Source organism: Macaca thibetana, chromosome 15 (assembly GCF_024542745.1).
Source record: "Macaca thibetana thibetana isolate TM-01 chromosome 15, ASM2454274v1, whole genome shotgun sequence".
NCBI classification, from domain to species: Eukaryota; Metazoa; Chordata; class Mammalia; order Primates; family Cercopithecidae; genus Macaca; species Macaca thibetana.
In genome coordinates, this window is record NC_065592.1 from 93,435,505 (window position 1) to 93,507,593 (window position 72,089).

The following is a 72,089-nucleotide window of genomic DNA, read 5'->3' on the forward strand; positions in this document are numbered from 1 at the left end:
GTAACATTGTCAGAACTTCAGAGGATTTTTGGCCTAGGTACATCTTCTGTTTCAGTATGGGGCTCAGAGTTTGAGACAGCGATACATGGGTAAGTAAACTTGTGAGCCTTGTATCCTTAATTTCTCAGAACCCCAGGCTAGGAGACATGGCCCACTCCTTTTTGGAAAAGCACTCATCCCTCCTTGTTCAAGACAATGTAGGGGCTTCACATGAGACAGGTTTCAAACAAGACCATGGCTGACCTCCTCACCACATGTCCTCTCCTTGCAGCCTTGGCACTAGGCTTTTAATTATAGTTAAATCTCAGCACAACCAGCCCCCAGAGAAGTGCAGGACCTGTCAAGAAATAAAACGATTATACACCAAAGTTGCTACAGGGTCAATGACAGCATCATTGGCAGGAACCAGGAGATTATATCTGAGAGTGGATCCTGATGGGGCTGGATCAAGAAAGGTAGAATATAAAGCTGGATAAAGGAGGCTTCACAACATGAGGGAACTCCCTCGTGTTACAGGATTTAACTCCCTGTCAGGAGCAGTAGGTGATGGATCTGGAATACCGGTGAGATGACTCTTAGAAGTCTGGGAAAAGCTACAGCTGACATTAAATCAAATAGAGACGGCAAAAGCACCATGGAAAACTGTGAGAAAGAGCTCAAAAGGGTAGAGAATTGAGCAAGAAAAAGAAAGTGCTCTGCAGTAGTTCCTCCTGTGGTTTCAGAATTGCTGGCATTTGATCTCTATGACTCAGCAGATTCCATGATACCAGAGGTATCTGTGGTGGATAAAGACACTATGCAGAGCCTTTAGCAAGGCCCATTAGGAGAGTCACAACAGAATCTAGTGATTTGGAAGCAAATTCATGCTGCATGCAGCAAAGAGCTACACAGCATTCGAAAAACAGGTCCTGGAACACTACTCAGTCCTTGCAGGATCTAAGCATCTGACCTTGGGAATTAAGTGACTACGTGACCATAATTACTCAGCATAAATTGGATACTTTCAGATCCACCACATCATCACTTCAGGTGGTTCTAGCAGCAATCCATAATATAATGGACATGGTACATCCACAGTCAGGCTCAAGCTGGTCAGGAGGACACATAAAGTGCGTGAACAGCCTGCTCAGAACTCATGCTTCTCTGGTGCCTGTCTTCCGTTCATGCTTCGACTGCATAGGCATTTTCTATCACTAACTAAAGGGAGAGGAAAGACACCAGCCAGGTTCACAGGTGGGTCAGTTTAGTAAATGGACACAAGCCAAAAGAGAATGGTAGCTGCACCATGTCCCCATTCAGGACCAGGCGAGAAAAGAGTGTTGAGAGAAAAGCCTTTTTTTGGGCAGAGCTTCAGAAACCGCATGGAGTGATACACTGGGATCGTAAAAAGTGGACCAAGGTAAGAGGATCCATAGACTCAGGAACAAGGAGAAATGGCTTATCTGGTAGGTGAGTAGCTTGGAAACAATTAAATTAGATTACTGGGTACAACGAGGTCTGGGGAAGTAACAGATGTGTGGACTTTTGAAAGTGAGCACAAAGTGTGAGAATCTTTGTATCCCATGTTAATGCCAACCAGAGAGCACTCACTACAGACGAGGTCTTTATCCACCTAGTGGACAAGATGGTTCCACTAGTAGATGTCTTTTAACCGTTATGTTTCGCCACACCGATGTTTGCACCATAGACCCATAAAGGGATTGACTATGGCGGCAAAGATGGAAGCTATTTGTGAGCCAGATAGCATGGTCTCCCTCTCACTAATGCTAATATAGCTCCTGACCCTCTTGAATATCCCACCTGCCAGGAAAAGGGAAGAATACTGAGACCTCAAAAGAGTACCACTCCTCAAGAAAACCAGGCAGCCAGTTGCAGCCAGTTGATGTTACTGGACTTCTTTCCCCTGGTAGTGGCAGCCATTCATCACTGACTAGAATCAACACATATTCCAGGTATGCGTTTGCCTTTCTTGTCCGCATGCCTTAGCTAGCAAGCATCGCTATTCAAAGACTGATAGAGTGTTTGATCTACCAACGTTGTCTCAGTCCAACACATTTTACTTAAAGAAGTGCCTGGGACCAACTGCAGCAGCCTAACTATGGTTTGTCTCACAAACTCTCCTTTTGTAAACTTTCCCAAAATTAACCAACCCAAATCCTAAAAGAAGTTGTCTTTAGAAGACATGAACTTAATGTGAGAAGGATGCGACGAGAGATGCAAGAAGTTGATAGTAATAAATTCTAGTGGTTCCCCATTGAGATTACCTCTATCAGGCAATGTACATGTGAATTTTGGCTTACAAAAACTCACGACTGCCCCCATTTCCAGATAATCGCCTATGTCCAAACAGGAGCTGCCTTGACCAATAGACTCTGCCCTGTCGCCCCCTGGTATAGACCTTACCCAATGTGTGTCTAGCTGTGGTTGCAAAAGGCCAGCTTTCTTGACTGAGAGTGGGGTGAACTCTCTAGCATATTCTGTGCTCAGGCAGTAGTATCAGACAGACTATTAAATCATAGGCAAATAATTTAATAATTTTTTTCTTTGGGTCTCACTGTGTTGTCCAGGCTGGAGTCCAGTGGCACAATCATAGTTCACTACAGCCTCAAACTCCTGGGCTCAAGTGATCCTCCTGCCTCAGCCTCCCGAGTAGCTAGGACTACAGGCACATACCACCAGGCCAAACTAATTTCCTTTTTATTTTTTTGTAGAGATGAGGTCTCATTATGTTGCCCAGCTGGTCTCAAACTCCTGGCCTCAAATGATCCTTCTCCCTCAGCCTCCCAAAATGCTTGGATTAAAGGTGTGAGCCACCATGCCCAGCCCTAATGTAGTAATTCTTGAAACATGTTTCCCAATCCATTAAACACATTATAAAAGCAAGCACCTCATAAGGTTTTTTAACAATTAAATAAACTAACTTAGAAAAAGTGCTTCAATGAATAATACTCATTAATGGTGGTAATGGTGTTATTGTTAAGGCTAAAGACCAAATCAAAAACTTGTTTTTATTAAAAAATTTATCCTGTAGCATTCTGCAATCCAAACATTGAACAGGCAGTCTCAGCTACGATTCTTTAGGGCTATCATTCTAGAAGAATAAGTGTAAAAGTGTGTGTGTATGTGTCTATATGTGTGCATAGATATGTATTATTATAAACCTATGTGATATAAATATTTATGTGTGTTGGGAAAAAATTCAGTAGAAGAGAAAACCGCTTCTACTATAAACAGCTACGTGAGCAGCAAATATATGGGCCATGGACCAGCCTACACAATTGTCAGGCCGCAAAATAAAAATGTTGAGCCACTTTTTAAAAAATTAAGACTTGCAATATAGTGGGAGCAGAACATTAAACCAAATATAGGACCCTCCTGAGCATGGGGTTCTGGTGACTGCACAGATCCCACACTCATGAAGCTGGTCCTGTTTGGAGGACACACACAATTGTGCATTTGAGGAGGGGATGTGACTGATGATGTGAGTAGAATAACCCTAAACTTTGTCAACAGTACAAACATTTGGCAGACATATATGATTCCTCAAAATGTTTACAAAGTTATATGTGGTCTAAGATGACTATTGGCAAAGATTAATTCATCAGAAATATATGTATATATCATTAAGTGCTCCTAATTCAGGGAAATGATGTTTCTCAGAGATTATACTGTCTTCCCTTTTAATAAATGTGTGCACACATACACCTAAGTAGCCACACAACTTCCATTTGTCCTTTAATGCATAACAGTGTTTTGATCTTCTTTTCTTTGTTGAGTAATACTTTGTTGCCACCTGATACTGCTTCCAGATAATAATAATACACTAAAAATTGTTAAAAAAAAAAAAAAAAAAAGAAGAAGAAATAAAAGAAAAGCAAGTATCCATGATGAAGGAAAATCCACATATCTCTCTCTAAAATTTTCCATGGAAAAAAAATATGCCTTTGAGAGTTGTAAATATGCCTTTGAGAGTTGTAAAAAAATATGCCTTTGAGAGTTGTAAACATAGTACAATGTGCCATATCAGAGGGCATATTAGAATGTGACAGCTAGGTAAAGTGTTTAAAGCCAGCTATTGATAGCTTTTATGTCAAATAAAATCTCCTAATGGAAGATTTTGTGGTGACAGAATATTCAGAGTAAAGGTGACTAGGAGACATGAAAGAAAGATCAATAATTCTTATAAACAATGGTTAGCTTAGCAGCACACACGTTAAGGATGAGTCAGCAAAGGAGAAGCTCAGACTTAGCACAGAACCACAGATTAAACAAAATAGATACACTTATTTCCTTCTCCAGAGAGTTCTAGGAGAAGGTTAGGAAACTCTACAGTAATCCTTCTGAATCATTTCTATAGCCGTTTATAAATATTCTATGGTCTGATTGGGCATATCCTAATGTCCGTGCGTTCACAGGATAGATGGTTTAATCTCCAGTTAATTCCAGTTGTGAAATTGCTGCACAAGAAGCTGTCTGAGTGACTGCAGAGAGAACTGACTTAGCACCTGTGGCTTTGTCTTACCTGGAGAAGACCGGTGATGAGCACAAAAAAAAAGCTTTATCTGCAACCAAGGGGGACAATTAGGGTGGACCCAGCAAGAAACTGCATTGAATATGTTTCTTCCTACAGGTACCTGAGCCCCAGGACACTTCTCAACTCTCTCCCTGAGAATTCTCAGCTCCCCCACTGCCCAGATTTCTCTCCTTTACTTAGAGACAAACACACTCACAAACACAGTTTTATGATCTGATATTTTCCATTTAAGACATGCATTAACGTCTAAGTGGAATTACTTATGTCTACTCTGGCTTTGACTTGCACCTATGAATCAGTCTTGTGCCAATAAACCTAATCCAACGGTAATAACCTAAAGTTTCCAGCAATAGGATTCCTCACACTGAATCTTCTGCATAAGACTCATGTTGGTTGTTTAGGGTTTAGTAAAGCAAGAGAGCCCTTGTAGGAAAAGGACAAATAGCTCTAAGGAATTTTGTAGTTCAAAGTCAGATTGCTTTATATGTCATTTCATTGAGGAAGGTGGCAAATGAGAGAGTGAAGACAGAGAAAATGACAGGAAAGAACTTGGATAATTTGGATAATTTGAGAGACCTGTTATGGTGTACAAAGAGAAAATTAAAAGCTCATATTTAACAAATATATCCCATGCCCTGTGATGGCCAATTTGAAATAAATGGGCTTTAATTTTTATATTTTCTAGAAGAGACTATAGCTCAGAGAGGTCATATAACTTGTCCAAGATTTGCAGCTAGTAAGTGACATATCCCTGGTTCCGTTCCAGAGCTGTCTTTCTTGTAATATCTTGCTGCATAAGGAGAAATCCCAGAGGTAGAGAGTCCCACGTATCACACGCCAATAGTTCCACCAGATAATTAAGACATGATGAAAAAGTGCAAATGGACCTATTGCCTGTAATCTTCCACTACAGTGAGGCTAGAGGGAAAGCATAGATGATGGGACAGGCTTGCTCTGTGCTGTGGCTGCCAAAGGAAAGACCCCTATGAAGAGAAGACTATTAACAATCGCAGCTCCATTAAATTTAAAGCAGCTGCTAACAGTGGGGGCCTTTACATTGTCAATTATATGAATTTTCCTATTACTATGTCATACCAAAGAGCAATTATAGCACATTCATCAAACACTGCTTCCGCCTCTCTGGTTCTGTACATTAATGCCACAGTGGCAGGCCTTAGAAATCCTTGAAGACAAATCTGACACGCAGACTTTAATTGTTTCTAGGATTTGTGGTCAGAAACAACACTAGATGAGTAGTAGGGGGTCAATTACACAATTAGATGGTGATAGGCAGAGACCAGCTGAACTCTCACAATGCACTGAATATTTACATATCAGTCCACTTCAGGAAATGCTTTGACACCTACTACTTCCCTTCAGGTTGACATTTATCCCATTAACCTTTCTTGGAAGTATTTAATTATTCTGCCTCTTTAACAGTGGAAGAAATGAAAACCAGAGACTCTCTGGCAGAGACTGAACCTGGGAGATGATTGCTGTATAGTTTGACACCCACTGAAGGAGCAGAGCAGCAGCATACGACCAGTCTTATCTCATTATGCTGCATTCTGACAAAAGGAAATAAACTGCTCCTACAAAAGAGAAAAGAAAGAAAGAAGGATGAAGGAGAAAAGAGACAGAGGGAAGAAAGGTGAGTGCTAAGCTGAGCTTACTGAGGACAGCTCCTAGTTGAGTTAGCATCAAGTCTTTCTTCTTCCACAGCATATCACGTGTGTGATCCTACAGCCCAACAAAGACAGAGACAAACTTTCAGAAAACAAGAGCATGAGGAGAAGGGAAAGGAAGTTAGTTCTCTTTAGCAAAGTTTAGCTTCATATAAAGCCCACCTACTCTTCAAAAGGACAATTGGGGTGGACCCAGCAAGAAACTCCATTAAACATGTTGCTTCCTGCAGGCATGTGAGCCCTAGGACACTTCTCAGCTCTCTAGCTCTCTCCCTGAGAATTCTCGGCTCCCCCACTGCCCAGATTTCTCTTTTTCTTAGCGACAAACACACTCACAAATACAGTTTTATGATGTGATACTTTTCATTTAAGACATGCATTAATGTCTAAGTGGAATTACTTATGTCTACTCTGGCTTTGACTTGCACCTATGAATCAGTCTTGTGCCTATGGTCTCAACACAAACAGTTTTGAAATCCCAAGAGAAATGCCCTCTGCACAAGATGATCCTCTTTAGTTCCATGCAATGAAGCACTCATTCAGCCCCTGTGTTACAAGTTCCTTTACTGCACATTTGGTAGATACTGAAATGAACAGTAAAATTGTTCTGGCCTTTGGAAAATTCACCATTCATGGAAGTGACCCCCGCCCCCAAAAAAGAAGGCAGATGATTCAATGCAACATTTTGATAGATGTGATAGAGATGATATCTCGACAAATGGTAGAGGTGAGCTCAGCTTGCCCTGAGAGGACAGGAGATGAAAAGCACCTAGAAAAGCCTGGAGGAGTTGCCCCAGAGCTGTCTCAACTGATATGCAAGAACTGATGAGGTTAAAAGAGAGAAGCAGAGTGGGACCTTCCACAAAGGAATAGCATAAGATACAGATACTGTTCTACCACTTGGCCAAGCACATGATGGAAGGAGACAGAAGAATAAGCCAGCTTTAGAGAACAAATGCTTCTGATTATATGCCATGTAACTCAATCAATAGGAAGCCTTGGTGTGGTGGAGGCCCAGAACAGAGAAGTTAAGGTCTACAGATAGCTACAAATCATCAAACATTTCTTAAGCCCTGTACTCTTCACACCAGCTCCGCATATTCTCCCCAGACCCTGCTGCTTCCCTAGTTTCCTTGCCACTACCTCAGGTCTCCGGGACACACTGATCCCCTGTCTGCTTTGACCAAGATGTGAAGAAATCCAATATTCTCTTACTTCAAGTAGGATAACCATCAAAAGAAACTAAGAATAAAACAAACTTAAGTTTTAACAAATTAAAAGTTAGCAATGTCAGGATTAGAAAACCAACTCATCCAGTTGTTTATTACTGCAAAACAAACTACCCCCAAAATTAATTGATTTAAATAACAGTTTCATTTTACTCACAATTTGGTGAGTCGGGAATTCTGAATGAGGTTGGCTGAGTGGTTGGTCTCTGATCCACATTAGTTGGAAGGGCTGGATCTGGGGAATCCGTTTTCAAAATATCCTCTTTACTATACACTGGGAGCTTCAAAACTTCAAAATTTCCTGATGCATTCTCTCTAGCATGGTAATCTCAAGGTAATTTCCCTTCCTGCACAGCAGCTGATTTTCAAGAGAGCGTGCAAGTAGCTACCAGTCCTCTTTCTAAACCTCTGCAACTTGAATAACATTACTTTTGCCACATGCTATTAGTCTAAACAGTCACAAGCCATCCCAGATTCAAGTGGAAAATAAATAGATCCTTCTTCTCAATGGAAGACATGTCAAAGCATTTAAGGCCATCTTTAATCTGCCATAGTAACGCAATAGAGATTTGGTCAAAATGTAACTTCAATAAACTAAGGTGTATCAGAGCCGGCATCTTCTGACTTCTTATTTCTCATAGTGATGAAAAAAAAACAAGCTTACATCATAAGTTCTCTCTCACAACTGTATGCTATGCTTACAACACTTTGTATAGGGGCCCAATAGAAGGAACAGGGAGACAGGGTGCTAACTGCAAAGAGATCCACCCACAACAATACCTGTTTATCCCCTTTGAGAACTGTGTAGCAGATGAAACACAGACAAGGGTCTTTGTGAGATCCACACAACTCTCCTCGCCTACCTGCCTGTAAATAATTGCTAGAACAGGCCAAGCATGGCTGGGCACAGTGGCTCATGCCCGTAACCCCAGCACTTTGGAAGGCCGAGGTGGGTGGATCACCTGAGGTCGGGAGTTGAAGACCAGCCTGACCAACATGGCGAAAACACATCTCTACTAAAAATACAAAAAATTAGCGTGGTAATTTTTTGGTACAGGGCGTGGTAGCGGGGCGCCTGTAATCCCAGCAACTCGGGAGGCTGAGGCAGGAGAATCACTTGAACGCGGGAGGCAGAGGTTGCAGCCAGGCGAGATCATCCCATTGCACTCCAGCCTGGGCAGCAAGAGCGAAACTCCATCTCAAAAAAAAAGAAGAAAAAGAACGGGCTAGGCATGGTGGCTCACACTTATAATCCCAGCACTGTGGGAGGCCAAGGTAGGAGAATTGCTTGAGGTCAGGAGTTCAAGACCAACCTGGGCAACATAGCAAGACTCTATGTCTACAAAAAAATTAAAGAAAACCAATTTAGCTGGGCTTGGTGGTGGCAAGTGCCTATAGAACCAGCTAATTGGGAAGCTGAGGTGAGAGAATCACTTGAGCCCAGGAGATCAAGGCTGCAGTGAGCTGTAATCATGCCACTGCAATTCAGCCTAGGTGACAGAGGGAGACCCCATCTGTATAATAATAATAACAACAACAATAATAACAGTAATTGCTAGATTTTTAGCATTATGCTAACCTTCCTAGTCTGCCAAAATATGTAATTCTGAATCTGAATCCTATTTCTCTGTTAACTTCAGAGTCACTGGCAGAAAAATCTGAGACCTAATTTTCCGTGTGTCTTTTCCAAAAATTCCCCATCAAAACCATTCTCAACATTAAATATAATGTGATTAAGTGGAATCAGTATTTACACCCTTAAAAAATGGTTAAGTATGCTGCCATCATAAGTAATTGATGGAGGGGAGACTGGAGCCCTGGATATCTGACCACCTGACACCAAAGCCCATTTTTCTACTATCTGTAGTTGCCTTCCCAATGCAATTTAAAAAAAAAAAGGCTCAAGATTGGGGCAGGGATAAAAAATGCCATCCTTGCTGAGAGAGCCTAGGAGCTGCCGCTGCCTGCAAATCCTTTTCAGTTGCCAAGTGGCCCTGACAGGTGAGCAGACAGGGTGCCTCTAGGGAGCTGCTAATGAACACAGGGCCAGGAGAAGCGAGGGAGGATTAAAGGGGAAGCAAGCTATCATATCAATAGTTGCCTCCTGGATCTGGCTGCTGCTCAGGGGCACTCAGGGTGGCCCTAGGCACATTTTCAGAGCAGGAAGCTTGTCTTCTAAAATTCGTTTTCCCTCTCTTTATGTACTCTGGAACTCCACAGTTTATCTGTCCCCCAACGATAGTCACCACAGCTTCTTGAGTATCCAGATGCTCAGCAATGTCATACTCCTCCCTCCTTCACCACTGCATCACTGCCACATCCTCTATGCAATAGAAAGTGGCATGGAAGAATGACTCCAATATCTGCCATTTGCACTTGGGTGTAGGGTTTACCAGTGTAGCTTCTCCTTCAGAGAGTACATGCAGTTTCATCTTCCCTCTCTGGCATCCCCCAAACCAAGTAATGGAGGCGACAGCCATTTGGTCATCACCCGATCCTAAGAAATGCATTATTCCATCAAAGCAGACTTTAATCAAAGGATTTAAAGAGAGGAGGAAAAGGAGAAGCAATAAATAATTTCACCTAAAATTAGCCAGTAAATAGTTTCTGAAAGCAAGTAAAAATTTACCATGTCTTTACAAGGCTATGACAATTAATTGTAAGAATGCTTCTATACCCTATGGATTACTTTTCTAGGTAGGAATGATATTTTTAAAAATTAAGTAAATAATGCTTTATGCATTCAATTTGTCTTACATAAAACATGAATAAGAATGAAAATGAGACTAGGACAGAGGTCATCTAATTGCAAATCCCTTGGTCTTTCTATTCCCCCAACAGATTTTCCTATTACTTTAGCTCTCAGTCTCTACAGTAACAAAACGAACCTTTCCAGATGTCCTTATGGCTTAATAAGAACCTTCAAATGCATATTTTCATGTGCTTAAAGGTAATGAGGATCAGTTAAAAGATTCTATTTTGGCTCAACCGTGTTAGACCAGGTTAAGCTGCAATAAAGTGAATCCCGAAATCTTAGGGGTATAAACCAATGAAAGTTTATTTCTCACACACATTCAAGTCCAAAATAGGTCAACAGACAAAGTCTTTTCTTCACAATCCTTGGGGGAATGCAGACTGAGAGAGCACCATGTTGCAGATGCTTCATAGACTCTAAAGCAATTAAAAGGAAGATACTGAACTGCACCATGGCTCTTAAATCTCCCACCTAGATGTGACACAAATCTCCTCTACTCACATTTTATTGGCCAAAGCAAGTTGCGTGCTATGCCTAAGTTCATAAGGGATGGGAAGTACTACCCCACCCTGTGTCTGGATGGAGAAGGGATGGAATATTTGTGAATAACAAGAATTATTACCACATACACAAAACAGAAATGAGCATGAGCAAAGATTATCTTAAACACTAGATAACATATCAACTCAAATATAATTCATCTGAAACTCATTTGTAGTCTATGAGTGGACAGCAACAAAAATAAGATGAAACCTGGGGGTGAGCATGGTTCACAAGAAGAATAAAATCTGGAATAAAAAAAGTTTTCAAATAATCCCCCAAGTTAGTCACAAGGATAACTGATGGTTAGACATGTGTAACTATTTCATATATCACTGATTCCTGGTTACTAGATTAAAATAGTACCATAATTAAAACCCCCAACAACCAACAATTACTGTTTTTTTGAGAAACAGTGTCTTGCTCTGTTGCCCAGGCTGAAGTACAGTGGTGCAATCTTAGCTCACTGCAGCATCAAACCCTTGGGCTCAAAAGATCCTCCCAACTCAGCCTCCTGAGTAGTTGGGACTATAGGTATGTGCCATCGTATTTGGCTACATTAAGTTTTTTGTTTTTGTTTTTAGAGATAGAGGCTCGCTAAGTTGCCCAGGCTGGTCTTGAAATCCTGATCTCAGCAATTTTCTCATCTGGGCCTCCCAAAGCTCCTAGATTACGGGTAGGATCCACCAAGGGGACCTAAATTCACATTGTTTAACCCTCTATACTGTACATGGAGATTTGTCACATATCATTGCCTAAAACCTGCACAACAGTCAAGCAAAGCAGGTTATCCTTATTTATCTCCATTTCACAGATAAGGAAGCTAAGGTTCGGAGATATAACATGGTTTGCCAGGGGTCACTCTTATGAAAACAGTCCAATTTGAACCCTCTTCTGTCCCATCACCACCTGCTCAAGAGTGGGCTGAAATGTGACAATAAAATCATAGATGTTATATTCTGAATGCTGGAATTATTCCTTAGTCTTTCATTCCTTAAGTTGTGTTTCATAAAAGAACAGATATTCTTAGAATTAAGGAGAAAAAGAAAATAGGTTTGGAGTCCCCTGAGTTAAAGAAAATAAAATATAATTATTTACAAGACTTTACAGAACGTTTATTGTGCTTTTAAACATTGTGAGTTTCAGTGAGTGAGGCAGAATAATGAGCCCCCAAAATGCCTGTCCTAGTCCCCAAACCTGTGACTATATTATCTTACATGGCAACCTGGGATTCGAAGATGTAATTCAGTTAAGGATCTTGAGATGGAGAGGTTATTAGGTTAGCCTGGATTATCCAGGTGACCTGATGTAATCACAAGAGTACTCACAAGACATTGGAGACAGCGGTCAGGGTGCTTCCAAGGGTACAATCCAAGGAATGTGGGCAGCTGGAAAAGACAAGCCAAGGAAAGTGGGTGAACTCCAGAAGCTGAAAAAGACAAGAAAGTGGATTCTACTCCAGATCCTCTAGAAGAAGACAGCCCGCCCCCACACCTCGATTTTAGCCCAGTGAGACCCATTTTGAACTTCTGACTTCCAAACTATAAGAGCACAAATTTGTTTTATTTTGTGCCAGTACCTTTGTGGCAATTTGTTACAGTAGTGTAGGAAACTAAAACAGAGGGACAGCAAGTATTTCCTCTTCAATGTATTGGCAACTGAACCTTTTATCTCCTGAAACACCTTCCTCGGGGAATACAGTTGGGGGAACATTGGTGTAATCCAACCCCCTACAATTTTCCTCAGATGTGGGTAATTGCACATTACCGATGTTAAGAATAGAGCATTTCATTAGGGTGAAAAAAACTCATAGAAAAAAGAGAAGAGAATATTAGAATTAGATAACCGGTGCTTGGTGAAATCACTTATTTAGTCATCCCTCAATATTAGTCCCAAAGGTTTTATCTTCTAACCATGGAATATTTCTTCCTCTCTCAGCTGCCTGGAGTGAAAAGGTGGCCTTCCCTCCCTGGTCTTCTTTCTCTTCAATACCCTGTTCTACTAAGCTGCAGGCGAAAACAATCTGAAGCAGGTGACAGCAGAGCTTCTCTTTTTAATGCCCTTCGCCCCAGGCACAAGACTGGATCTTTCCAGACACTAGAAACGTTTCGAACAAATCTTCACCTCTTCTCCCCTTGGCAAAGCCAAAGCGTACTTTCAGCTGGCTCTCGGAAATGCTGATGACTGTCAGAGACCCAACAGCCTGCTTCCAAAAAGGGTCTCCCATGTGGCACTTTTTACCTGTGTCTTATTTGGAGCCACTGCACAGGAGAGGGGAGAAGAGGGAGGGCAAGTCTCTCCAACCTTCTCTCCTGCTCCTGCCTAGCAGAGATGAGAGATGGGGGTGGGGAAAATCTATCCTGTTAATGCAAGAGGCTTGATGCTGGTTGGTTTGAAACCAACAGAACCACAAAATTGCAAACCCTCTCACAGTGCAGCATTTCAGGATCATAAAGAAGTATAAATCATCACTAAAATAGTGGAACACTGTGTCCCCAGCCTTCACAGATTTCTACAAATCATTTTTACCTCTTACCCAGGAGAACCACTCATGATTCATTGGGTTTGGGGAAAGGAGAAAACAATTCCTGGTGAGCACAGCTCTGGTTATGTCACTATCATTGAGGGGGCCAGCGTGATTGAGCTGTTTTGCCAGGGCAGTAGCTTCAATCCCCTGAAGGCAATTGCAATACTCCAGTAAATACAAAATGAAGGCCTGCACAATAACCTAGAATGATTGTTAATGTGAGTTCCAAAGACGTTAAATATGCTTTATTCCAGCCTGTCAGAGGGCCATTGTTTATTCGATTTTCACAGCCTGCCCTACTTCAGTCTGATCAACATTTGTTCATTGGGATTATGGCCAATATCCTATGAGCTGGAAAACAAGCGACTATGAAACAAGCAAGCTGCTGGCAGACTGCTACATTTTTCTTTATCTGGTTGGAGGGCTCAAGTGATGTGTAGATGTCTTCCAAATGATGTCTGCTTCTTTATACAGAAGGAAAGCTATGGCCATAGGCTATTATTTAATATTTTCAGCTGTCAAAAAACTTTCGATGACTGAAAGCATTCACCTTGCTTCTGGGAAGATAATGGGTTGATCTTTAAGAAATACCTAGTACACCCACCACTCATCACCATTATTGTTTCAATGATTCATTCATCAAACACTTGAGAGTCTTTTTGGTACAAGAATACAGAGATGATTAACTCCTTATCCTCAAGGATCTCATGGTGTTTTGCATGAGTAAAAATACATGTAAATATATAGAATAGAATCAGAGTTTAAAGAGCAGAGTAATCACTCCGTCTAGGGGTCAAGAGAAGGCATCATATTGCAAGAAACACTTGAATTGAGTCTTGAGAAAACAAGTAAGAATTCAGAGGTAGTGGCTTTCCAGACCTGGCAGAGGTATGGAGAAGGGAAACAGCAATGCCCACTTGGGGAAGGTAAAAGGATTCTGAATGGCTGCATCGTGGGACAAGGCAGGAAGGGTCAGAAAGTAGGTTAAAGAGACAGGCAGAAGTCGTATTAGGGAGAGCCTTGTGTAACATGAAGGAGCTTCAGCTTTATGCCACATCAAAGAGAATTAACAAGTTTACTCAGCACCACTTGAAATAAATCGCATGAGCTGAAATTGAAATCACCTGTGTTCTCTTTGTTTACCCAGCTTTTTCACTTCTCATATCAGTTGGGTCCAGCTATTTCAACTCCAAGTATTTCAAACAAAAACAAATTATTTTTCGAATGAGAATTTAATGCAGGGCATTGTTTACAGAAGTGATGGAAAAGTTAAGAAACCAAATAGGGACAGTGAGGCAATCCAGAAATTAGCAACAGCAGAAGACCACTATGTTGTGTTATGGAAACTCAGAAGCCAAGGATGTCCGGCTGGAACTAGGATTATGGCAGGAACTTTTCCTCTCAGTGATAGAAGATAGTGCAATACACTTCTGGGCAGGAACTGAAATCATAAGGAAGATGCACCTGCTTCAAAGATGCCACCAGAGAGAGTGAGGGAGGAAGAAATAGACAGGCTTCTTCCTTTGTCTGTTTATTTCTCCCTAGTACTTCCCATTGGTCAATCACATCTAAGGAGTTCATAAGCAAAGGAATATGGGAAATATATTTATTTGTGACACAAACCAGAGCTGGAGAAGTGCAGAGTATGAGAGAAAACATCAGCTGGCCTACACAGTCCACCCTTTTTTTGGTGTCCAACATTCATTGCATGTTTATATATTTATTTGTCTGTATATTTATTTATTGCATGCCCATATTTAACTCCCTAATAACAGCCTTATTTTCCCATTTTACAAACTATTATCCAAAGAATCCACAGAATAGCTATTCTGCATTAAATGAAACCGTTCTCATCCTGTTCCCAAATGGGGAGATGTAAAGCCCACCAATCATCATGTCCATATCAAAGTTGAATATCTTCACATCGTATGCAGTTCTCCCCTTCAGGGCATCACTAGTCCTGTGCCCTACTCTCTTTTCTCTTTACAGAGTCATCCTGATAAATAATTTGAAGGCCCTTTAGAGTACAATTTGGAGGATGATTTATAATATATACTTGTGGCAATTTTTCAGAATCCTTCTTCAAGGGAACATAGCCTCCTGCTTAGGCTCTAGATCTGTGAACTAACATCTGGGAAGTAGAGAGGCTGTGATGTCCTGTGGCACTTATTCAAGATAATTTTCTGTTCACTAGATCAAATAATGCTTTGTTGTGCTATCCTTGTATTTAATTCCTAGGCAACTATAATCAATTAGCTACGATCATAGATCCCTGTAGGTAAAAACATCTGAATTGCCACTCAACCCTCCCTGCTCATTACAGTAATTATGGTCATTTTATCTCTGTCAGTAAAGTGCTATTACTACCTGATCCCTGACATTCCAAGATCTCATCTCCCCATTAAAATGAATTTATTTCAAAGTCATCAAATCTTGGTGTCATCCATAGCCTGTAGAAGAAATTCACCATAGATGTTTAAAGATGTTGAGGCTCCCCTCATTAATGCATTTATCAATGGTTTAGTAAAAGAAGAGTCTTCTGGGTTCTCTTGCAAGAATAGTCAGGAAGAGAGTGAGTAGGGTGAATATAATAAATTCACTCTGCCGGGCACGGTGGCTCACGCCTGTAATCCCAGCACTTTGGGAGGTCAAGGCAGGTGGATCACCTGAAGTCAGGAGTTCAAGACCAGCCTCAACATGGAGAAACCCTGTCTCTACTAAAAATACAAAATTAGCCAGGCATGGTGGTGCATGCCTGTAATCCCAGTTACTCGGGAGCCTGAGGCAGGAGAATTGCTTGAACTTGGGAGGCGGAGGTTGCAGTGAGCTGAGATCATGCCATTACACTCCAGCCTGGGCAACAAGAGTGAAATTCTGTCTCAAAAAAAAAAAAAATGCATTCCAACATGATCATCTCCTTATGCTTTTGAATCTTCCTTCAGCATTATTTCAGGGAAGTTTGGGGATCTTTTTCTCATTTCATGTAGGCAATTATTAACTCAATGTTTCAGTTAACCAACCAATCAAAGTTTTAGTACAATCTTCAGTTGCTTGAACTAATACATTTAATACAGACTCTCAAATAAATATACCTATATTGAGAAATATTGCAAATCCTACATTATATTCTGTGCTCTTTATTCTTCCTCATATAGATTATATCTCCACACACATTTTCCAGAGAAATTCCAATAAAAATCAGCAAATATATGCAATTCTTTTCATGTATACATTACTTATTCTTGGACCAGGCCTTATAATTCTCCACCCGAAGTGTGCTGGCATCTGACTGTAGTTGTGGGTTTGGAAGCAATAAAAGATGCTTCTTGTGAGTATTGAGAAAAACAGACATCTCCTCTTACAGCAACTTTTTCAGACGAAGAAAATATAGGCTTCTTAAGTAAAGAAAGATGAGCCTCATTGAACATGGTTGCATTTGCTGGTTACAGAAACTTAGGGATATATTGTGTTCAGGTTTTCAAATTCAACTGCATCTGCTCAAATATCCCCCATCCCAACTCTCAGGGCTTCACTCCTAACAATTAATGGGTTAGTACTAACATACTAAATTGGTGAGTCTGTGTTTTCAATTTGCATAATAACTCTGTATACTACACGTGATTCTGATTCTCAACCATAATTTCCCTCTTGGTAAAAAAAAAATTCTAAGAGTGCCAAAGCAGCTCTCTGATTCTCTGGCTGTCTCTTGAGCTAAGAGTTTAAAGGTCTAGGCTTATCATTTTCTCTCTATAAGTAGTTCAGCATAGTCAGAGACAGCCATTCCATTTTTGTAGTCAAATGAAACACTACTTGTTTTCCCAAAAGACTTGCTTTTGACTGGCACATTATCTCAAACAAAGTAGGCAATAATTTAAGTTATTGTGATGTTTTTTGATGAGGCTCTTTAATTGTAATATTCAATTTTTCACCTGAAAGAAATTCTTCTCCGTGTTCAAGCTAAAAGAAGCAAGCAATCTAAGCTCAGAATTCCTTCTTATGGATCTATTTCCCAGGATTAATCCTAATATAAAATAATTGTATCAGTCCAGGTCTAGTCAGGAAAATATAGATCAATCTACGTATTTTGAATAAAGAAAATTCAATACAGGCAAATGGTTACACAAATTTTTGTAGAGCTGAAAAACTAAACAGGGATCATGAAGCAACCCACAGATTAGCAACAAGGGGAAAGTCAATATCATTCCACAGGGCTAGAGAAAGAAGAATGTGATTTTATTGAAGCCCCAAAGCCAAGGACATGTAATGAGGGCAAGAACCACAAGGGGAGCTGTCTATGGGAGCTGTGACCACTGAATGACAGGTAATCTGCCAAGAGCTGGAGTTGAAGGAGGAGATGCAGCTGCTGCCTGAGATGCTGCCTAAGTCAACATGAGAGGAGAGATGAACCTTAAACTCATCTCCTTACTCTTCAGTCTTATCTTCCTGTTGGCTGACCCTACCTAGCAGCTAGCAGTTCCTTGTAACAGAGTAGAAAAACGAATTTCTAGCAATTGATTTGAGAACAAATAAGCAAATGGCCAGCATCCTTCTACAAAGAGAAGATTAACAGGGAGAGTTTGCCATTATTTGACTTGGAGTTTTGCCCAGGCCAATTCAGAAGTAACTAGAATCCCTTGTACCCACTTCCTATAGAGTTGCTTTCTGTATCATGCACATGTTTCTAGTTCAATCCAAGGTAGAAAAATAGATGTTACACAAAAAACTTCATAATCTAAAGGAATTTAGACAAGAAAGTTTAGGTTTGGATTAATGGCTATAAAAGTTAACTAATTATAATAGGCATTAAATGCAGACTAGTAATTCTTCCAGTGCCACCACTGTGAAAATAACTGACGTTGACTTCACTCAGATTTGCATAAATATGTAAAGAGAGCTTAAACACATTTAAATACATAAAATCGTATGACAGATTAATCCCAATACTAAAGTTATGCAGTTTGAGTTTAGATTTTAGTGATTCACCTGTCTGGGATTCAGTCTATCACTCTCTAAAACAGGTTAAAATCATGTATAAGTCTTTTCTATATATTTATTCAACAAATTTTTTTTTCCCAGTCATCTTGTTAATTGACTTTAAGCACAAAGGACATAGTGGCTTAGTACTGTATATATGTGTGTGTGTGTGTGTGTGTGTGTGTGTATATATATACATATGTATATACATATATATACACACATATATACATATATATACACACACACATATTCCATGTGTTTCATGAAGCTAAGTAGTATTGTTATTAATCAAACAATTAGACAACTAAATATTAAATTGTACCTGTTCTAAGTGTTATGAAGGAAAAACACATTTTTCATGAGAGGGATTTGGTCTAGTTGGCAGCCTCAAAGGAGTCCATGAAGACGTGATCCTTGATATGCAGGAGTTTAACAGAAAAAAGCGATGAGAGGAGAGTATTCAAGCATGTGCAAAAACCCTGTATCTGGGGCCAGGCATGGTGGTTCACACCTGTAATCCTGGCACTTTGGGAGGTCAAGGTGGGCAGATCAGTTGAGGTCAGAAGTTGGAGACCAGTCTGACCAACATGGCAAAACCCTGTCTCTACTAAAAATACAAAAAAATAGCCAGGCATAGTGGCACATGCCTTTAATTCCCAGCTACTTGGGAGGCTGAAGCAGGAGAATCACTTGAACCCAGGAGGTGGAGGTTGCTGGGAGCTGAGATCATGTCACTGCACTCCAGTTTAGGCAACAGAATAAGACTCGGTCTCAAAAAAAAATATATATATATATATATGTGTGTGTATATATATATATATATATGTATATATTTATATATATGTCCCTGGAGGAATATGACTTGCATATGAGGCTGAAAGAAGGACAACATTCCTGGAGTGAATTCATGGTATATGGTGCACTCTGATACTAAAGGGGCAGCGAAGGGCTACAATACAAATGACCATAGACCATGGAAAGTAACACTGTTTATATTCTTAGAGCAGTAGGAACTCATCAAAAAATTTTAACCTGGAAAGTAAGTTATTCAGATTTGCATTATGAAAAGATTACACCAGCTATGTTGCAAAAAAATGCATTGAAAGGGAAATATTTACTGTGGTAGTTTAGACTAGGTTAAAGTTGATAGAGATGATGAGTAGTGAATATATTTGAGTGATTCTTTAAAAAGTAAAATATGACAGAGCTTAGTGCTGGATGGGATTGGGACATTAGATTAGGGAGATTTGTCAAAGATGATTACTAGCTGCTGGCTTGCATATGTGCGTGGATGTTGGAGCATTCACTGATGGCATTACTGATGGCATTCACTTGAAAAAGACAAAGGTGAAGGGGTAGGATACAGAGTAAGTATAAGTGTATTCCTGGACATATTTATTTGGGTACCTTTTAGCTACTTACGAGAAAATGCCAACTAAGTGGATGGATATTCAGGTGTGAAACAAAGAAATAGTCTTGGCTAGAAAAAGATCTTTGGAATTCATTAGCTTAGAGATGGTAATTGAAGGTGTAGGCAAGAGTTAGATTGCCAAGGAGGAGTGTATACAGTAGAGAGAGAAGGTCAAAAATAGAACTGTGATTGACTCCATCAGCCAATTTAGGTTCAGAAGGTTGTGCCTAAAATGGAAATAATTAAAGAATGAACAGGTAAGTAGGGAAAATTCCAAGAAATACTGTGTCACAGAATCAAAAGGAAAGTCTTTGAGATGGAACTGCTGAGAGACCAAGAAGAAGAGAATGAAAACATTCCTTTAATATAGTGAAATAGACATTATTGGTAACATAAATGAGAGCAATTTTAGTGGAGTCAGGAGATCAAATGCTAAATTGAGGTGAACTTAGAAGCAATCTGAAGAACTTTGGCTGTGGAGGGGAGAAAAAGATAATGTGATATATAAAGGATAAGGAGGATTCTTTTTGCTGATCTGAAATAGTATAAAAGACAAGCATGCTTGAAAGTTGATGGAAAGGATCAATTGGCTAGCCATAAGTAGAAAGCTGAAACTGGATCCTTTCCTTACTCCTTATACAAAAATTAATTCAAGATGGATTAGAGACTTAAATGTTAGACCTAATACCATAAAAACCCTAGAAGAAAACCTAGGTAATACCATTCAGGACATAGGCATGGGCAAGGACTTCATGTCTAAAATACCAAAAGCAATGGCAACAAAAGCCAAAATTGACAAATGGGATGTAATTAAACTAAAGAGCTTCTGCACAGCAAAAGAAACTACCATCAGAGTGAACAGACAACCTACAGAATGGGAGAAAATTTTTGCAATCTACTCATCTGACAAAGGGATAATACCCAGAACCTACAAAGAACTCAAACAAATTTACAAGACAAAAACAAACAACCCCATCAAAAAGTGGGCAAAGGATATGAACAGACATTTCTCAAAAGAAGACATACATACAGCCAACAGACACATGAAAAAATGCTCGTCATCACTGGCCATCAGAGAAATGCAAATCAAAACCACAATGAGATACCATCTCACACCAGTTACAATGGCAATCATTAAAAAGTCAGGAAACAACAAGTGCTGGAGAGGATGTGGAGAAATAGGAACACTTTTACACTGTTGGTGGGATTGTAAACTAGTTCAACCATTATGGAAAACAGTATGGTGATTCCTCAAGGATCTAGAACTAGAAGTACCATATGACCCAGCCATCCCATTACTGGGTATATACCCAAAGGATTATAAATCATGCTGCTATAAAGACACATGCACACGTATGTTTATTGCAGCACTATTCACAATAGCAAAGACTTGGAATCAACCCAAATGTCCATCGGTGACAGAATGGATTAAGAAAATGTGGCACATATACCCATGGAATACTATGCAGCCATAAAAAAGGATGAGTTCGTGTCCTTTGTAGGGATATGGATGCAGCTGGAAACCATCATTCTCAGCAAACTATCGCAAGAACAGAAAACCAAACACCGCATGTTCTCACTCATAGGTGGGAACTGAACAATGAGATCACTTGGACTCGGGAAGGGGAACATCACACACCGGGGCCTATTATGGGGAGGGGGGAGGGAGGAGGGATTGCATTGGGAGTTATACCTGATGTAAATGACAAGTTGATGGGTGCTGATGAGTTGATGGGTGCAGCACACCAACATGGCACAAGTATACATATGTAACAAACCTGCACGTTATACACATGTACCCTAGAACTTAAAGTATAATAATAAAAATTTAAAAAATAAAAAATATATATATATACATATATATATATATACACAAACAAAAACAAAACAAAAAAGAAAGTTGATGGAAAGTGTCTTACTCAGTTTATGCTGCTATTAAAAGGATGCATGAGACTGAGTAAGTTATAAAAAACAGAAATTTATCTCTCACAGTTCTAAAGGCTGGGAAGTCTAAGATCAAGGTGCTGACATCTTGTGAGGGCCTTCTTGCTGTATCTCACATAGCAGAAGGTGCAAGGGCAAGAAAGAGCTGAACCATTTTTCCAAGCCCATTTTAATAGCAGCATTAATCCATTCATGAGGTCTTCTTCTCTCTCTACTGTATACACTCCTTAGCAATCTAACTCTTCCCTAGACCTTCAATTACCATCTCAAAGCTAATGAATCCCAAAGATCTTTTTCTAACCCATACTGTTTATTTGTTTCACACCTAAATATCTATCCACGTACTTCACACATTCTCATAATTAGCTAAAAGTTACCTAAACATCTCTCAAAAGACCCCACTTCCCAATACCATTGCATTGAGGATTAAGTTTCTAACACATTAATTTGGGGGAACACATTCCAACCATAGCAAGAAGAACCCAATTAAAAGGGAAATGTTTGCTACAGAAGAGCATGAAGAAACAAGCAATTGTGGAAAGTTATGGAGCATTTCACAGGAAGTAGAATCCAAAATTTTGTATAGTAGAGACATCTCCATTGTAATGAGAAGAAAAGACAGAATAGATGCGAATTTATGTTTGGTTTGCTATTGGAAAGTTACTTTGTTGTTATTGGGGGGATAATAGAGTTATCTTGTAAAGGCCTTTAATATCTCTACAAAGTCAAAATCCTCTTCCTAGAGAGACAGCAGAAAACAGTATAGAGGATGAAAAGAGTTGGAAAATAAGGGAAAGCAAGAAGTAGGACATTTCCAACCCAAGTTTTCAGTGATTTTATTATTTTGCTCCTATTTGGTGTATCCTGATTTCAAATTAGAAAGTGTTTCCTTGAACTAGTATCAGAATCATCTTTTGGAAAGATTATTTTGTGTCTCACGAAGGCATTTCACCTCTCTCTCACACACACATACATACCCATATCCACACACACACACACACACACACCATTGAACTCTTTGAGAAACTTAATGCTATGTGAATATTGCTATTGAAAATGAATCTATGGCCACACATCTTACAGTTAAAAAAAATCTCAGTGAAACTTAGATTTCCACTAACAAAGAACCTAAAGAACCACTGCCTGACATTTGCTAGATCTGTACAGAGACCTCCCTGGGGTGTTATTGTCTCTCTTTATCACAGCTGAAGTTGTAGCAGAGGCACTGTTTTAACCAAAATCCTGTACAGCCTTTCCAAAGCCCCTATTAAAACTACAAAGAAAAAAGAGACAGCCTTTCTTTTCTTACTTTTCCTATGTCTGGTGTGAGTGTCTAAGAAACCTAAGTGAGAGATTTTTAAACTTCAACATTTTACAGGGTAATAGAGGTTGTATGAAAATTCATGATAGAAAACGTACTTGAAAAACTGTCTATACAAGTGATTCCTGGTTTCATATTTATTTGTTGCTTCCAATTCGTGAAGTTGCCAACTGCGTTATGCCAAGATTTTCCTAGTCTCAGACACAAACTAATATTTTCTCTGAAGACCGGCTTCCTTTCTAGATAACATTATTAGCCATAGAATATTCACCATGACAGTGCAACATGAGAGTGATCTTGGCAGATTTCACTCTTATAATCCAAATTGAGAAAAATTTTGCTAATATAAAGTGAGGGAGCATGTCCTCTCCTATTTTATCAACTGTTATAAAATCAACAAAGCCCTACTTAGTTTGGGCCTTTTGTCTACTGCGAATATAATTAAGATTAAATGTAAGAATAAGTAGTAATAGAATTATGCAAGTATATTTCCATGGCAAGGATGTTGCCACTGAAAATTGGCTTCTAAAAAGGACAATGATTAGAAAGGAAACATGCAGAGGGCAATTATTAGAAAGGAAATGCACAAAGGTGAACTATGCAAGTAAATTTCAGTCAAGGAGCTTGCCACTGAAAATTGGCTTCTGAAAAGGGCAATGATTGGAAAGGAAATGTACAGAAGATGCCAATGTAGCATCTTCAATTATATAAAATATTTCAATTAAAGGCCACAGAGTTAGGAAGACTTTTATTAAATAATGCAATTAAAAGCTAATAAGTCTAGGACTCAACCTATACTTAGAAATAAAATTTGGTGAATTAGTTTTCTATTGCTGTTGTAACTTAGTGTCTTTAAAGAAGTTGTTTTGTTTTGTTTTCTTATCTTACAGTTACATAGTTTATAAGTCTGACGCAAGTTCCACTGGGCTAAAATCAAGATGTTGACAGGGAAGCATTTCTCTGAAAGCTCTGAGAAGACAATTTGTTTCTTTGCTTTTTCACCTTCTAGAGGTGGCCTATATTCCTTGGCTCACGGCCTCTTTATCTATCTTCAAAACCAGCAGTATAGTGTCTTTGCTCAGGTGTGCTTCCATCATCATCCATCTTTCTGTGACCTCACTTCTGCTTCCCTCTTCCAATGAGAAGGATCCTTATGATTACATTAGACCCATTCTTATCATCAAAGATAATCTCCTACCTCGAGGTCCTTAAATAAATAACATATGCAAAGTCTTTTTTTTTTTTTTTTTTTTCTGTGTAAGGTAACGTATTAACGAGTTTTGGGGGATTGGGACATGGATATTCTTGGGAGGCTATTATTCTGCCTACCATGTTTGCAACAATGGAAGGGCATGTTTCTAAAAGAAATTTATTTCTGGGGTGTTTATGTTTTCTAGCCTACTATGTTCAAAGAGGAGATTAAGAAAAATTTAAAGGATTTTTCCCATAACTATGCAGTACATCAGATAATCAGACAACTCATTTTCAGTGACAAGAATGCTAAATATGAAGAGGATTATTTTGGCAAAATGAAACTAACTCAGAAGATATGAATGGATGATTGAAAAGCTACTGGGGATGCCCAGAGGACGTCGTGCATCTCCTTCTCAGGAAATTACAGCAGGAGAGAGAGCAGGCAAAGAGAGTAAAAGGGTAATAAAAATGTATTTTAATTAAATTATTCCACAATAAAACTAAAATGAATCTAAAAACAATGGCTGATTATTATCCTCATCATGCTTCTTGAATGGCCTGTGCAAGAAATTATTTGGAGATGAGAGATGAGATGGTTACAAACTATTTCACCCTGGCTCTCTCTCCTCTTTCCTTCTCTGAGTTGCTTTCTCCCATTGTCTCTGTCTCTCAACACTCTACTTCCTCCCTCTTTCATCATGTCTTGCAGGAGGGATGACCTGAGTGAAGACTCTCAGTGCTTCGTTGCCTTCTAAATCACAGTATTATCAGTGGACTGCATCACTGTGGGTTAAAATTGGCGTTAAGCAAACTGTTGCTCTAGCTGCAGCATGTTTTACCTTTAAAATCTGACACATTTGAAGAGATACAGCTGCCAGGAAAGCTGGGTTTCCAGGAAACAATAATTCTCATATTTTTGTCAGCATAATCTAGATCTAGATTTGCTTTAAAAAAAAAAAAACTTACAGCATTAAGCATCCATATTTTCCAAATAAAATATTGAAACATGTGGTCCAACAAAGGATGTTTCACCATTTATAAATTTAAATAAAAAGCACTACAAGCTCATGAAAAATAAATTGCATTTAGCTTCATATTGAATACATTTATTTTATTGAAAAATAAAATAAAATTATAAGTTACCAAGACCATCCTGGAAAACCCAGGATTCATGGTCATCATTATTTCTACCAGGCAGTTCAGATTGTTATTTTGTTGTAAAGCCCACAATTTATTTTGTGCAGTATCTGCCAGTGCCTCAAAAGCTACAGGAAAAAAAAAAAAGTTTTTTATTCCATGTGAAATCATGTGAACTGAGAATTTGGCAAGTTTAATTATCCCAAGAGTCTGGTTCAGTAGTGTGGTGTCTGGCACACTAACTGCTCAATAAATGTAGATTGAATAAATGAACAAACGCATGAACAATTTAAGACTGGCCATATAGATAGCAGGCCAAATTTCTTCTCTGCCAGGACCAAGTGAAAAGCTCATAAGAACCATCTGGAGGAATGACTGCCCAGGACATTTGATCCTATAAGAAGAGAAATCTTTATAATTAGTAATTAGTTTGACAGATTTCATCAAGGTGTATCAACTTAAGGTATCACCATGAAAATGTTGTTTGTTTTTTCCTTTCTCACTGGATTTTACTCTCCCTAGTGATATCTCAGTCTCATTTTATGGCATCTCAGACTAATTTGGTGTTTTCCATGTAAAAACTTCGATCTCATATTCAATTCATAGAACTCTTCCTCTACACTCCCAGGTAGGCTAGACTGGTGGCTTCTGCGGCTATAGAGGATATAGAGAGTGAATGATGGGGTCTCTTCTCTCATGTCATTCCCACCGTCTCTGCTGTCATTTCCTTTTTGGGATTGGAGCAGGGATGAAGGGGAGGAAAAAACACATTTCACAGGTGACTGCTCATGGCGTATCAGCCTCTCTTTGCCACGCCATCCCTGTCTGGTCATTTCCCTTTCCCCATCAGATGCTGACTTCCTCGTGGGAGGCATCTATGGGTTCTTGGGTGGAAACTCCAGGAGTTTTATCCCACACAACTGCCTGACATAAAGTAACTGACTGGGACTTGGCTTCTTCCTTTTCTCCCCGGGCCCTACTCCAGATGATCCACTCCATGTCCCCTTAATGTTAGGCTCCCTTTGCCCAGTGGGTGGCACCAGGAAGGGAACCGTGATTGAAAAGAGCTTGACTCTCAGCCTCCAACTCACCTTCAGTCAGATTCCACTCACATGTCCTTGTCATACCAAACATCGACATGCAGGCTGCACCCTGGAACTTTCTTTTTCCACTCTGTCACATCCCTGTGGCCCTTTTCTCCACATTCAAACCTAAAGAACAGACGATCCATCCGTTCAGTGGCTCAGCATTTTCTATCCTTACTCTTTACTTTATGTGAGGGTTATGGGGAGGACAGGGAAGTCAGCCTGGCCACTCCCAGTCTTGTGGGAAGTGGGAGAACCCATCATGTCATCCCTTCTTTGGGGAGATGAAATTGCTACTGCTCTATACAATTCATATTTCCCTAAAAGATGGCATTTCATTCTCTCTGTAGAGCTATTTAAATATGTGGGGTAAAGGGAGGGTCGGTGTACCCTCCATGAAACTGTTATCCATGGCCTCTGCTGGGGAGAGGTAACTGGATTTCCTGACTGAGATGAACTTCTCTTAAATTTTAAGGTAACCAATGCCTGTTATCCTCACTTGTGGATGCTGGTTGAGTCATCTGCAAAAAACAGAATCACAGTGTAGAAAGCTTACCGTGGGGCCAGGGCTTTCTCTTACACACAGTGCTCTACACATATCAATCAAGCCATTTGTTTTTCACAAAACAACTCTAGGAACAGAGGACATGACTATGTTCCTTTTTCTTTTTTTGAGATGGAGTCTCACTCTGTCACCCAGGCTGGAGTACAGTTGCATAATCTAAGCTCACAGCAACCTCTGCCTCCCAGGTTCAAGCGATTCTCCTGCCTCAGCCTCCTGAGTAGCTGGGATTACAAGCGTACATCACCTCGCCTGGCTAATTTTTTTTTTTCAGTAGAGATGGGTTTCACCATGTTGGCCAGGCTGGTCTTGAACTGACCTCAGGTGTTCGACCTGCCTCGGCCTTCCAAAGTGCTGGGATTACAGGCGTGAGCCACCGTGCCCAGCCATGACTATGTTCATTTTATAGCTAATTTTAAAATTTTTTTTCTATATATACATCACTTTGCATCAGGTAACCATATTACTCAGTGATTAAGAAACAGGTTAGATATTTAAACATTCATTTGGAAAAAAATTATATTAATTTAGAAGATATTATCATCATTTTACATGATGATATCAGTCTTATGATTTTCATTTACAAAAATGTGTGCAACTTCACTAAACCTGTAAATGTTAGAATTAGAACTCATTGTTCTAATTCCATGACCAATATTCTTCCTTAATTTTGGGCTGCTAAGGGTAACTTGTACTTTTCTTATTAAAGGCCCAATGGTTCTATTTCAAAACAACATCTGTTCCATGCATCAAAATATATGTGGGAAGCCCTATACGCACTTAAAATACATAAAATAGGCCAGGCACGGTGACTCACGCCTGTAATCCCAGCACTTTGGGAGGCCGAGGTGGGCGGATCATGAGGTCAGGAGATCGAGACCATCCTGGCTAACATGGTGAAACCCCATCTCTACTAAAAATACAAAACAATTAGCCACACATGGTGGCAGTCACCTGTAGTCCCAGCTACTTGGGAGGCTAAGGCAGGAGAATGGCGTGAACCCGGGAGGCAGAGCTTGCAATGAGCCAAGATTGCGCCACTGTACTCCAGCCTGGGTGGCAGAGCAAGACTCCATCTCAAAAATAAAATAAAGTAAAATAACAAAAAGACAACTAAATTCATTCACAGTGAGTTCATCCAGCAAAAACTTGATACTAGGAGAGCTTCTCCATAAATAAAAAACTGCAGCTATCACAATATTAAATTTTCTTGGACTTCTGGTAAATAACTCTGATGCTTCCACCTGGAACTTCACTTAAAGTGCAGGCTACTTAAAGTATTGAACAGCAAGACAAATTGCACTGCAGAGGAAATCCCACTTGGTATGCAAATATATTCACCATGTGGTTATCAAGATTCATAAATGTTTCCCTGTGTCTAAGGTCACGTGGCTATTATACTCCAGAGTATTTTGTTTTCTGGTTTTTTGGGGATGTTTTTTGACAGACAGGCTTACTCTGTTTCCCACGTTGAGGTTCAGTGGCATGATCTCGGCTCACTGCAACCTCCATCTCCCGGGTTCAAGCAATTGATTCTCCAGCCTCAGCCTCTGGAGTAGCTGGGACTACAGGCATGTGCCACCATGCCTGACTGACTGTTGTATTTTTAGTAGACAGGGGGTTTGCCATGTTAACCATACTGCTCTCAAACTCCTGGCCTGAAGTGATGCACCCACCTTGACCCCTCAAAGTGCTGTTTATTAAAACAGATGTGAGCCACTGCACCCAGCCCAGAATATTTTGTAATCTAACAAACACCCTATCTATACATTTATTATTTACAAGGTAGGAAAAGGAATACTGAAAGTAGTTTAGGTAGCAATATACCATTCTGGAATATTGGTGCTGAAACATGTTCTCATGGAGACTCAACTTTCCATGATATGAAAAAGAAAGTTCATTTTTACCAGATGAGTAACAGAAATTCTGAAAGTACTGGGAATATCTCTCTCCCTCATCATATATATTCTTCATATCCACCCCTTCCTCCTAATTTCTGAAACTGTTCAAATGATCACCTCAACCATTATTGGTTAAATTCAGCTCACAAGTGGGTATCTTTAAAATGCAAAGTCTAGCAAAGGATTAAATTATTACGAATCAATCAGATATTGGTGAGAACTATTTAACTATGTCATCTTATCAACTGACAAAAAGCACTGGTGAAATAGCAACATTTGAATTGGAAGGGAAAATGACTGTTAAGGAGGTAACCACAATAGTGTTCACTGCAGCATAGCTTGCGATAGTGAAAAATCAGAAACACTAGATACTTATCCAAGGGAATATAGTAAATTACTATTGATATGATTGATATTTCTGACAGAATGTTACATAACTGTAAATATTAATGATTGGATTAATACACATCTTCAAAACACTCTTGAGGCTGGGTACACTGGCTCATGCCTATAATCCCAGCACTTTGGGAAGCCAAGGCAGGTGGATCACCTGAGGTCAGGAGTTTGAGACCTGCCTGGACAACATGGTGAAACCCCTGTCTCTACTGAAAATACAAAAACTAGCCTGGTGTGGTAGCATGCACCTCCAGCTACTCGGGAGGCTGAGGCATGAGAATCGCTTGAACCCAGGAGGTGGAGGTTGCAGTGAACCAAGATCGTGCCACTGCACTCCATCCAGCCTGGTCAACAGAGGGAGACTCTGTCTCAAAAGGAAAAGAAAAAAAAAAAAAAAAAAACAAAAAACACTGTTGAAAGGAAAAATAAATTGAAAGAGATTTTTAAAATTGTATTTTTGAACATTTAGAAAATCACTCAAAGCAATACCACAGAAGACTGCATAAGATTGGTGTGGTTAAAAGCATTAGCATATGATTAAGCCCACCATCTCTGGAGTCAGAGGCCTGCTTTTGAACCCCATCTCTGCTCCCTATTAGCTGTATAATCTTGCGCAAGTTATTTAAGTTCTTGGTATCTCAATTGTTGCATCTAGAAAATAGAGATGATAATGGCACTTATTTTCAAGAGTCAAGGAAGGTTTATTTTCAAGAGTCAAGAAAAAGATGCATGTGAATAACTTAGAATGCTGCTAGGTGAATACTAAGTGCTTGGTAAACATTAGTTATTATTCACTATTTATGGACATATAGATGCAGAAAATGTAATAATATCAACTGGAATTCATGATATAGAATACCTCTATGGAGAAAGGGAACACAGAGGCTGAGTAGAAAAACAAAGAGGACTTCACCTTTATTCTGTCTCTTTTATTAAAACGAAGCAAATACATAAAACCAAAATGCAAATGACGATGATACTTTTAAAGCCCAAATGTCAAAGAGCAGAAGCAACACAAAGGGCAACATGGGAAAGAGTCAAAACAAACTTAACAATTTCAACCACCTCTGCCCTATTTTAATTGAGACTCAGGCATAGGAAGGAAACCAGATTAGGAAAGGTAAGAAGGAAAACTTGCCTTGCAGAGCAGTTGGATCAGCCCAAAAAGAAGGCTTCTGAGCAGGGCAGCGGAGCGAGTTTATCTGTACTCTAAGGCATAAGCCAACTTCTCAGGGAGCCCAGGTTAGACAGAATACCACCAGTACTATCTACCTAAAAAGAGTCAAGACTTGAAGAGTTTATTCAAACAAGAAATGGGCAGGTGATGGGGTTTGGCAGATGCTGATTGCCTCTTGGACCTCAGTCTGGTATCATTCTTAGGCAAAGATCCAAAGAGATTATAGTTAGCCGGAGAAACATCTGGCAGCTGATGTCAAACAGCTCAGTCTCTGCGAGCCTGCTTTTCATGAATACAGAAGCAGCCAGAGGGGAATGAGTTGAAGACCAGATACTAAACAGCCATGAAATCAAAGTCAAAGTGGGAAGAGCTGCAAGGCGGACACAAGTCTGAAACACTGACGTACAATTACAGCTACAGAAGCCTTCTATTTGCCCTCCATGGTGCCAGATTGTGTCTGGAGCTTGGTGAGAGATTAAATTAACACAACTGGAGGAAGTCAGGTGCAAGCCCCAGGTAGTTTCCATAAGACAGTAGCTCAGAAAGAGAGGTTGTTTCTCCCCCAAATCCCAAGTTCATTCTTCCTTTTTCCATTACTCCCCTCTCTCTACAGTTCTCCAACCATCAGGGGGACTGACATGGTGTGGAAAGAGCTGAGGGTGTTTTGGGAACTCCTGTTTAGAATTTGAACCCATTATTTTACCTTTTCAGGTTTCAATTTCTTTATTTCCATAACCAGGAATATAGTATCTATGTTAAGAAGATGTTGTAAGGCTCAGTCACAATGACATATTTAAAAAGTTTAGAGAGAGCTGGCAAGATGGCCAAATAGCAACAGCTCTCATCTGCACCTCCCAGTGAGATCAATGCATAAGGCAGGTGATTTCTGCATTTCCAACTGAGGTACCCGGTTCATCTCATTGGGACTCGTTGGACAGTGGATGCAGCCCACGGAGGGCGAGCCGAAGCAGGGTGGGGCGTTGCCTCACCCAGGAAGCACAAGGGGTTTTGGTTTTCCATTTCCTATCCAAGGGAAGCCATGAGAGACTGTACCAGGAGAAATGGTGAAATCCAGCACAGATACTGCACTTTTCCCACAGTCTTCTGCAACCAGCAGACCGGGAGATTCCGTCCAGTGCCTGGCTCAGCGGGTCCCACCCCCACAGAGCCCAGCAAGCTAAGATCCACTGGTTTGAAATTCTCACTACTAGCACAGCAGTCTGAGGTTGACCTGGGGTGCTTGAACTTGGTGGAAGGAGGGACATCCTCCATTGCTGAGGCTTCAGTAGGTGTTTTTACCCTCACAGTGTGAACAAAGCCTCTGGGAAGTTCAAACTGGGCAGAGCCCACCACAGCTCAGCAAGGCCAACTGCCTCTCCAGATTCCTCCTCTCTGGGCAGGGCATCTCTGAAAGAAAGGCAGCAGCCCCAGTCAGGGACTTATAGATAAAACTCCCATCTCCCTAGGACAGAGCACATGGGGGAAGCGGCGGCTGTGGGTGCAGCTTCAGCAGACTTAATATCCCTGCCTGACAGCTCTGAAAAGAGCAGCAGTTCTCCCAGCACAGCATTTGAGCTCTGATAAGGGACAGACTGCCTCCTCAAGTGGGTGCCTGACCCCCTTGTTTCCTGACTGGGACACACCTCCCAGTAGGGGCCAACAGATACCTCATACAGAAGAGCTCTGGCTGGTATCGGGGGTGGGGGCAGGTGCTCCTCTGGGACAAAGCTTCCAGAGGAAGGAACAGGTAGCAATCTTTTCTATTCTGCAGCCTCTGCTGGTGATAAAGGGTCTGGAGTGGGCCTCCAGCAAACTCCAGCAGACCTGCAGAGAGGGGCCTGACTGTTAAAAGGGAAACTAACAAACAGAAAGGAACAGAATCAACATCAACAAAAAGGATGTCCACTCAGAGACTCCATCCAAAGGTCACCAACATCAAAGACCAACAGTAGATAAATTCACGAAGATGGGGAGAAATCAGTGCAAAAAGGCTGAAAATTCCAAAAACCACAATGTCTCTTCTCTTCCAAAGGATCACAACTGCTCACCAGCAAGGGAACAAAACTGGACAGAGAATGAGTTTGACGAATTAACAGAAGTAGGCTTCAGAAGTTGGGTAATAACAAACTCCTCCGAGCTAAAGGAACATGTTCTAACCCAATGCAAGGAGGCTAAGAACCTGGAAAAAAGGTTAGACAAATTGCTAACTAGAATAACCAGTTTAGAGAAGAACATAAATAACCGGATGCAGCTGAAAAACACAGCATGAGAACTTCGTGAAACATATACAAGTATCAATAGGTGAATTGATCAAGCAGAAGAAAGGGTATCAGAGATTGAAGATCAACTCAATGAAATGAAGTCAGAAGACAAGATTAGAGAAAAAAGAGTGAAAAGAAATGAACAAATCCTCCAAAAAATATGGGACTATGTGAAAAGACCAACTCTATGTTTGATTGGTATACCTGAAAGTGACGTGGAGAATGGAACCAAGTTGGAAAACACTCTTCAGGATATTATCCAGGAGAACTTCCCCAACCTAGCAAGGCAGGCCAGCATTCAAATTCAGGAAATACAGAGAACACCACAAAGATACTCCTCAAGAAGAGCAACCCGAAGACACACAATCGTCAGATTCACCAAGGTTGAAATGAAGGAAAAAATGTTAAGGGCAGCCAGAGAGAATGGTTGGGCTACCCACAAAGGGAAGCCCATCAGACTAACAGCATATCTCTCGGCAGAAACCCTACAAGCCAGAAGAGAGTGGGGGCCAATATTCAACATTCTTAAATAAAAGAATTTTCAACCTAGAATTCCATATCCAGCCAAACTAAGCTTCATAAGAGAAGGAGAAATAAAATTCTTTACAGATAAGCAAATTCTGAGAGATTTTGTCACCAGAAGTCCTCCCTTACAAGAGCTCCTGAAGGAAGCACTAAACATGGGAAGGAACAACTGGTACCAGCCACTGCAAAAACATGCCAAAATGTAAAGACCATCAATACTGGGAAGAAACCACATCAACTAAAGGGCAAAATGACCAGCTAACATCATAATGACAGGATCTAATTCACACATGACAATATTAACCTTAAATGTAAATGGGCTAAATGTCCCAATTAAAAGACACAGGCTGGCAAATTGGATAATGAGTCAAGACCCACCAGTGTGCTGTATTCAGGAGACCCATCTCACATGCAAAGACACACATAGGCTCAAAACAAAGGGACAGAGGAATATTTACCAAGCAAGTGTAAAGCAAAAAACAAACAAACAAAACAAAACAAAACAAAACAGGGTTGCAATCCTAATCTCTGATAAAACAGACTTCAAACCAACAAAGATCAAAAGAGACAAAGAAGGCTATTACATAATGGTAAAGAGATCAATGCAACAAGAGGAGTTAACTATCCCAAATACATATGCACCCAATACAGGAGCACTCAGATTCATAAAGCAAGTTCTTAGAGACCTAAAGAGAGACTTAGACTCCCACACAAAAATAATGGGAGACTTTAACACCCCTCCATCAATATTAGACAAATCAATGAGACAGAATATTAACAAGGATATCCAGGACTTGAACTCAGCTCTGCACCAAGCAGACCTAATAGACATCTACAGAACTCTCCACCCCAAATCAACAGAATATACATTCGTCTCAGCACCACATCACACTTATTCTAAAATTGATCACATAATTGTAAGTAAAACACTCCTCAGCAAATGCAAAAGAATGGAAATCATAACAAACAGTCTCTCAGACCAGAGCGCAATCAAATTAGGACTCAGGATTAAGAAACTCACTCAAAACCACACAACTACATGCAAACTGAACAACCTGCTCCTGAATGACTACTGGGTAAATAACGAAATAAAGATGTTCTTTGAAACTAATAAGAACAAAGACACAACATACCAGAATCTCTGGGACATATTTAAAGCAGTATGTAGAGGGAAATTTATAGCACTAAATTCCCACAAAAGAAAGCAGAAAAGATCTAAAATTGACACCCTACCATCACAATTAAAAGAACTAGAGAAACAAGAGTAAAGAAATTCAAAAGCTAACAGAAGACAAGAAATAACTATACCATCACAATTAAAAGAACTAGAGAAGCAAGAGCAAAGAAATTCAAAAGCTAACAGAAGACAAGAAATAACTAAGATCAGAGCAGAACTGAAGGAGACAGAGACACAAAAACCCTTCAAGAAATCAGTGAATCCAGAAGCTGGTTTTTTGAAAACAGCAACAAAATAAATAGACCGCTAGCAAGACTAATAAAGAAGAAATAAGAGAAGAATCAAATAGATGCAATAAAAAATGATAAAGAGGATATCACCACCGATCCCACAGAAATACAAACTACCATCAGAGAATACTATAAACACTTCTATGCAAATAAACTAGAACATCTGGAAGAAATGGATAAATTCCTGGACACATACACCCTCCCAAGACTAAACCAGGAAGAAGTTGAATTGCTGAATAGACCAATAACAAGTTCTGAAATTGAGGTGGTAATTAATAGCCTACCAACCAAAAAAAGTCCAGGACCAGATGAATTCACAGCTGAATTCTACCAAAGTTTCAAAGAGGAGCTGGTACCATTCCTTCTGAAACTATTCCAAACAACAGAAAAAGAGGGACTCCTTCCTGACTCATTTTATGAGGCCAGCATCATCCTGATACCAAAACCTGGCAGAGACATGATTAAAAAAGAAAATTTCAGGCCAATATTCTTGGTGAACATCAATGTGAAAACCCTCAATAAAATACTGGCAAACATCAAAAGCACATCAGCAGCACATCAAAAAGCTTATCCGCCACAAACAAGCTGACTTCATCCCTGGGATGCAAGGCTGGTTCAACATATGCAAATCAATAAACGTAATCCATCACATAAATAGAACCAATGACAAAAACCACATGATTATCTCAATAGATAATCAATAGATGCAGAAAAGGCCTTTGACAAAATTCAACAGCCCTTCATGCTAAAAACTCTCAATAAACTAGGTATTGATGGAATGTATCTCAAAATAAAAGAGCTATTTATGAGAAACCCACAGCCAATATCATACTGAATGGGCAAAAACTGGAAGCATTCCCTTTGAAAACTGGCACAAGACAAGGATGCCCTCTCTCACCACTCTTATTCAACATAGTATTGGAAGTTCTGGTCAGGGCAATCAGGCAGGAGAAAGAAATAAAACGTATTCAGTTAGGAAAAGAGGAAGTCAAATTGTCTCTAGTTGCAGATGACATGATTGTATATTTTGAAAATCCCATCATCTCAGCCCAAAATCTCCTTAAGCTGATAAGCAAATTCAGAAAAGTCTCCAGATACAAAATTAATGTGAAACAATCACAAGCATTCCTATACACCAATAACAGACAAACAGAGAGCCAAATCATGAGTGAACTCCCATTCACAATGGCTACAAAGAGAATAAAATACCTAAGAATACAACTTACAAGAGATGTGAAGGACCTCTTCAAGGAGAACTACAAACCACTGCTCAAGGACATAAGAGGGGACATAAACAAATAGAAAAACATTCCATTCTCAGGGATAGGAAGAATCAATATCATGAAAATGGCCATACTGCCCTAGGTAATTTATAGATTCAATGCTATCCCATCAAGCTACCGTTGAGTTTCTTCACTTAGAAAAAACTACTTTAAATTTCATATGGCACCAAAAAAGAGTCCACATAGTCAAGACAATCCTAAGCAAAAAGAACAAAGCTGGAGGCATCACACTACCTGACTTCAAACTATAGTACACGGCTACAGCAACAAAAACAGCATGGTACTGGTACCAAAACAGAGATATAGACCAATGGAACAGAACAGAGTCCTCAGAAATAACACCACACATCTACAACCATCTGATCTTTGACAAACTTGACAAAAACAAGCAATGGGGAAAGGATTCCCTATTTAATAAATGGTGTTGGGAAAACTGGTTAGCCATACGCAGACAGCTGAAACTGGATCCCTTCCTTACACTTAATACAAAAATTAACTCAAGATAAATTAAAGACTTAAATGTAAGACCTAAAACCATAAAAACCCTAGAAGAAAACCTAGGCAATACAATTCAGGACTTAGGCATGGGCAAAGACTGCATGACTAAAACATCGAAAGCAACAGCAACAAATGCCAAAATAGACAAATGGGATCTAATTAAACTAAATAGCTTCTGCACAGCAAAAGAAACTATCATCAGAGTGAACGGGCAACCTACAGAATGGGAGAAAAGTTTTGCAATCTATCCATCTGACAAAGGGCTAATATCCAGAATCTACAAAGAACTTAAACAAATTTACAAGGGAACAACAACAACCCCATCAAAACTTGGGTGAAGGATATAAACACTCACCTCAAAAAAAGACATTTATGCAGCCAACAAACATATGAAGAAAAGCTCATCATCACTGGTCATTAGAGAAATGCAAATCAAAACCACAATGAGATACCATCTTATGCCAGTGAGAATGGCAATCACTAAAAAGTCAGGAAACAATAGATGCTGGAGAGGATGTGGAGAAATAAGAACACTGTTACACTGTTAGTGGGAGTGTAAATTAGTTCAACCATTGTAGAAGACAGTGTGATGATTCCTCAAGGATCTAGAACTAGAAATGCCATTTGACCCAGCAATCCCATTACTGGATATATACCCAAACGATTATAAATCATTCTACTATAAAGACACATGTATACATATGTTTATTGTGGCACTATTCACAATAGCAAAGACTTGGAACCAACCCAAATCCCCATCAATGATATACTGGATAAAGAAAATGTGGCACATATATACCATGGAATACTATGCAGTCATAATAAAGGATGAGTTCATGTCCTTTGCAGGGGCATGGATGAAGCTGGAAACCATCATATTCTGCAAATTAACACAAGAACAGAAAACCAAACACCACATGTTCTCACTCATAAGTGGGAACTGAACAATGAGAACACATGGACACAGGGAGGGGAACATCACACACCTGGGCCTGTCAGGGAGTGGGGAGGCTGAGGGAGGGATTCTTACATTGGGAGGAATACCTAACGGAGGTGATGGGTTGGTGAGTGCAGCAAACCACCATGGCACATGTATACCTATGTAACAAGCTTGCACTTTCTACACATGTACCCCAGAACTTAAAGTATAATTTAAAAAAACAAAAGAAGTAGCCTAGGGTCTGGTAGCATCCATCACTCCTAGCACGCGCTCATCACTTAGTAGGCATTCAATAAATATTTGCTTAACTAATTATTCCAAAGTAATGTTAATTAAGTTGAAGTCTCTAGGTGGATAATTACTGGTAAAAATATCTGAGCTAATCCAAGTGTCTTTTGTTTTTTCACATATAAGGATCAGTTGCTAAGAATAAATCATTTTAATACCTGGGCTTCCATGGCTAGCCTCTTACCCTGTGACACTTATCTCGAAATATGTATTCTGTTTGCCGCGTTGTCTTACTTGTCATTTTTAATGTCTGACCTCATGAGTGGAGCAGCAGAACCTCACATTAGTACTCCTCTTGGTCATATGGAACATGGGAACAGGGGTCCAGGTTTTGACAAGGATGGCCAGACACTTAGTGACCCACATAGCATAAAGGTTCACACATCCAGAATATCAGTTTTTACAACTAGGCCACAGAATCCACTACTTCTGATATTTTATGTTTGCTAGATTCCCTGTTATCACCCAGAATTCATATATTTTTCAGTCCCTGCTTATACATGTATTCTCAACCAGAAACCACCACAATTAGAACTAAGTGAACATACTTTCAAGGGACATTTCTAACTAAGTGGTCTCCAAATGCCTTGATTGCAAATCCAATTAGAAAAAGCAGCAGCTCTAACATATGCATGCTTGTATTATACATACATACATACACATTATGTATGTATGTATACATTACATACATATACACTACGATTAAACTTCAACACACATTATTTTGTGTCAGTAAAGGTGGATGTAAAACCTCATTTCAATGAATTCTCTTTATGATTTTTTAAATTAATTGGCCATCTTCTTGACAGACATAATTAGATAACAATTATTTTTACTTCCTGGCGTGGTTGACAAAAAGCTACTGCTAGAACTACAGCTCTGCCCTGTGTGTGTGTGTGCATTTTGTTTTTTGTTTTTATACTTTAGGTTCTAGGGTAAATGTGCAGAACACGCAGGTTTGTTACATAGGTAAACACGTGCCATGGTGGTTTACTGCACCCGTCAATCTGTCATCTACTTTAGGTATTTCTCCTAATGCTATCACTCCCCTAGCCTCCCACTCCTTGACAGGCCCCACCCAGCATGTGATGTTCCCCTCCCTGTGTCCATGTGTTCTCATTGTTCAACTCCCACTTATGAGTGAGAACATGCAGTGTTTGGTTTTCTGTTCTTGTGTTAGTATGCTGAGAATAATCGTTTCCAGTGTGTGTTTTTTAATTGTTTGTATTTTTCTACATTTTTCAATCCATGCATTTGTTTAAGACTTTTCCATTTTGTAAAGTATTGTGTGCTTAGAATTAATAAACAAACAAACAGGCTAAACACTGAGTCAATCCCTCCATACTGTGGGGCTCCTGTCTTATTTCAGAGTAGTATCTCATGTATGGTGTGTGGCATTGTACAGTGACAAATGGGTGTGCCAGTTCCAATCCACATATTAAACACTAATGAAACTGAAGTTTTTTTTTATTTTAGATAAAAATTGAAAGAGAAGTTCTAGTGTTTACTTCCCACACCCTAATGGATCATGCCACTCACTCACTGGCTGTTCTTTTCCCATTGAGAGACTACTGACATGAGTTTTTCTAAAGTAATACACACTTCAGTAGTATGAGAAATGTTTTTGAAACAATACAAATATCATATGGGAGGGAATCCACTTAAAAATTATCTGATAAGAATCTCAAACTGAAGAAATTCTGAATTGTACAAGTAAATGTGTCTAAATGTGCTGATGAAGCACATGGACCATGCACATGAGCAAAGAGAAGCCAAGAAGAATAATGTTGACTTTGGCCTCATCATTAATGGAAAAAAACAAGAAGTTTTCCGGGGATAGCAGCAATCAGAAACTTCTATGAACATCTCCATATGTATCATATTTAGAATGATATATTGATTCAACAGGCTTTGCTTTGGCCTTTTATGTGAGGCATTGTGTGATATTTATGGTGTATTTGCACCTGATCTGTTTATCAATGTCATCCTCCTCAAACCAGACCTAGTTGTATTGACTCATGATTTTCACAAAAGTGATGGTAGAATGATAGATGGAACCCCACCAAAGAAAACCCAATCACTATCTCTGCTGCCATTTTTCACTGGGAGAAGCCAGCTCCAAAAGAGCCATTACAACCAGGTCCTGAATCTACTAGAAAGTAATGTTTCATTCATTACAGTATTGCTTTGAGTCATTTTGCTGATTTGGAAAGGAAATTTGTAAACAACTGACACTTACAAATTCTTATTCTTTAAATCCTTTCCCTAAGAATATTTTATTTACATTTCGGGGAAGTGAACACCCTACATTGCAAAATTCATATTTTCCACCTCGTTCCCACTCTTTCTAGTTTTAAAGAAAGAATAAAATATATTTCAGTGTTCTACCTCTACTTGGATAAATTTATGAATACCTGTAAGGAATATCTGTGGCATATATTTCCCTATTTAAATTCTATTTTCCATGTCTACAAAACTCAGCGGTGGTAAGGAGTTAGTAAGTTTGTGGGAAAGCCAGGTAATATTTTTAGAAAAATAGAAATGCTGCAGGTTATTAATGAAGTAGTAGTAGTAGTAGTAGTGTGTGTGGGGGGGGGGGTACATGCGAACAATGTACAACAACTTGGTGTTATTAGAGAATATTTACCTTCAAGTTAATACATAGTTAGAAATGAGTTAGCCTCTTTGGATGTTAGTTAAGCTACAAACTGCCAGAATTAAGATTGTCCTTCTGTTAAACCATAAAATGGACATAAACGAGAGAAGAAAGAAATGCCAAATCATCTAAGAGATAAAGTTATCCTCAGACCCACACAATATTGATTAAGTTAATATAACTTAACCGAAAAACAGAATGTGTCCAAATGAATGAACCTTGGTCAATTCAGAATTTTAAGTAAATATAATCACAGAAACATATTTTCAATTCCTTTCTTCATTGTTCAGGATAGATGTAACCAGGCAAATTTGAGCAAAACATTACTGTAGGCGGTGAATGTTTCTGTTGCAAGGATAGACACAGTCAAAAGAGCTGATGTCTCAAAGATTTTATTCAGCAGCCTACTTGTCCGCCCTTGAATTTTTTATAGACTCATTGAGGCATAATTTACATATCATAATAGTCACCCATTGTAAGTGTACAGTTGAATGATTTTTAGTAAATTTATACAGTTGCATAATCATAAGCACAATCCAGTTTTAGAACATTTTTATCACCCACAAAGTTCCCCATGCTCATTTGCAATCAATTTCTACTCCTACCCTCAGCCCCAGGCAACCATAAATCTGTTTTCTGTCTCTATAGATTTGTCTTTTCTGGAAGTGTTATGGAAATGAAATCATACACTAGATAGTCTTGTGTTGAGCTTCTTTCACTTAGCATTATATACTTGAAGCTTATCTATGTTATTATAACTATCAGAATACCATTTAAAACTTGCTGAAGAGCATTCCTTTTTATGGATCTACACTTTGTTGATCTATTCACCAGTTTCTGGACTTTTGGATTGCATGAATAAGCTTCCACGAACAGTCAGGAACAAGTCTTGGCAGGAACATATGTTTTGATTTATCTTGAGTAAAAAGCTAGGAATAGAATTGCTGAGTTAGACACAAGTATGCATAAGATCTTTTAAGATCTTGTCAAGGTGCTCTCCAAAGTGACTATACCGCTCTACATACCCATCAGTAGTGCATGAGAATTTCAGTTTTTCCAAATCCTCACCAACACTTAGTATTGCAAGTCTTTTGGATTACAGCCACTCTAGTGGGTGTGTAAAGGTATCTCATTGAGGTTTCAAGTGGCATTTTTCTAATGAATAATGATATTGAGCATCCTTTCATGTGTTTATTAGTATTTTGTATATCTTCTTTGTGAAATCTCTATTCAAATATGTTGCACACATTTAATTAGGTTGTTTGTCTTATTGTTGAGTGATAAGTGTTCTTTCTACATTCTGGAAAGAAGTCCTTATCAGATATGTATTTTGAAAATATTTTCTCCCAGTCTGGTATTAGTCTTTTCATTTTCTTTCTTTTGAATTGAAAAAGTTTTAATTTTGATAAAGCCAAATTCATCAATTATGTCTTTTATTGATCTAAGAAATTTTTGCCTAACCCAAAGTCACAAAGACATTCTCCTATGTGTTCTTCTAGAAGTTTTATAGTTTTAGCCCTTAAGTTTAGGTCTATAATCCATTTTGAGTTAACTTTTTTGTTTATGGTGTGAGGTAGGGAGCTAAGATTTTTTTTTTTTTGCATGTATATATCCAATTTTCCCAGCTAAAAATATTGTCGTTTACTAAATAGACTTGATGCCTTTGTTGAAAACCAATTGACAATAAATGTAAGGGTTTCACTTTTAATGTGATACAGACCACAATTTCCTCTTATGATAACTTGACTCCCCACATAAATCAGCCTTCATCCAAGGAATGTACTGCTAAGGCCAGTGTGAACATTAACGCATCATTCTCACTTTAAATAAAATAATTGGAATAACAATTTATACAGAAGTTTATAAGTTCAGTTAAACTAAGTTTCTGAGCCCACCAAGCTGAGGAACTAATTGGGATACATTTTTCAAGGTTATCATAATCTTGAGAGGGTATTTGGCAGCCAGCTATCTTCTCCTGACATCACTTTACAGAAACTCCCAAACTATAATCACCAAGAAGTATTTGTTGAGGCTCATTTATATGGAAGGCACTAGGAAAGATTCAAAGAAATATAAAACGTGTCAGTATTCCACAGGTATGTGTCAGTAGGACCAAACAGGGTGTTCATGTCCAGAATCTACTGTGATTGGTGATGTCTGTACTGCACTGGTTATAAACATTTTGAATATCATCACTGAACATAAGATATGGTTCTCCATCTTTTGAGAGTGCGTAGTGTGGTTGGAGAGATAAGACAACCACATAGTTAAAATATTCAAGGCAGAAAGTGACATGCTGGATTTAAAATATGGAAAGAGGGAAGATCACAGAGAGCTACTGGTATTATTAGCAGAAAAATGTTTCTAAAGATAAATAAAATCATTTTCCTAAAGAAAAATATTATATAAAATTTAGGCTTTTTAAACTTATAATTCATCAGTGCCCCAGCTATCCTAACCAGTAGTGTCTGATCACATTGTTAAAATAATAATGCTGATTGCTATTACTTATTGACTGCCTACCAGGTGTCAGGACTACATTATATTAACTATATTATCTAGCTATGCAAGGTGGCTACAGCTCTAACTATCCTAGGCTGTAACGTATATCATCTCTAATCCTTACAACAAACCTAATAAGTTGAAAATATTATTGTAGCCATAGGCCTAACTTGACCAGCTTGGAATAAGAAAATAAGGCTACAAAAAGACAATAATATTCAAATTTAAATATTCCAATTTCTAGACCTAAAATCAAAGCTTATGGAGAAGTCCAATCCTTCTCATTCTAAAGGACTACTAAGAACCCCCAAAATGCTTAAGTGGATTTTGAAGTAGTCTTTCTCATTGCTTCTTGCTTCTTGTCTTTAACCAGTAGAGGGCTATAATCCAGCCACAGACTAGTCACCATGATGGCTGGTCTTTAGACAGCTGATATAATGTTCTTGGTTTCTTCCCACAATGTTTTACCATTGTCACTGATGAACCTCACTGTGATTTTGAATCTTTAGTGTTCATTAGAATACAAAAAAAAAAAAATGATGTTTCTGTCTCCCCATTGTCATGCTAGTCCTGGAGCCCACTGCATATACAGCTTCTATTAAGTGCAAGCAGAAGCAGCTTCCTGGATGTGACCATGTTGTCAAGGAACCCCCCCCCCCGCCCCATCTCTACTAAAAATACAAAAAATTAGCTGGGTGTGGTGGCAGGCACCTGTAATCCCAGCTACTTGGGAGGCTGAGGCAGGAGAATGGTATGAATCCAGGAGGCAGAGCTTGATGTGAGTTGAGATCAGGCCACTGCACTCCAGCCTGGGTGACAGAGCGAGACTCTGTCTCAAAAAAAAAAAGAAAAGAAAAGAAAAAAGAAAAGAAAAATCATAAGAAGCCAAGGACTTGGTCACACTTTGTGTCAAGACGTAAGCCTTTCCCAAGATCTCCTCATCCAAGCCCTTGAAATTTAAAGAAGTTCATACTTCTCCCCTGCTAAAGGCTACCACAATTCTTATTCTAAGATAAATTACTGAAGTAACCAAGGTTTGCTTTAGGAGAAAATTCTCAGTTTTCCTATCCCCATTTAACAACTAAGAAAACAGAAGCTAGGAGACTTTAAGTGAATGGCCAAAAATCACACAGTAAACATGAAATTCAAATTTGGCATTTTCAAATTCACAAGCTAATCTTTTGTCACTCTGCTTTACTGTTTATAAAATCCCTGATACTTGAGAAGTCAGTTCTGGGCAGATTGGACGTAAGAAAAGAGTAGCCTAAAGTCTTCTCTCAGACTCACAGATATACCTATTGAAATAAAATTTAAAAAGTGTCTGACAGCAACTTGCAAGGCTTCTTATTCTCTCATGGTTTTTAGTCTGAAAGAATCTTTGTGCAAACCAGAATGTGTGCTGTTAGTAAATAACCCAAAGCTATTTATTAATTGGGAGTAAACAAAAATGTAGTTGGATTTGATTCTGCAAACAAGCTCATAGAATCTAACAGACAAAGACAGTATTTCAGGCTAGAAAAAGGGAGAGAGAAAGAGAAACATTCCAGCGTTACCTTCCTGCAGTGGAAAGGCTCTCATTAGGACAAGCGCAGGTTTTTATGGATGTGTTTTTATCACTAACCGGCTGTGAGCATTCTGAAAGTCAATGCTTCTCTGTAGGCCCTTGCTACCCAGCTTGTTCACCTTTAAGCTAGGGTGAGGGAGGGTGGGTATAAGGACAAGATGATATAAAGAAATGTAAGGAGAAAAAAACATAATACCAATAAAACTGATCATTATGAAACTTTCTTCATTGGACAACCCAATAATATAAATAACAGAGTGGCATATTGACTGAAGTCAGGTAAGTTGTAATAATTAAATAAAATAATATAAATATAATCGCTGTCATTTACTGAACGTTCGGTCTTGAATGAATTATTTCCCTTAACCTCAGTTTTCATTCTTATATACTAGGGCTAATATTGCCAAAAATTGGAATAAGGAACAGGCTAGTCATGCTACTGTCTAAGGTGCTGATCCACAGCAGTGCCAGAAGATCAATAGACTGCATTGAAGCTTTGCTGTTAGTTGACTCAAGTCCCCACACATGGCTCCTGATAAAACTGGCGATGTGTCCTTGGTTCTCTTTTGACCAAAGCAGTCAAAGCCCTCCAGTTGACATTTAAAAACTTCTTTATTTATAGACCTAACTCCAAATAAATAAATGTACAAACATATAAATAATATCTATTTGAAGGGACACTATATTAGTGAGGATAGTTTATCGTATAGTGCCATAATAAATAACTCTAAAATCTCAGTGACTCAAAAAATAGAGATATATTTCTTACTCACTCAATGTCTTGGTTGGCTGTTCTCCAATTTGAATTTATGCCATCAGAAATACATGGTAAGTATTTGCAAGTTTACTGTGGTAAAGAAATAAAGAGATGGAAGATACACACTGGCTCTTATCTGCTCTGTCTCAAAGTGGCACCCACCATTTCTGCTTCCAGTATCTTGGACAAAACAGTAGTAGGGATCAACCTAACTGGTAAATGTAGAGAATATTTACTGTGCCTCAGATGCCACTGCATTTACCTGGCTGGGTGCCTGAATATCTGATTGTAGCATCAATACTCATAGAGTGATTGTGAGAATTATTTGAAATAACTCAGTAAGAACCTAGCCCTGGGTCTGGCATACACTTAATATTTAATAATTTTTAATTTCTTTTTTCTACCACCAGTCTCAAGGGAGAACTTTGCCAACCCTATAGAATCAATGTCAGCCATTAATGTGTTTCTAGATACTATAGCCAAAGCATCCTCACATCTTGCTTAGTGTGCCAGAAAGAGTTAGGTCAAAATGAAGGCTACTTTCCTGGGACAATTTGCAACCATCTTTTCATATCTCCACTATCACAATTTATTATGACATTCACCTGCTCTAGGTCCTTCTATGACTCCCTAAGCTTAAAGGAAAAAGTTGAAATTCCTTAATGTAACACACAAGACCCTTTTAGAGTTTGTCCTTCACCTCCCTCACTTGCCTCATACACAACACTTGCCTCGCTCACACTCACCCTCCACTCCAGTCCTGACAAATGCCTTCAATGTTCCTGGGCAACTCGGTTTATGCCATGCCTACCTGCATGAGCAGGTGCCAGGGGATTTTCTTGGAATGTCTTTCATTCACTTTTCACCTATATATTTGTGCTTCAACATCTTTTCTAAAATGCCTTTACTAGCTTTGCCAGTATGCCTTAAATGTCTGTGTCTATGCCTCACAGCATAGATCTAGATGAATCGTTGCTGAATACTAAGTATATGCCAGCCCCTGAGCTATCGTGTGCATACCCGTATCACAAATTACTGAATATCAGACATTGACCCAAGGGTTTGTCTCTTCCTCTCAACTGGAAACTCTCAGAAGGCAGGAGCTATGTTGTATTTGATGCTAGATCTTCAGCGCCTAAAAAGATGTTTGGCACATTGTGGGAAAACACAAAAATTCATCATGTTAGTAAATGCCAACCTCATCACTGTGTTGTGTTTCATATATCCAACCACGCCTCTCCCTTTGCCCTGATTCTAGATTTCCCAGCAAACTACTAAACCAAGTATGCTGCCTCCTTGCCTACTGTCAGCTTCAGATGCCGTGGACCACTTCTAACCCCAATCTCTATTTAATGAATTAGTTTAAGGGGTGGACGATGCATTGTTTGAAACCAGAAAGATGTGAAACCAAACCCTAGATTCACCACTTAGTAATTGCATGAACTCAGGCAGGCTCTCTTAACCTTTAACACTTTATTGCTTCATAAGGAAATTAGGGCAATTATTTCCATGCCATAGAGGAATATTACGAACATTAAAAAAGAATCCTAATTTTGTTGCCTGCCTGCATGCGTATTTCTCCAAATGGAGAAAATTGTACTCCAGAAGCCTCTTTAAGAAGGGTAGAAATTTATTTTTTTGAAGGAAAGTTCTTAGAAAGCTGTTTACAACAACAGATAAGACCCTGTAAGAGGACTGAATATGTAGAGAACCACCTTGTAAGAGACAAAAAGAATTGTTTCTCAAGAGTAGCAGATGAGCCAGGTAAAAGGGAGGATATAAGAGGGAAAAGAGAGAGTCAGGAAACTGTGGAAGACCTCTCTATGACCCCTCAAATTTTAATGAGTTCAAAATATATGGTATATATATATTTTGAAGAACTTAGTAGTATATTCTGTCATAGAATAAATAGTCTATAAATTATAGATGCAATTATTAAAATGTTGTCATTATTATTATCCCAGACTTAGTTATCAGTTAGTCCCACAGGTTTGCATTCATTAGTCAATTGAACGAGAGGAAATATTTGTAGGGCTAAAATAATCGAGCTCAGATTTTCCTCTCTCTAGATTTTGTCCCTGGCTTTGCTTTTCACTCCAGGATGGGTTCTTACTCCTATCCTGATTTGCTTTGCTCATGTCTGAGGTGTTTCCTTGACTGGGTCACTTTTTATCAATTTTATTGAAGTCCAATTTATGTACAAGAAATAGTATTCATTTAAAATATGCAATTTGATGAATTTTAACAAATATATGCACCTATGAAACCACAATCAAATACAGAGCATTTTCATCACCCTCAAAAGCTTTCTGGTGTCCCTTTGCAGTCCATCCTTCCCTCTCCTCTTACCGCAGGCAAGCGCCGATCTGACTTTTATCCCGAGAAAGTCTTAGTTTGCTAGAGTGTTATAAGAGTAGAATCAAATGGTGTATGGCCATTTGGGTTGTTTTGGATATTATAAATAATACTGCTATGAACATTCACATGCAGTTTTTTGGCTGGACCTTTATGCTTTCATTTCTCTTGGGTATATATCTGAGAGTAGAATGGCTGAGTGATATGGTAAGTGCGTGTTTAACCTTTAAGAAACTTCCAAACAGTTTTCCAAAGTGGTTGCAGCACTTTATACTCTCATCAACAACATGAGAGTTCCAGTTGCTCTACATCCTTGTCAAAATTTGGTGCTTTCAATCTTCTTAATTTTAGCCATTCTAATATGTATATATAAGTATCATATTGTTATTGTTATTTATGTATGTATGTATGTATGTATGTATGTATGTATGTATGTATTTTTGAGATGGAGTTTCACTCTTGTTGCCCAGGCTGGAGTGTAACGGCACAATCTCGGCTCACTGCAACCTCCACCTACCGGGTTCAGGTGATTCTCCTGCCTCAGCCTCCCAAGTAGTTGGGATTACAGGTATAAGCCACCACACCTGGCTAATTTTGTAATTTTTAGTCGATACGGGGTTTCACCACTTTGGTCAGGCTAGTCTCAAACTCCTGACCTCAAGTGATCCACCTGCCTCGGGCTTCCAAAGTGCTGGGATTACAGGCGTGAGCCACCATGCCAAGTCGCATATTGTGATTTTAAGTTGTATTTTCCTAATGCCTAAAGGTGGTGAGCATCTTATTTTGCATAACTTCTTTTGTCTTCAATTGACTTTTCAGCTCTTCGAGCATTCTTTGTGGCTATATGCTGTCCCAGCTGTTATTCTCAGGCATCGCTTTCAAACACCCTTTGAGTGCTGAGAATGCCCCTTTTGCACATTACCTTACTGTTTTGTGCTGGCTTTTGAATTTGTTTTTAGATTTATGGTACTCTTTTCACCTTTGATACAGGAACTTGTCAAATCTCAACTTTTGGAGACAATCTCCTATAAAAATACATTGCTTCATCAGATGAAAATTTACTCAATGTTTTATTTATCTTGATATCAATGTTATCTATCATTTTTATTAGTTATTGTTATTATTATTTTGAGACAGGGTCTCACTCGGTCACCCAGGCTGGAGTGCAGTGGCACTATCTCAGCTCACCGCAGCCTCGACCTTCAGGGCTCAAGCAATCCTCCCACCTCAACCCCCCAAGTAGCTGGGATTACAGGCACATACCACCACGCTCAGCTAGTTTTGTATATTTTTTTGTAGAGACAAGGTTTCATCATGTTGCCTAGGCTGGTCTTAAACTCCAAGGTTCAAGCGATCGGCCTGCCTCAGCCTCCCAAAGTGCTAGGATTACAGGCATGAGCCTCCATGCCTGGTCTAATTTTATCAATTACTTTTTATATAAGTTCAAGATATCAAACTGGAATATTTATTTTAAAAACTACATCTATCTTGAAAAATCCTAATCACAGCCTCTCAGTCAAGCCAATAATATGACCTTCTCCCTACTTCCTATATACTGGCTTTAAAAATTAGAAGTTAAAAGAACTTGAACATGCAAACAAGTGTATCATAGCTAAGCTATGTAAGGTAAGTTATGATACTTAGCAATTTAGATTCTTAAAATAAAATGAATATTTAATATATTTGTCTCCAGGTGCATTAAATTTAAAAGCATCTGTTCCCTCCATGAATTCATGATTAAAATGACAGCAATCAGAATGAAGAAAATCTTTTCTGAAGAGTAAAATATACCCTAGATTATCTAATGTTGACAAAATACGCCTTGTGATGGGTGAAATTCACAATATTCACCTGAGAACCTTGCTCAGTTGACCTAAAAATTCAGAGGTGTCTATTCTACTGAGCTGGACATACTCCATGAATATTTGTTTCCAGGTTGTGTGGGAAGGAGAAAAACAAAAGATCTCTTTTTTGTCCTAATGTTTTAAATATTTGATCATGAAAAAGAAGATTGGAATAAGGAGTTACTTAAGTGTTTATAAGCATATATACAAATATGTGTTTAATGATTGTATATACATTAGTGCATAATTTTAAAATATGGTTTTTAAAATACAAAAATACATCTTGATAAAATGCCTTGTATTTTTTTTCTCCTAAAAGAATAAAGAAATGTTCGGGGGAATGTATTTTAAAGACACAAGTTAGGGAAAAGTAAAATGCATCCACTCTCATCACAGAAAATATCAAGACCACTCTGGCCTTAGGAAATGCAGATGTTCTGCTCCAGCAGGAAAATGGGAAGTTGTGTAGGACAACCAGGGTTGAATAAATCCTCATTCAATAGCAAGATTTTTCTCAGGCAAATGTAACCATCATTGTCATCTAATTCATGAACGCCTTTTTCCCTTTCTCTTTTACCTTTGTGTTCCTACATGGTCTACAAGTTAAGAGCCTAAAGATCACGGTGATGAATATCATCTACTCTTCTTTGATAATATATTTTGGGAAAAAATGTCCTAAGTCTCAACATTAAAAACAGAGAAATTCTAATATCATCTGTTTCCAGTAATGCACTCTAAACCAAGCAGGCTGTAAATTGCCTGTTTTGGTTATACATACCAGGAAAAACACATATATTTACCGATAGAATTGGGGTTAATTTGGCCATTGTTTTTAGAAACTGATGGGGGACAACCGAGGTACAGAAAAGTTATAGGACTTGCTAAAGCTTACACAGCCAGCGGTTAAGTCAGAACCAGACACCAAAGTCTTTTGACTCTCTCATGAGAACAAAATTAGTGAAATAAGTGTGTTAAGATACAAATTAGGAAACCAGCTACTTTAATAATTGCTGACCCTTTTTTATTTATGTCAATGCTGTATACATTTCCACCTTAATTTTGCCATCAAAGATTTAGTAAGTTCCTCAATTTACTCAAGAAAAATTCAATGTAGGAGCTATAAACATGAGCTTTTCCTTCAGGAGTTCCTAGTGTTGTAAAAGAACATTGTAGGTATATTTCTATGTGACAAGAATAAATAATACAAAGATAAATCATGAGAGATGTGGACAGAGCAAGTGGCATGGTAATCAGGGTGGGTGTTAAAGACATGCCAGTATACTCCTGTATGGTGTCTAGATCAACACAGATGCTTAAAGTATATTTCAGAGTTATATAAATGCATGTTTAACTGATGTGTAAACTATACATCCTATGACACTGCAATAAACTAAACTATAGTTCCTTGAAAAAGATACCATTTTTTTTAAACTTTGTATTTCTGGTACATAACAGAGTCTCTAGTACGACACAGTAGGTACCCAAGAAATATGCATGTATACGTGAATGGGTGAAAATATCCAATATGTTGAGTGGTATGTTTATCTGGAACAAGCATGGCAAGCAGTCTAGGTACTGGACACTCAGAATAGGTATAAAAACTAATCTTCCTTGCAAGCCCTTGTAGATCGGGCTTCAACTGATAGCTTCTAATATTAGAACAGTTTATATCTTGATATCCCTAAAACGTCATGTCTCTATACCTAGTGAGCACGCAAGGTGTCTTTTATCTGGATGCACTGGAGTTCTGGAGAACGGACTTATAAATCCACTAGCATTACAAATGTCATTAATTTGGTGTTCAAAGATGAGTCGTGCAATTTCATTATTCCACAAATAAGGCAATAAAGAGATAGAGGTAGAATTCTAATAGTTTATTTATGATTCTTCAAAGAAGCAGTTTGAGTTACATAGAGGGGTTTGTTAACATAAAGGACAGGATAAGACTGAATATCAGAACGGAAGGCACTGCAAACAGTAAGAGAGAAGTCAGGTTGTCAGTTTGTTAGTATTAGCAAGACTTGGGCTTATTTTCTCAAATAAAGCCAATATGTGAAATAAAACTCTGAGCAATATGCCAGAACTTTTTTTCTCTCTCTCTCTAGTATAGTCACGAAGGCAATTCATCAGTCAGATGGTTAACTCGAAAACACAATGGCCAAGCCTTTTAAATGCCAGGTTCACCTGGCAGAAATAGCCTGTGTGGACCACTGATACTCTTGGTAGTTTGCATGCCCTTTAATGATTCACCATCTGTGTATCTCTAGGGACTGGCTTTGGCTGAGCTTTGAAGCCTACAATATTAGTGTGAGTAATACTACAAGTGAGCAACTATGGACCTGAGAACAATCAAGCTCAGTGGTGTGAAATGTAAAGGATCAAGAAAGCAGCCATGCTCAGCTGGGTGAAGTGAAGCAAAAACACACATAGGAAGGCATCTGGATAACAACCCTGAGGAAATGAAGAGTGACCTCCACGGTTCCAGGCTGCTTCCAAACAGGTTTCCCTCCCCATGCCTGTAAGCTCTGCTATGCCCACAGAGGTAAGGCGTGAATTAAATCATTCACTAATATAAGATGTCAAATGCCTTAGCACCTAAGTACATGCTTCCATCAGGAAAACGAAAAGAAAGGAAAATGAAGCAATAATCCACATATTGATAACCTGTATTCCTTGATAAAATCAAGATCTACCTAAACTTATGGTAGACCCATTGTCTGGAGTGAAATCATTCATTCATTCATTAGTGCAGTCACAATATTATTTAGTAAACTTCATTAAGACATAATAAATAGCACAAACATTGCTCCTTATAATATTAAATTAATAAAAGCAAAAACAGTTGCAGCAAATAGCTTTCCAAATTTCACTGAAATTAGTATATTTTGTATACAACAGATTTACTTGGCAAAGAAGTTGCTTTTCTCATCCAATTCAAATATTAAGGAATCCAAAAGTATGTATGTTTTTACTTTAAAAGAAGACAGAGAATATTTGGGGCTGATATTGAAGAAGGCAATAAGTCAGGATTTTAATTCATTGCTATCCTAATGAAAAAATCAAAAGTGATATTAAAAAAATCATGTGTCTTGCCTGAGAGAACAATATAGTAAAATTGTAATCAGTTGCTAAAGCTTAATCGATATTATCACATTGCAAAGTTTCTGGAGAGCGTTTTCTTTAATGAAACTTGTGAGGTCATGAAGTTTTGTTGGTTTCCCTGAATTAAATCATCAGTTCCCATCAGACAGCATCTGTATTCGCTGATAAAAATCAAGATCTACCCAAACTTAGGATGGACCCATTGTCTGGAGTAAAATAATTCATTCATTTGTGAGTTCACAATATTATTTAGTAAAATTTCCTAAGACACAATAAATAACACTAACATCGCCTCCTGTAATATTAAATTAATAAAAGCAAATAACTTCCCTAATTTCATTGAAAGGAGTATGTTCCATATACAGAAAATTTGCTTGGCAAAGGAAACCTTTTCATCAGATCCTGTCAGAGACTCTTTGTTTCTTTCATTACCCTGACCACGAGCCCAGGAATTTAAATATTTGTGGATAAGTTGGCCATTAAAGGAGTTAAAAAAAAAAAAAACCTCATACTCCTGTTTCTCTTATATCTTTTAAAATACCAGTTTGGTAGTTCAGTGTGTTGGAAGAGGAGTCACATCATATTCCTATGTGTTTAATTAGGCTATTCCATTAAGAATAATACAAGGAAATACATGGTCATCTCTCTCTCCATTTTAGGAAAAAAACTCCCTCATCCCAAGAAAGATCATGAATTCTATTGTAATAGTCTTGGTTCTACCAGTTAAAGATGACTTCTGACTATAAAAATGTTTCTATCAAAAAATATTCTAGCTATTTTTATCTATAACTTTCATGTGAGGTGATACTAACACAACAAGCAACATTTTGCAGTAAGGGTGAATAAAGTAGATTGCAAAATTTAACTTCTCCTTGCTCCAACAATTATACTTCTGAAATAATTCCTTACTGTAAAATTTCCTTAGGCTCATGGCTCTAATGTTAACCTTTGCCATGAAAAATTCACGTTCTCATCAAACTTATTTGCATGGGTCAAATATAAAAGGAAGCAAAGCTCAAAGAATTAGTGACAGAAGATAGAGAACATCTCAGCACAATAGAAAGTTCAGTCTTTTATTTTTCCATTCGTATTCCTATATTCCATCTATTGCATCAAATACAAATACACACTGAGGAAATGTGTAGCCAGTGAAAATCTTATGAAAGAGGCTATGCTGCTAGCATGGTCCTGCTTAAATGATATTGAGAAGGATTCCATGTGACAGAAGTAATCACATGTTCCTCCAGTCACTAGCTGAGTGATGTTAGGCAAGTCATTTAATCTTTCAAAATCTGTTTTCTCATCTGGGAAATTAGAATAATATCCAGGGCTGCTTGAAGTTTAAATTAAATAATGTATGTGAAGAGTCTGGGATAAGAAAAGTGCACAATATATGACGGCTAAATGGAAACAAGTCAATGAATTAATCTTACTCAAGGCCAGGCACGTTGGCTCATGCCTGTAATCCCAGCACTTTGGGAGGCCAAGGCAGGTGATCACTTGAGGCCAGGAGTTCAAGACCAGTCTGGCCAACATGGCAAAACCTCGTCTCTACTAAAATACAAAAATTAGCCAGGCATGGTGGCCTGCACCTGTTGTCCCAGCTATTTGGGAGGCTGAGGCAGTAGAATCACTTGAACCTGGGAGGCAGAGGTTGCAGTAAACCAGGATTGTGCCACTTCACTCTAGCCTGTGTGACAGAGTGAGACACCATCTCAAAAAAAAAAAAAAAAAAAAAAAAAAAAATTTAATCTACTCACTGTTTTTGATGAGGAATAAATAACAATTACATAACAAAGCTAAAATAGTTCTCAGAGTTAAACTCATCACCTTAATGTTTCTATAAGAAAAAAATAGATTAAAATTATACTATGCACTCATTTAAATAATTTATTTTTTAAAAATGAAATATGTGAAAAGTAATAAACAGAAAATGGAGGTACAAAGAATAAAGCAAAACATCAAAAGAATGAACAAATCCAATGCTAGTTATTTCGGGGGAAATAAACTCTATATTAAAAAAATTCTAAAAAATGTTTGGAGCAGCTATCTCTATGCACTCAGAACAAAGTAGGCTTTTTCTAGGAATACCATATTGATCGTTAATAAATCCGTCAATATAATTCGCTGCATCAATACATATTAAAGGAGAAAATCTATGTCATCTAAATAGAGGCCAAAATTTTTTCTATAACATTCAATACCTATTCATAACAGTGAAAAAGAATACCTGGAAAGTTGGAGAAAAAAAGAAAAGGTGACTTAATTTATTTTAAGCCTATCCATGGTGAACCTGTAGTACTCATCCTTCTTACAGATGACATAATTGAATCATTTTTCACTAAATTCAGAAACGAAACAGAAATAATACAGGAATGACTTATTTCATAACTTCCACTGAACATTGTACTTACCCAAAACAATGCAGTAAGGTAAGGATGTAAGATATAAAAATGATAAGGCAACAAATTTAAGGCAAGCCATAAAATTATAACTGTTTGTTAATAGTATGACTGACTTCATAGAAAAGTCAAAGAAAGTCACAGATAAACTATTAAAATCAAAAGAAATGTAGACAGTTGGTAGTATACAATGTTATTATTATTAGGGTTTTGTTTTGTTTTGTTTTGTTTTTTGAGAGAGGCTCTTGCTGTGTCCCCCAGGCTGAAAGTGCAGTGCTACAATCCTAGCTCAGGGCAACCTCAAACTCCTGGGCTCAAGCAACCCTCCCGCCTCAGCATCCCAAGTAGTAGGACCACAAGCGTGCACCGCCACACCTGGCTACATTTGTTTTTTGTTTTTTCATACAGATGAAGTCTTGCTGTGTTAACCAGGCTAGTCTTGAACTCCTGGACTTAAGTGATCCTCTCGCCTCAGCCTCCCAAAGTGCTGAGATTACAGACGTGAGCCCTTGTGCCCAGCCACAATACTATTTTTAAAATAAGGTTTTGTTTCACCAATATAAACCAATTATGTAACATAATAAGAAAAATAAAAGCCATTTCCTATGGTAACAAGAACTATGAAGTACTTAGTAGTCAATCTAATAAAAATTTACAAAATATTTCTAGAGAAAATCTTATTTAAAGGCCTCATAGAAGACTGCCGTAGTCTGTTCGGACTACAGTAACAAAATACTTTAGACTAGTGCTATGGTTTGAATTTTTCTTCTGTCCGAAACTGATCTTGCAACTGAACACCCAGTGCAGTGGTATTAAGCAGTAGGGCCTTTAAGAGGTGATTTGGTCAGGAGAGCTCTGTCCTCATAGATAGAATTAGTGGCCTTATAGAAAGGGCTTGAGGGAGTGTTCGTCTCCCATCTCTTTCGGCCTCTTTCATCATCGGAGAACGCAGCAACAAGGCACCACGCTAGAATCAGAAAGCAAGTCCTTTACCAAACATCAAATCTGCTGGCACTTCAATGTTGTCAACCTCCAGAACTGGGAGAAATAAATTCCTGCTATTTTTTTATTTATTTACTTATTTATTTTTGAGAAAAAGTTTCGCTCTTGTTGCCCAGGCTGGAATACAATGGCGCCAACCTGGCTCACCGCAACCTCCGCCTCTGGGGTTTAAGCGATTCTCCTGCCTCAGCCTCCCAAGCAGCTGGGATTACAGGCCTGCGCCGCCATGCCCGGCTATTTGTATTTTTAGTAGAGACGGGGTTTCTCCACGTTGGTCAGGCTGGTCTCCAACCCCCGACCTCAGGTGATCCGCCCACCTAGGCTTCCCAAAGTGCTGGGATTACAGGCATGAGCCACCGCGCCTGGCCTTCAAATTCCTACTGTTTATCAATCACCCAGTCTGAGGTGTTTTGTCATAGCAGCATAAACAGACAAGAACAACTGGGTAATTTATAAACTACAGAAATGTATTCACCATTCTGGAACTTGGGAAGTTTTAAAGTTTAAAATCAAGGTGCCAGCGGATTTCGCGTCTGGACAAGACTTGCTGTCTGCTTTGGCACTTTCTCACTACCTTCAGATGGCAGAAGAGGGTAAGGCAGCTTTCTTCATCCTCTCTTATTATTTTTTATTATTTTTTTTGAAGGGGGGGCAGGGGACAGAGTCTCGCTCTGTTACCCAGGCTGGAGTGTGGTGGCGCCATCTCGGCTCACTGCAAGCTCCGCCTCCCAGGTTCCCGCCATTCTCCTGCCTCAGCCTCCCGTGTAGCTGGGACTACAGGCGCCCAGCCACCACGCCCAGCTAATTTTTTTTATTTTTAGTAGAGACAAGGTTTCACCGTGTTAGCCAAGATGGTCTCAATCTCCTGATCTCGTGATCCGCCCGCCTCAGCCTCCCAAAGTGCTGGGATTACAGGCGTGAACCACCACGCCTGGCCTCTTCATCCTCTTTTATAAGAGAACTAATCCTATTCACGAAGACAAAGCCCTAATGACTTAATCACTTCTCAAAAGACTCCACTTCATATCAAGTATTAGATTACAACATTTACGTTTTGGGGGGAAAACCATCATTCAGACCATAACAAAACTTGAATAACAGAGTCTTATGGGAGGACTCAATATTTTATGGATATTATTTAAGCTCAAATTAATCTATAATGCACAGTCATTCTAATCAGCTCAAGTGGCTCTAAAATGTATATGGAAGAGTGCCAAATGTTAGATACATTAATTAGGATACCTTTAGCTACAAATAACTAAAGCTCCACCTAAAAATACCCTACACTATAAAGAGACTCTGAAGTGTGGAACCTGCTTTCTTTTCATTTCACTGTTTTGTTTGCTCTCAGTAGGGTGGTTTGTCCAATTAACTGGGCTACTGTTATGCTCAAAATATGGTTGTCACATTCGCAGAAGTCCCATGAGAAGAAAGCAAACAGAGGCTTGCAAGGGATATAACTATCCCAATGTTTCTTTTTTCAAATTGAGAGGAAAATAAATACCCATAAACACATCTCATCACATGCTCAGTCCTCAACTAATCACAGGCAAGGGGGAATGCAACTGTCACAATTATTGAGAATAATTATAATTTTATATTCCCACCTCCTTAAGATTTGGATGAGAACTCAGATACCCAGAATTACATCACTGCCCAATACCTAAGAAAGAACTAGAGTTCTACTGGCAAAAAAAAAAAAAAAAAAAAAAATGGGTGCAGAAAATGACTATTAGGCAGGAAACCACAGTGTCCAGCAAAGTGGGTATTCAGAATGTACAGAGTTCATTCAAATCAATTTTTAAAATAGAAACAAAATCAAAAATACAAACAGCAGACGATTTACAGATAAGAAAATATAAATGTCAAATAAACATATGGAAAAAGCTCAATTTTACTAAGTAATCATGAAAATGCAAATTAAAACAATCATGACATATCCTTTAATATCCATGAGATCAAGGATTAGCACATTTTTTATTAAACGACCAAATATTAACTATATCTGGCTTTGTGGGTTAAGCAGAAAAATAAAGGACATTTTATAAGTATGTATCAAACCGCTTAAAATGTAATCATTTAAAAATATTAAAACCATTCTTAGTTTACAGGCTTGAAAAAGTACAGTTAGCTGGATTTGGTGCATGAGCCATAGTTTGCTGATTCCCCATTATATGGACAAAAACTTTAAAGTGCAAAATATTAAGAGTTGGTGAAAATGCAAGTAAAAGAGTGTCCTACAAGTAGCAAGGTTTATTGCTGCAACTACTGGAGAATAATATAGCATTCTCTAATGTAAAATTAAAATGTTCACACCTTACAACCTAATAATTTTTCTACTCACATTGCTCTTTAGAGAAATACTTGCACATATTCACAAGAAAGTATGTCCAAGAAAAATACCCAAGATGCTGTTACATATTTTCTATAGGATACATATAGATAGCTCTCTATATGAAGAATATATTTGAAATGATAGACTAAACTCATAACTCCTATTATTTTCAAGCAGAACAAAGGGACCAGGTTTTGAAAATGCTTTCAGAGGATCTAAAGCTATTTGCATTTTTTCTGAAGTTTTTAATATTTTACAAGAAAAAAATGTTCATATGTCACTCATACTTAATTAAAATTTTTAATGCATATGTAAAACATCATAAGAACTGGACACAGTAGAGAGATTAAGAAGAAAAATATAGACATAGTTAGCTATAAATTGTTTAAATATCACAGCTAAAGATTTTACCTCAATGTTAAAATATATATAAATTTTTAGATATAATTTAGGGGTAAAATTGACCAAACATTTGAACTCCTAAATATTGTTAAGCCCCAAATTTTATAAGGCAGTGAACAAAAAATTTAGAACTCCAAGAGTTGAACGTAAGTCATTAGGAATCTTCAACAAATTCCATCTATTTATCCTAAAGATAACATTAAAAAGTAATCAGACATTAGCCTTCCTGGATTTTCAATATTTGGTTTTAAAGGCCTTCCTTCTTGAATCATTTCAAATGAAAAACAGAAATATACCACACACAGACACAGACACACACACACACACACACACACACACACACACACATATCAATCTTAGGTGGAATGAAACAAAGAATGTGCATTCACAGACAGGCTCTCAGACATTGCCTTTCTTATATAAAGTGACTTACCTCCCTTTTTCATACACTTAATGATTAACAGGAATGAGATCCAACTATTGCTTTTATCAATTGAATATTGAGAAGTCATTTACTCTATGATCTGTCAAATATTCTTTTAATTTTTTATTTTTCGAGACAGAGTCTCACTCTATCACCCAGGCTGGAATGCAGTGGTGCAATCATAGCTCCCTGTAGCCTCAATCTCTTGGGCTCAAGAGAACTTCCCATCTTAACCTCCCAAGTAGCAGGGACTTCAGGCATGTGCCATTATGCCCAGCTGATTTTAAAATTTTTTGTAGAGATGGGGGTTCCTCTGTGTTGCCTACGCTGGTCTTGAACTCCTGGGCTCAAGTGATCCTTTCACCTCAGCCTCCCAAAGTGCTGGAATTACAGGCACAAGCCAATGCTTTCAGCAAAAGTTACTTTTATTAACAAAGAACTATTCTGTTCTAGCTCTGAGACATTCTTGACAATGGAAAGAAACAGAAGATAAAGATGTATCAACAGGCAAGAATTCACACATTCTTATAATGTAGCACTGAGTAAAGCATTATTTTAAAATCGTTGGATCTATAGTAAAGATTTTTGGCAAAATGACTCAATAAGTTCACACCCTGAAGAAAACCCAACTCTGTTCAAAATACATATTTTCACCAGATATAGAATTCTGAGTTGATTATTTTATATTTTTTGTTTTCCTTTCAGCACTTAAAAGATTGTCTTTCACTTTCTCCTGACCTCCACAGCTTTTGAAAAGAAGTCAGTAGTATTTCAAATCATTGTTCCACTAAATGAAATTTGTCTCTTTTTTTCTGGATAGTTTTTCTGGATAGATTTGTTCATTATCTTTGGGTTACTGAAGTTTGACTATAATTGCTCAGGTATTTGTGTGTGCGTGTATGTGTTTATTATGTTTGAGTTGTCCTGAGCTGCTTAAATCTGTAAAACTGTGCCTTTCAGCAATTGAGGAAATTTTTGGTCATTGTTTCACCAAATATTTTCCCCTTACTATCTCTCTCCTCTATTTCTAATAATGTCCCACAGGTCACTGATGCCCTGTTTCTTTCTTTTTCAAATATTTTTCTCTCTGTTCCTCAACTTGGATAATTTCTATTAAACTGTCTTCAAAGTTACTAACTTTCTTTCTGTTGTCTTCTGCGTGTTTCTATTTCTGATATTTTATTTGCCAAACAAATAATCTGTATTTTGTTCTTCTTTATACTTTCTATTTGCCTGATGTGGTATTTTCTTATCTTTTCATTCGCCCCAAGTATATTTTTCTCATTGAGTGTGGTTCTGACAGGTGTTTTAGAATTCTTGCTATCCCAACTTCTGAGTCATCTTGGAGTTGCTACTCTTTGATCATTATTTATTTTAATCATGAGTCATATTTTTCTAATTCTTCACATGTCAAGTAACATGAGGTTGTATCCTCAATGCTCTGTTTTATGGATTCTGTTTCATTCCTCAAAAGAGTGCTAATTTTTCTTTAAGTAGGCAACTAACTTAGTTGGACTCAAACTGCCCACTTTTTCTCTTGGTTAGCATCTCAAATATCAATTTCATTATTTTCCTTTAACTGGATTCTATTCCACACAATAGTGGCTCTGGAATCATCCAGTAATTTGGGCAAAGTTTATACACAAATTTGGGGGCTTTCCTTTTTTAGCCTTCTCTTTTATAAGATTCTTTCCTAATATCCTGATGGCTGTACTTAGCCTCAATCTCTATTCTCTTATTCCTCAGGTCAGAGAACTGTGGTTTCATATTAAAGTTTTAGCCAGCCCATGCAGCTGTGACCACACACTGCCCTCAGGTTGAAGTCCCCAGAAATCTCACCTCATGAGAGAGATCCATTTTTCCTCCCAAATTAAAACTGCCTTTCAATAAGAACTTAATCTTTCACACTGGAAGGAGAACCCCTGTCAGCTTGTTCTATTCTTGATTTGGCTGAATGGTGGCAGAGACATGGAATTGATTCTTAAAAGAGTTTTGAAAGATTTAAATTCTGCATGAGAGATTTCTCTCTCATGATCTTTTGAGCTTCAAATCTATAGTATAAGTAATGTAGTCAAATCTAAGAGAGGATGTATCCCATTTAAACATCCTATTTTATACATTCACATTTAGAAATACCTAAAACACTGGTGGAAGCATGTTGAAAACATGAGAAGAAAAATTATAAGAAAAATAAAAGTAATATTATTGTGGTCATACAGGTCACCTGTGTGAAGGGACAAAATAGTATGTTCCTCTTTAGCACCGAGGCAAGAAAAGTATAGCAATGATGAGGATTTCATTTGTCTATGAAAAGGATCAAATCTCATTTGGCTAAAACTAAAGGTCCTGAGAAGTTCTCATCTAGATTTTCCAATAATCTCAATTACCCAGTGGTGGAAGAAATGGTAAAAAGTTCTACTCTAGACCTAATTTTAACAAACAGAGTTATTTGGTGATGTGGTGGAAGAAATGGTAAAAAGTTCTACTCTAGACCTAATTTTAGCAAACAGAGTTATTTGGTGATGGGGAAATGATAAATGTTATATTAGTCCATTTTCACACTGCTATAAAGAACTACCTGAGACTGGGTAATTTACGAAGAAAAGAAGTTTAATTGACTCATAGTTCTCACGCTGTACAGGAAACATGGCTAGGAGGCCTTAGGAAACTTACAATCATGGTGGAAGGCAAAGCAGAGGCAAGTACCTCTTACCATGACAGAGCAGGAGAGAGAGAGGGACATGCTATACTTTTCAACCATCAGATCTTGTGAGAACTCATTATCACTGAGACCAGGATGGGGGAAATCCGCCCCCATGATTCAATCACCTCCCACCAGGACCCTTCTTCAACCCTTGGGGATTACCATTTGGCATGAATTTGGGTAGGGACACAGAGCCAAACCATATCAAATGTCTTAGAAGAAAGCAGTTCTATAATCTTAGATCACAATACCTATAGTAGTAAAGGTTGAGAAAAGCCTGTTTCAAATACCTTGTTGAGATATTTAGAGGGGCATGTTTTAAAAATATTATAATTAATGGTTCCCTAGTATGTGGTTCCAAGCATGACTCTTGAATGGTTGGATTCAAGGGAGTTGGGAAACACTTATTGATGCATTTTCAATTATGGAATCAAAAAGTCATCTTAGGAGAAAGAAACAAGGAGAAAATGGATGAAGGAAATCTTGCCCCAAGAATGGAAAGAAGAATAAATAACCAAGGATGTGTATGAAACCATGCTGTTAGGAAGTCTGAGACCAAAATTAAGTGAGGCATATATCAAGTGCTAAGGACAGCAAAACTATTTAAATGTTATTTTATAAATAAGAAAATGAACAAAAGAGGTCCGGGACCACTACAGCGGCACAAGTTGTCACATAGAAGTTTGGTATAAAGAAAATGGAATATCTAAATTCCTGTTTTTGCTTCTGATTTTTCTGCCAAGTATAAAACTAGTATTCATAAGGGAAAAGAAAGTCCAAAGGTAGTAAAGTTATTTTATATGAATTCAGGTTATTTGGCTTAGATGAATTGCATCCCAAGGCTCTAAGAGAACTTGTAAATGAAATCACTCAACAACCATCCTTATTTTATGAGAAATTTTAGACAAGGGCAAAGGAGTCTGAAAACTGGAAAAAAGCCAGAGTCAGTCCCATTTTCAAGTGGAAAATTATAGGTTTGGCAAACAAACTGCTGGATGCAAGGATGGACTACTAAAGAAATGGATTGTAAATACGTGGGAAAGGGAGCAGCTATCATAAAATGTGTATGAATGGCTTGTCACATTCCACTCATGTTTTGCTCTGAAAGGATTATAGAACATATCTAATATGAAAATCCAGGACACAAAGCTAACAGGGACTTAGTGAGTCAATTGGTAAGCAAATGGTTCTCTTTTTATATCCCTTTTATAGAATGGAGAAACAGGTTGAATGCTAAGAAAGATTATCATTGTAGTAGCCAGTGGAATTATTGTACACAAACAGCAGATACCAGTGATTTGATATTAACCAAGCAAAATGTTGACAGATGTTATGGTTGCAGTGTCTCCCCCAAAATGATGTGTAGAAGTCCTATCCACCAGTACCTAGGAATGTGCTCTTATTTGGAGATAGGGTCTTTGCAAATGTTATTAAGTTCACGTGAGTCATCAGGGTGGGACACAATGGGACAATATGCAATATGATGGAAAGGAAGATATCATGTGAAGATGGAAACACAGCGAGAATGGCACGTGACAATAGAGACAGAGATTGAAGTACTGCAGCGGCAACCCAAGGAGTGCCCGGCATTGCCAGCAACCACCAGAAACTAGGAGGAAGCAAGGGAGGATTCTCCCCTACAACTTCCAGAGGGACATGGCTTTGCCAATGCCTTAACTTCAGAGTCTTAGCCTCCAGAACTGTGAAAGAATGCATTTCTGTTGTTTTAAGCCACCTAAGTTTTGGTATTTTGTGACAGCAGCGCTAGAAATCAAATACCCTAAGTATATCCCAGAAGCCTGCTTCTGACCCTGTCAATTCAACATTCTAAAAGGAGTTTGATAAAGACACAAAAAAGGGTGAGGAACAATAATTATCAAGAATAAAAAGGTAGGCCAGGAGCGGTGGCTCACGCCTATTACCCCAGCATTTTAGGAGACTGAAGCGGGTGGGATCATGAGGTCAGGAGATTGGAACCATCCTGGCTAACATGGTGAAACCCCATCTCTACTAAAAAATACAAAAATGAGCCGGGCGCGGTGGCAGGCGCCTGTAGTCCCAGCTACTGGGGAGGCTGAGGCAGGAGAATGGCGTGAACCCGGGAGGCGGAGCTTGCAGTGAGCCGAGATTGCGCCACTGCACTCCAGCCTGGGCGACAGAGCGAGACTCCGTCTCAAAAAAAAAAAAAAAAAAAAAAAGAATTAAAAGGTACTTAATTGAAAATAATTATATATAACTAGTTTAACGTAAATTTTCATCACCATTTAACAATAAAACTACACTCCAAGTACATGCTGCATGTGTTCATAAGTTTTCAAATTTTGAGTTACCCGAAAAATTTAAAAAAACCTATTGCTTGTACTTAAAACATTGTAGGTAATTTACTAGTAGAAGTTTACAACTAGAAGTTTAATTGTATTAGTTTACAACTAATTTACAATTTAATTGTATTAGTTTACAACTAGAAGTTTAATACAATTAAAACTAGAAGTTTAATACAATTAAACTTCTAGTAGAAGTTTAATTCCAAATACAATGCATTAAAGAGCTCTGAATAATGAAGCCTAGTTTAGAGAAAAGTGTTGGAAAGAAAGGGTTTCAAAACCATGCCATATTAAAAGTCTGACAAAAGTGACAGAGTTTAGTGTGTAGAAGAAGGTACTAGAAGCAGATGCTACACTGTCCGCAAATACAATAATGTGTCACTTGATGAGGCTACACTCTGAGAAATGTGTCATTAGGTGATTTTGTTGTTATGCAAACACCTAGAGTAGACTTACACAAATTCAAATGGCATAGCCCACTACCTAGGCTATATGATACAGCCTATTGCTCCTAGGCTAAAAACCTGTACAGCCTGTCACTACACTGAATGCTATAGGCAACTGTAACACAAAGGTAAATATTTGTGTATCTAAATATAGGAAAAGTACAGTAAAAATATGGTCTTATAATCCTATGGGACCACCATCATATAAGTGATCCATCGTTGACCAAAATGTTTTTTGGTGCCTTACTGTACTAATGAGGCATCTGGCTATTTTTCTGGGACATCAGGAAGCTGGATGGGTTTCAAAGAGTCTCACACTACTATTATTAACAAGGTATATTAAGTAAATGTTCTGTCTTCAGTTTGTATTTATAATTAAAGTATTACATTGTGGCTAATAACATAAATGCAATATTTAATTAATTTTGAAATATATTTTGTTCCACATTTTAACATCTCCAAAAATAAGGAGCTGTCTTACAATCACTGACTGCAAGTTGGTGTCATAGAGTTTTCATTGACTGTGCTTGGACAAATTTGGACATGCCTGTTCACATTTTTGTCACCTCAGTTATGTGCATTGCCAGTATGTTCCATGTTGGGTTTAACTGTCATTTTAAAATGTCTTCAAAATAGTGCACTTTGATTTAGCAGTGAAATGAAACTATTATAAATAAACATGGAAACAGCAAAAAAATACATATATCTAAGATTAGCAGAGCAAATACTTGCCATAGGAGGAATGACTACAATTCTGTGTTTTCTTGCAATGCAACAATCAAATGACTTACTAGATCTAAAAAAATACAGGGCATTTTGTTATACTTTGTTACTGGTTTACATGCAGAAAAAGATTGCCTGCCTTCTACTAAACAAAACAATTGAAAGCAATAAGTACTGCCATATAGCTTAAAATAAATTAAAGGACATTCAAAACTAAAGAGGCTGGTATGACCCATTTATGCATCAAACAACAGTATGTCACTTTTTATACTTAAATTGGCAGCATTTTTGTTCTTAATGGAATGTAACTAATGGTACATCTTATGATTGCTAATATCCTAGATTGAGAAAAATATGGCACTTTCCGTTTATACAGAACTTGATCATTTACAAAGTATTTTCACAAATATTGTAATTGCCTTTAGCGGCCACATGAAATAGGGTAAGTCTGTTTTATAGTCATTTAACAGTGAAGAAGATTAATGATCAGTAGTTAATTCACTATCCTATGGTAACACGTTTAACACATGACAAAACTGGAGAGTTAAAAGTTTCCAACTCCTATTCCAGGACTTTTTCTACTTTAAAAAATATAATGAATTCATTTTTTTCTGAAAATATTTATAAAAATTAAGGTCTAGTGAAGAGAACATCTACAATATATAAAAATTCAGAAAAGTCTTTTCTTTTGATATCCAAATTACAAACCAAGTGAACAATTATCTTTTCAAAGCCATTTTTATTTATACCTGAAGAATGGAGGTTCTAAGAAAACAAAATTACTTCAGAAAATTGTTTCAAGTGATACAAACAAAAATCACTTATTTCTCTCCTGGATAAGAATGAATAACTTTGCCATTTTACCTCCACTGAAACCAATGCAATTCTTAAATGTAATATTACTGACAGGATTTCATAATATAGGTTCACACATATGTATGACTACAAATACAATTTGTAATTTTCAAATATTTTCCTGTCCTTTGAGGCAAAAATTAGGCTAATATATCTCCTTGAAACAAAGCATACAAATATTCCAATTCCTGAATTTAAAATATAATTTAAAAAACAAAACAACTCTGGTGTTTTATATTTTTAGATCTTTTCACAAACCTCACTAATTCATTTTATTCACACTGCATCTTAATCTTGACAACAGTCCTGTGAAGTGTCTTCATCAGCAGCAGCAGTATCACCATCATTATCATGATCATTCTTACCAGCAGCAGCCCCACCATTATCATCATCATCACTATCATTGTTGTCATCATCATTATCACCACCAGCATCACCATAATCATCATCACCACCACCACCATCATCACCACCATAATTATCATCATTATCATTATAATCACTACTGCCATCACCATTACCACCACCATCATCATCACCAACATTGTCATCATCATCATCACCACCAGCATCACCATAATCATCACCACCACCATCATCATCACCATTATCATCACTACCACCATCACCATTACCACCACCATCATCATCACCAACATTGTCATCATCATCATCACCACCAGTATCACCATAATCACTATCACCACCACCATCATCATCATCATTACCATTATCATCACTACCACCATCACCATTACCACCACCATCATCACCACCACCATCATAATCACCACCATCATCATCATCATTACCATTATCATCACTACTACCATCACCATTACCACCACCATCATCATCACCATCATCATCACCATCATCATTATCACCACCAGCATCACCATAATCATCATCACCACCACCATCATCACCACCATAATCATCATCATCACCATTATCATCAATACCACCATCACCATTACCACCAGCATCATCATCACCATCATTGTCACCATCATCATCATCACCACCAGCATCACCATAATCATAATCACCACCACCACCATCATCACCACCATCATTGTCATCATTACCATTATCATCACTACCACCATCACCATTACCACCACCATCATCACCATGATTGTCACCATCATCATTATCACCACCAGCATCACCATCACCATCATCACCACCACCATCATCACCACCATAATCATCATCATCACCATTATCATCACTACCACCATCACCATTACCACCACCATCATCATCACCATCATTGTCACCATAATCATAATCACCACCACCACCATCACCATAACCATAATCACCACCACCACCATCACTACCATCATTGTCATCATCATCATTATCACCATCAGCATCATCATAATCATCACCACCATCATCATCACCACCACCATCATCATCATCATTACCATAATCATCACCACCACCATCATCACCACCATCATCATTACCATTATCATCACTACCACCATCACTATTACCACCACCATCATCATCACCATCATCGTCACCATCATCATCACCACCAGCATCACCATAATCATCACCACCACCATCATCACCACCATAATCATCATCATTACCATTATCATCACTACCACCATCATCATCACCATCATTGTCACCATCATCATTACCACCAACATCACCATAATCATAATCACCACCACCATCATCACCACCATCATCATCACCATCACTGTCATCATCATCATCACCACCAGCATCACCATAATCATCATCACCACCACCATCATCACCACCATCATCACCATCATCATCATCACCACCAGCATCACCATCATCATCATCACCACCACCATCATCATCACCATAATCATCATCATTACCATTATCATCACTACCACCATCACCATTACCACCACCATCATCATCACCATCATCATCATCATTACTATCATCATCGCCTCCACCATCATCATCATCACCATTATCATCATCAACATCACCATCATCACTGTTCGACAGAGAAAGAGACTGAAGCTCAGAACAATCATATGACTTGCATAAAGTCACTCTACCAACAAATGATAGAGCCAGAATAAGAACCTCTCTACTATGACTCCAAATCTCAGGGCATCATGCAGTCAGTTTGGTTATATCTTGAGAGAGGAAAGATAGAGTAACTTTGCTAGATCGTATGTCATTATATAGCAAAGGCAGTTCTAGATGCAATTTATTTGATCTGACATACATAATATGAAGAGGGAAGGAAGAACTCAGAGAAAAAAGAAGAAAGGTTGCCTATTTTGGAATCCTGTGTTTGGCAGGCCCTGATTTCAGCCCCAAAGCAACTGATTGTTGGTCATCTCTTAGGACCTGAAATTTTGCAAGAGTTAATATGATTTGTAGGTTTAGAAATAAAATGATCCTTCTTATAAATCCAATGCTACATGGCTATAGAAGAGATCCACCTATTATTAGGCCAAGAATTACTTAGAGATGTTGTCAAAATGGTCACTTTAAATATCCTTGTGGCCAGTTCTACTAAATGTGCAACAAGAGAGTGACCCAAGCTAGCAAGTATTTACAGACCACTCTTCCTAAAAAGAGGAAAGCTGTTTTAGTTCTTGAATAATAGCAAGTATAATGTCTCATTCAATAGCAAAATGTGGCTCTAACACAGTCAGAAGTCATTATACCAATGAAAGGAAATATTACATTCCATAGTATTCAATTGGTCTGAGGTTTCCCCTATTATAGTTTCACAGAGTGTGCAGGCCTTAAGCTTCCACTACAGGAGTTATTCCTAGTCAGTTTTGTAATGTGCAGATCTTAAGCTCCATCTCAGAACTACTGAATCATTATCTCCAGGATTGGGTCCAGGAAAAGTAAATTTTAAACAAGGTCCCCAGGTGAGTAGAATTACTGCTAAATGTTTATGTCATCAAGTAACTCAAATGATTAGTAATTCCACAAAAAGGAATCAACCTCATCCCTTTCTTGGAGGACTCTCAAAAGATGAAGGCGAAGAAGGGGAAGAGAAAGGGAAAAGGAAAAAGGAGGAGAAGGGGGAAGGGGAGAGAAGGCTCCTCTGTTGTTGGACACGGGTTGTTCCCACCTGGAGCGAGTATAAATAATGCTGCACTGAACACAGGCATACAATTATTTGTTTGAATTCCTGCTTCCAATTCTTTTGGGTATATACCTAGGAGTGGAAGTGCTGGGTTATGTGGTAATTTCATGTTTAAGTTTTTGAGGAACTGCCAAATTGTTTTCCACAGCGGCTGCACCATTTTACACCTCCCACTAGCAATGCACAATGGTTCCAACAGCTTCACATCCTCTTCAACACTTGTAATTTTTTTTCTTTTTTTTGTAAATGACCATCATAATCATAACAGGTGTGAAGTGGTGTCTCACTATAGCCATTGCTCATTTTTAATTGGGCTATTTTTCCTTTTATTGTTGAGTTGCAAGACTTTTTAAAATGTGTTCTGGATATCCCTTTTGATAAAACATCTACTACATATTGATAATGCCCAGCAAGAGACTGACATACGACAGAATCCCCTATAATGGTTTTCCTTTAGATATTGCCCCAAAATTGCATGATGCAAGGGGAACTTACATGTGGGTGAACAGCATTTTTACTGAGGCAAGGCAGTGTGCCATGTTTAGTATTTAGAACAAATGTAGCTGCAGTTCCCACCATGCCTCTTTGTGCACATGGCACCTCCATGTGTATAAGTTTATATTTTTGAAGATGTGTTACTTTAAGAGCCATTTTCAAACTCCAGAAATTACTTTAAAATTCACAGCAACTTCCAATGGATGGGATTAGAAGCTACCATTTGGCTATTAATGAAGAGCTCTGAAATGGCAATTTTAGAAAACCACAGGATGGTAGGAAATGATATTTTATTAAATACTGCAAATCCTCCAAGCACAAAATGGGTAGACGAGCAGGGAGAGGGACTGTTACTGTGAAGGGCTAAATGATGCCTTTCCATTTCCTTATCACAGAATGTGTCAGGGCCACGCTAAGGATTCCCATTCAAATCGAGCAGCCGTGGACAACCCAGATGGAATACAAATAGACGCAGGAGAGTGGAGCAGGGTTAGCGAGGTGTGCAGTTGGCAAGATTGATGTTGATACCCTTCACTGCCAAGTGAAATGCCAATAATGCTTGTATAGCATTTTGTGAGGGCAATGGGAGTATTGATTCCTGAGCAATAATAAAGAATGAAGCTGCTCTCTCAGGTATAAAAATATTGGCAACTGTTACAAAGAATTGACTCATAGGGGCCTGAGTGCTGGCCTATCTTAATACAAATAATTCAGGCTTCAGAAGGATTTCAAGAGCAGCCAGGCATGGTTTGCAGGCACTAGCTCTGCTATTAATTTACCTGTGGCTTTCATGGGCCTCCCAGTCTATCAGCCGATCGGTCTTAGTAGGGCAGAAGCTAAATGGATTCCTGAGGTCTCATTGAGAGTTGAGAAAAGACAATTAAAGTGGAGGACTAAAAGGAAAAGAAGAAAAAAAAAGAGAGACGATAAAATGTTCACAAATGCATTTTTAACGTTGCAGATTCTGTTCGCATTTTTTTCTGAAGAGGAAGGAAAGCCTGTGGCAGCCACCGAAGAGAAGGAGCGCTGTCAATGCTTTTAAACACGTTTCCATTAGAGATGTGATTTCTGAGTGTTTTATGCTATGGATTACAACAACTTGTACACACGGAATCAAAATGGAACACTCACAAATGTGTGGATCTATTATATTTAATGATATCAAATACTTGGCAGAAAAGCCAACAAATGCTCTAAGTGTACATAAAGCTGGGAAATTGACCTGAGAAGGAATGTGGTTTCTACTCTCATAGTCACCCATTATCAAAACAGAATGACCTCTTGGAGGAACAAAAAGAAATGGTGCTGGGAAAACTGGCTAGCCGTTTGCAGAAAACTGAAACTGGACCCCTTCCTTACACCTTATACAAAGATTAACTCAAGATAGATTAAAGACTTAAACATAAGACCTAAAACCATAAAAACCCTAGAAGAAAACCTAGGCAATAACATTCAGGACATAGGCATGGGCAAAGACATAACTAAAACACCAAAAGCAATGGCAACAAAAGCCAGAATTGACAAATGGGATCTCATTAAACTAAAGAGCTTCTGCACAGCAAAAGAAACTATCACCAGACTGAACAGGCAACCTACAGAATGGGAGAAAAGTTTTGCAATCTATCTGACAAAGAGCTAAAATCCAGAATCTACAAGGAACTTAAACAAATTTACAAGAAAATAAACAACAACCCCATCAAAAATTGGGTGAAGGATATAAACACACACCTCAAAAGAAGACATTTATGCAGCCAACAAACATATGAAAAAAAGCTCATCATCACTGGTCATTAGGGAAATGCAAATCAAAACCACAATGAGATACCATCTCACACCAGTTAGAATGGTGATCATTAAAAAGTCAGGAAACAACAGATGCTGGAGAGGGTATGGAGAAATAGGAACATTTTTACACTGTTAGTGGGAGTGTAAATTAGTTCAACCATTGTGGAAGACAGTGTGGTGATTCCTCAAGGACCTAGAACTAGAAATACCATTTGACCCAGCAATCCCATTACTGGGGATATACCCAAAGGATTATAAATCATTTTACTATAAAGACACATGCACATGTATGTTTATTGCAGCACTATTCACAATAGCAAAGACTTGGAACCAACCCAAATGCCCATCAATGATAGACTGGCTAAAGAAAATGTGGCACATATATACCATGGAATACTATACAGTCATAAGAAAGGATGAGTTCATGTCCTTTGCAGGGACATGGATGAAGCTGGAAACCATCATTCTCAGCAAACTAACACAGGAACAGAAAACCAAACACCACATGTTCTCACTCATAAGTGGGAACTGAACAATGAGAACACATGAACACAGGGAGAGCAACATCACACACTGGGACCTGTCAGTGAATGGGGGGCTAGGGGAGGGATAGCATTAGGAGAAATACCTAATGTAGATGATGGGCTG